This window comes from Delphinapterus leucas, chromosome 9 (genome assembly GCF_059928025.1).
Source record: "Delphinapterus leucas isolate spDelLeu-1000000601 "Yukka" chromosome 9, BTC_Dleu_Yukka2, whole genome shotgun sequence".
NCBI classification, from domain to species: domain Eukaryota; kingdom Metazoa; phylum Chordata; class Mammalia; order Artiodactyla; family Monodontidae; genus Delphinapterus; species Delphinapterus leucas.
In genome coordinates this window covers 96,607,218-96,669,688 of record NC_143137.1, presented here as the reverse complement: position 1 = coordinate 96,669,688, position 62,471 = coordinate 96,607,218, and the positions used below count along the sequence as shown (strand labels likewise).

At 51.1% G+C, this 62,471-nt stretch overlaps 3 protein-coding genes and 1 pseudogene across 4 annotated transcripts; 3 read left to right on the top strand and 1 right to left on the bottom strand.

The window, feature by feature from the left end:
* Positions 1-3,982: 3,982 nt before the first annotated feature.
* On the top strand, positions 3,983-6,568 carry TMED4 (transmembrane p24 trafficking protein 4). The gene is made up of 5 exons (XM_022593097.3): positions 3,983-4,140; positions 4,343-4,443; positions 4,556-4,681; positions 4,941-5,087; positions 5,521-6,568. The coding sequence occupies exons 1-5, from the start codon at positions 4,014-4,016 to the stop codon at positions 5,668-5,670; spliced, it is 651 nt and encodes a 216-aa protein (XP_022448805.1). The 5' UTR covers positions 3,983-4,013; the 3' UTR covers positions 5,671-6,568.
* A 2,918-nt stretch (positions 6,569-9,486) lies between these two features.
* DDX56 (DEAD-box helicase 56) lies at positions 9,487-18,605 on the top strand. Of its 2 annotated transcripts, XM_022593095.2 has the most exons (14): positions 9,487-9,613; positions 9,703-9,864; positions 10,439-10,599; positions 10,745-10,915; positions 11,028-11,118; positions 11,703-11,947; positions 12,212-12,331; positions 12,842-12,955; positions 13,053-13,147; positions 14,284-14,357; positions 14,497-14,586; positions 15,286-15,391; positions 17,857-17,930; positions 18,345-18,605. In XM_022593095.2, the coding sequence occupies exons 1-14, from the start codon at positions 9,554-9,556 to the stop codon at positions 18,420-18,422; spliced, it is 1,641 nt and encodes a 546-aa protein (XP_022448803.2). In that variant the 5' UTR covers positions 9,487-9,553; the 3' UTR covers positions 18,423-18,605. The 2 variants fall into 2 exon arrangements, with proteins under 2 accessions (XP_022448803.2, XP_022448804.2); XM_022593096.2 differs by lacking the exons at positions 17,857-17,930; positions 18,345-18,605 and having other exon boundaries at positions 15,242-15,348.
* A 114-nt stretch (positions 18,606-18,719) lies between these two features.
* Positions 18,720-62,197, top strand: NPC1L1 (NPC1 like intracellular cholesterol transporter 1). The gene is made up of 20 exons (XM_022593089.2): positions 18,720-27,711; positions 35,528-38,645; positions 39,640-41,165; positions 43,476-43,576; positions 43,928-44,100; positions 44,336-44,464; positions 44,874-45,056; positions 46,176-46,290; positions 46,418-46,545; positions 46,991-47,128; positions 47,379-47,468; positions 56,136-56,326; positions 56,490-56,614; positions 57,208-57,334; positions 57,498-57,553; positions 58,674-58,824; positions 59,034-59,265; positions 59,424-59,537; positions 59,615-59,777; positions 61,641-62,197. The coding sequence occupies exons 2-20, from the start codon at positions 38,592-38,594 to the stop codon at positions 61,838-61,840; spliced, it is 3,996 nt and encodes a 1,331-aa protein (XP_022448797.2). The 5' UTR covers positions 18,720-27,711; positions 35,528-38,591; the 3' UTR covers positions 61,841-62,197.
* LOC115802670 (cytochrome c oxidase subunit 5A, mitochondrial pseudogene) lies at positions 19,158-19,655 on the bottom strand (annotated as a pseudogene).
* Positions 62,198-62,471: the final 274 nt, after the last annotated feature.

Below are 62,471 nucleotides of genomic sequence, written 5' to 3'. Positions count from 1 at the left end.
AGTAGCCATCCTAGTGGGTGTGAGGTATCTTCTGTGTCTCTCATAAAGACACTTGTCATTGGATTTAGGGCCTGCATAGATAATCCAGGATTATCTCATCAAGATCCTTAATTACATTTGCAAGATCCTTTCTCCAATTAAGGTGACATTCACAGGTTCCAGGGACTCATACATTGACATGTCTTTTTCCAGGCCACCATTCAACTCATTATACTCCCTTTATTCTCCTCCTCGATACTTATCTCCATCTGATGTGCTATATATTTACTCATTTATCTTGTTTATTGACAGACAATAACCGAGATAAATCCTTGAGGACAAGGATTTTTGTGTTTTGTTAACCTGTGTGTTCCCAGGGTTTAGAACAGTGTCTGGCACAAATGGGTACTCAGCAAATATTGGCTGAATGAATGAATGAAGGGGTAGCTAGCCTAGGTAAATGCTGGCAAAAATTCCCACCTCCCACCTTTAAGGGGAAAAGGTTTGGGACCTCGGGAATTAGATTACTTAAGGCAGGTTTCTTCCTGTGGGGAATGCAATCTTCTTACAATTACCCATCAATTAGGACAAACTTCAGGGTCCTCCTAAAAAAAAATTAGAAATACAGATAACATTTCTTGCTAAAAGTGAATTAGGATTCCTTGGATAAATGGCTGATTTGGTGTCTAGGGCAGGAAATGTACAAAATGGAATGTAAGGAAGCCCTAAACGCTACTGGAATTGTGTCAAAAAAGAGCATAGCAAAAGTGTTTTATGAGAGAATTTGAGCTTTAAAAAAGGGTAATGGGTTTAATGGATTTAAACACATTTTGTCTTACTGTAACTCCTTGGCTCTAGATTTAACTGTTTGAAGGATGTACCAAGGACAGAGAAACCTGTTAAATGACACATGAATAAACAATCAACCAAATCCAGAATGTGGAAAATTCTATCGGTCAAATGATCCAGTTGCTTCAATAAGTAAATGGCATCATCATCACCATCAACAACAAAAAGGGAAGGGGAATTGTTAATACAGTAGTCCCCCTTATCCATGGATTTGGCTTCCTGTGGTCAACTGCAGTCTGAAAATATTAAATGGAAAATTCCAGAAATAATTCATAAATTTCAAATTGCTCGCTGTTCTGAGTAGCGTGATGAAATCTTGCTCTGTCCTGCCTGGGAAATGAATCGTCTCTTTGTCCAGTGTATCCCGCCCACTTAGTAGCCCTCTTAGTTATCAGATTGGCTAGCCCAGTATCACAGTGCTTGTGTTTAAGTAAACCTTATTTTAATTAATAATGGCCCCAAAGTGCAAGAGTAGTGATGCTGGCAATTCAGATATGCCAAAAAGAAGCCGTAAATTTCTTTAAGTTGAAAAGGTGAAAGTTATTGACTTAATAAGAAAAAAAATCATATGCTGAAGTTGCTAAGATCTATGTTAAGGACGAAACTTCTGTGGAATTTTAAAGAAGGAAAAAAAATTCATGCTGGTTTTGCTGTTGAATCTCAAACTGCAAAAGTTATAACCACAGTGCATGATGAGAACTTAAGATGGAAGAGGCATTAAATTTGTACAACAGAATATTTTGAGGGCCCATATTCACATAACTCTTATTATAATTGTTCTATTTTGTTATTGTTAATCTCTCACTGTGCCTAATTTATAAATTAAACTTTATCTAAGGTATGTATAGAAAAAGAACATGGTATATATAGAGTTTGGTACTATCTGACATTTCAAGCATCCACTGGGGTCTTGGAATGTATCCCCCTTGGATAAGGGAGGACTACTGTGTATCAAAAGAGGTTTAAGAGATATATCAATGAATGCAGTAAGCAGACCTGTTTAGGCCTGATTAAATAATCCAAAGTTTTTTGAGACGGGGAGGGGGGGAGGAATTGAATATATACTATGTATTAGAATTATTAAAGAATGATTTTTAATTGTGTTGGGTATGATAATGGTATTTTTAACGGTCCTTTTCTGCTAGAGACACACTGAAATATTTATAGGTGAAACTATATGATATCCAGGGAGTCTTTAACACACTTGAGGAAACAAAAATGCAGAAAGGGATAAATGAAATAAGAAAGGCAAAATCTTGACTGTTGTTGAAACTGGTTTATGAGTATATGAAAGTTCATTGTAGTTATTCTACTTTTATGTTTCGAAATTCTCTTATTAGAAAATTTAAAACAAATTTTCAACCTTTCTTTGTTCTAATTCCATGCCCAGTAAGAAACTTTCTGGTTTGATTTTCACCTTCCTCCATCCCAAAAGAGGGGTGCTGTAACTAGGAGATGTAAACAGGCCTCATGGACCTACTCATTCTGAGTTTTCCTCAATTTTCTTAGCCCAGATCTTCAGTCTCAAGTTGTACCAGTTTGTTCAAAGAAAGGAGAAAGACGCAGAGAACCCTGAAGGGAGGAGCCGGCAAACAGGTTAAGTCACTTAAACCAGAAGACTGTCCCCCACTGGATTTGTATGAGATCACATGTTGTTCACATGACTGCTGAATGTGGCCAGATTGTGCCTTGTTGTTCATTCCATTAGAGAAGAGTTGAGTCACAGGCTAATATTTAACAATCAGATTTCATACTGAAACCCAAATTTCCAGCTTCTTAAAAAGATCTTATTTTCCATCCTCACCGCAGAACAGCTGCTGCTCAGGAAGGTTTGCCTTGTAAAACTTCTTTAATTCCACGAGGATGTTTGCTTTGGTTCAATCCCACTTCTTACGCGATAAATAGGAGCATATGCAACACTAAGCACGCTATTACAGGGTTTCTTTGTGTTTAGCAAGGAAGGCAGGCAGCAGAGCAAGCAATGGGCCCCCACTTGCACTTGTCACGGGCCCATAGGAGCCACGAGGACAGGTTTCGTTCTGCTCCACATTTCTCTCCACTCTGAGCCCCAGACCACTGCGGGCCAGTGGAGTAGACCCGCAGTCCAAGGGACTGCATGTCCCATATCACCTTCACCTAGGGGACAATGGGCAGTCGGACAAGTTGAGAGAGCAATCGGGCTGGAGAACACGGACGGAGACGCCGCCAAGCCCCGCCCCGCCCTTCGGGAGCAGTCTAGCGACAACTGGACCGTCTCGCATCGTCCCTCCTCCCACACATCTCTCACCTGGAGCCCAATCTCCACCTCCTCTCCCAGGTCAGCACCCCCGGGTGACTATCTGTGGATACTTCAGTGTGTACCCCTAGCAGGGGAGTGTCAGAAAATAACCACTGCAACACCGACATCGCATGCAAAAAACCCCGACAAACTCCTAAAATCAGGAACACCTAAAAGCCTGTTGGAGCCCCACTGGCTCGGAATGTCGTTTCCTGTCGGCTGGACTGCAGCCCCATCCAGGCAAGGCCTCCTCTCCCGGGTCAGGGACTCCAAAGGCCGGGCGGGCCTCTCCTCCAGGCGGCACCGGACGCGCCTAAGGCCCCTGCACGCCAGAAGGGCTCTCACACCGACACCCGCCCAGCCTGGGTCTCGAGAAGTGCCCGTCGGCCCCTGGGCTCCGACTTTCCCGCCTTGCGCGGACCCCGAGTCCGGACGCCCCGGGGGACCCAATCTTCCAGATCTGGGGCCCGCCCTCCAACCGTCCAGATCTGGGACACAAGCCCCGGCGCAGGCCAGCAGAACTCTAAGCAGTATCTGCAAAGAAGGCGTCACTCCACGCTTACTCTCCACTCCGCCGTGCCGCGTTTACTGGGAGCGGGGCGTAGGCGCGCGCATGCGCCCTGGGTGTAAACCGCTCGTTGGCAGGTGACCAAACAGACTGCGCAGCCAGAGAGCGGGAGGGAAGCCCCGAGCGTCCTGCGCGTGCGCACCCTCCCCTCGGCTATGCATCCTGGCCTGGAAGACGCGCGCGAGGCGGGGCAGGGCGGACGCAGGGAGGGAGGCACCGCGCACGCGTATTCTGCGCCGGGTCTTGCTGCGTCGTTTGAGAGCTGGGCGCAGGTGCGCGCATGCGCACGGGGCGGAGGGGCGCGCGTTGGCAGGTGTCTGGGCTGGGCGTCGGCGGGCAATGGGGTTGTTGGCGCTGCTGCTCATCGCGCTGTGCGCGCCGGGCGCCCGAGGGCTCTATTTCCACATCGGCGAGACCGAAAAGCGCTGCTTCATCGAGGAAATCCCCGACGAGACCATGGTTATCGGTCAGGCGGGGCGAGGGTGGACAGGGCCCTGCGTGTCCTCCCGACGCGGTCCGGCTCCCCGCTCCTAGCGGCGCCCTGTGGACGCTGGACCGTGGCCGGGGGAGCAGTGCCCCCTGCCCGGCGTCCTGGGAACCGCGGCGCCCCGCGGAGCGTGGGAGCCAGACGGACTAGGTAGGTTGTGACAGCTCTGTCTGCTCCGCAGGGAACTACCGCACCCAAATGTGGGATAAGCAGAAGGAGATCTTCCTACCCTCGACCCCCGGCCTGGGCATGCATGTGGAGGTGAAGGACCCTGAAGGCAAGGTAAGGCCACCTTCACTAGAGCTCTTGGGGTGGACAGAGCTCAGAAGACATGAGCTTGCACTTGGAGAGGTCAGAGTAGAGGCGGGGGCTTTCACTGACTGCTGTGCTGCAGGTGGTGCTGTCCCGGCAGTACGGCTCAGAGGGCCGCTTCACCTTCACTTCCCACACTCCTGGTGACCATCAGATCTGCCTGCACTCCAACTCTACCAGGATGGCTCTCTTTGCTGGCGGCAGACTGGTAAGAGAATTTGCTCTTTAGCCATAGCTCAGAATCTCTCACTTGGTTACAAAATTTTGATTTATTATCCTTATCATTTGTAACACTTTCTGGCACAGTCACAAGCAAGAAATAGACGTTGCCCTTCTGTCCCACAGCCAGGGACAAGAGTGGGTTCCATAGCCTGGAACAGACCATCGGAGGTCCCACCACTTAGACACCATAACCACAGAGTGTCTCTGACCTTACGACTTTGGGGTCCAACCCTGTTTCCTTCTAGCGTGTGCACCTAGACATCCAGGTCGGGGAGCATGCCAACAACTACCCCGAGATTGCTGCCAAGGATAAACTGACGGAGCTGCAGCTCCGAGCCCGCCAGCTGCTGGATCAGGTGGAACAGATCCAGAAGGAGCAGGATTACCAAAGGGTAAGGGCATGTCACTGTACTTGGACATGGCAGTTGACCTTTATACCCACTACACTTACTGGAAGTTTCTGCCTGGGGCCTTCCCTGCTTGGGAGATCAGCTGTTCAAAGACTGGAATGGAGGGCTATCAGCCGTTTTTTCAGCTCCGTAGAATAAAGGGTAGAGAGGACAGTTCACACTCTATCAATAGCCATTGCCTACCTCTTTACATTGGGATCTTGCTGAAATGGTAAGAGCATGATTTCTGTCCTAGCAGAGATGCTTGTGGAGGGGCAGCATGTCACTTCCTTGGGGCACTTCCAGGGGAACCAGAGGCAGCATTTCAAAAGGCATTTGGTCCCACAATTGAGTCGTCGCACAGGAGGGAGGGGCCTCGCAAATGCTGGGACTGTCTCTCCTGCACATTTAATCCTGCGTCCATTGTCCTACGCAGTATCGTGAAGAGCGCTTCCGTCTGATCAGTGAGAGCACCAACCAGAGAGTCCTGTGGTGGTCCATCGCTCAGACCGCCATCCTCATCCTCACTGGCATCTGGCAGATGCGTCACCTCAAGAGCTTCTTTGAGGCCAAGAAGCTGGTGTAGTGCCCTCTCCATATGACCCTTTCCTGTCACCTCAGTTGTTTGGTACTTTCCCCACCCAATACCTTATCCATCTGGATTTTGAGGGAAGAAACAGTGAAAAAAAGAATATAAGCCACATTGGTTCCATGGCAACAAAGCATTCAGATCAGCCACTTGTTAACACTGGTTCTCAAGGACACAGGACATTGGTCCAAGCTTTCAAAGATCTGTCTTGGGGTTTGTGGGGAGTCAGAACTGAACCAGGACTGTCTTGCTGCTTTCGCCACTAGTGATTCCTCTCCATCCTGTCACAAAATGAGCAAATGTCTCTCCTACTGCTTTAACCTCTCTCTTCGTCTGCTTAGAAAGTAGGCGACCAAAATGCCCCACCGAGGAGGCCCCACCTCACTGCTCCCGTCAGTCCTGGGTTCACTCAGTGGCTTCGTGAATGTAAATAAGGGGCAAAGGCCCCAGGGGATTGAAATGTTTTTCTATATATTAGAACTATTTTTTGATAAAATTATATATTTTCCTTCCTAGTTGAAGTGTTACTGCCTTTGTGTGACTAGCTGAAAACACCAATGCAGTCTCTTCTGCATTGTTTACCAATGCATTCTTGATAACTAACTACCATGGCAGCTCTCAGGATTTCAGTTCTCAGGGCCAGAAAGCAGACATGACAGCTGCTCTCAAGGCCTAATCAGAGGGCCAGGCAGAGAATTCTCTGGGACACCTGTGATTTCCGTCACACAGGGCCTGAGTTCAGACTGAGGCAGTGACAGAGCTAGCACAAGGCAGGGCACTCTTACCCTCCCATTTCCCTTAACATTTATTTAAGCTGTGGTAAATGTTTTCTTCATGGGAACCAGATTTGGTTCTTTATACAGATTTTTCCAGTGAAATAAAGCGTGTTGCAGTAGCTGTGTTTGAAATGAAATAAGAGGCTGTGGGCAGAGGGGAGGCACAAAGGGAAATGGAGGAAAGGCTCTTGGTCTGGGTGCCTCTGCGGCTGACCCGGAGTGGATTTCAGCATGTGGGCTTGTGGTGCTAGAGCCTGGCCTGACTGGAGACTCCGGGGTTGTGGGAACGGACAGGGTGGTGGCTCAGCCATTCACAGAGCTCAACCAAGTAGACCTGTCAGCAAGGAATCCTGTGAGATTACGTACCCGTTTCTTAGCTCCCTGGAATCATAAATTTAAACACGTCTTAGTGTACTTCCCTCATGCCCTTCTGCTGTATAAAGCTTAATGCCCTTAGTTGCCCATTCTTGACGTTTTATTTCGTGGTTTTATTTACTTAAAATACATTATTTATCTGACGTACAAAACTAAATTCTGCCCTTCTTGTTTTTCTCTTTATGTTCTATACTATTCCACGTGTGTGCCTACTTTCACTTATAAAAGTATATGCAATTTAGTTGTATAGGCTTTGTCATTTAATATTTTTGTAGATATTTAAAAAATTCTAATTCTGGATGGCCACGTTAACGGTCCAGTGAGGTGAAATGCCATAAATGACTCTTCCAAAATTCTTTGGATATTTAAAATAGTTCTTAATTGTCTTCATAGAATTAACACAGGGAAAATCAGGTAGCCTTGGAACTAGTCAGCTTGTGGACCTCTGGCCTGAGCCTCTTGGGGACCATGGGATGTGTCAGGAGGGGAACACATTTCTGCTCTGTGGCTGTTACTAGGAATCTAGCCAGCAAATCAGACACTGGAGCCTGGACTGTGGGAATACAGGAAACTACACAGAAGAGCTGGGGTGGCCTTCAACAGTCTGTCCAGCTGTGCATCTTAATTATGCTGATACATCAGTGTGTCCTCAGTTTCTCCTCCTGTGAATTTTTTGATAGGAAGGGGAGTGGAGTGAGGACAGAGGTGGGAGTATAGCACACCTTTACACTGATGGGCAGTTGGAATCTCGATTGCCAGAGGACAGGCTAATAGGTGGTGGCTATGGGGAAGAGAAGGATTTCCATACTGGTGTGTGGTATTCAGACACATTATGGCCTAGGAAAATGTTTCTGAAAGTTCGGCTACATCCAAGGAATTCTGGTGATTTTTTCCCCCCCAGTACTACCTTGATTCCATTCTGAAAGTCTTGCTTTTTTAGGTTATATAACATCCTTATCAAACAGCCTTCTACCTCCTTACCACAAAAAGGGGGTGGGGCGTAGGAGCCATTCTACTCATCCCATCATCCCTGGCCCAGTCCCCAGCTCTCACTCGGACTGGTAGTCCCCATCTCCATCTTTTGGTCCCAGCCCCACTTTACCTGTGGTGCATGAATTGCTCTCAGTTCTCACCCTAACAACAGCCAGAGCCTAACCTCTGGCTCTCATGCTGGGCCCACGTCAGAGTAGATTCATAGGGTCATGTGAGAAACTCGTCAATATAGATTCCCGGGCAACACTCAGGTCCAGCTGTTTAAGTAGGTTTATGTTTGGGGTGGTGTGGTAGGCAGAATAATAGCCTCCCAAAGATGTCCAGTTAGATGTACTAATTCCTGAAACCTGTGACTATGTTAGCAAACATGGCAAAGAGGAACTAAGGTTGCTATCATCTGACTCCAGAACACGGCGATGATCCTGGATTGTTGGGGTGGGCCCAATATCATAACAAAGGTGCTTTAAGAATGGAAGGGGGAGGCAAAAGAAAGTTGCAGTGATGTGAGGTGAGGATCCAACCCTCCATTAACAGCCTTGAAGATAAAGGAAGGGGGCCACAAGCCAAGGTGGGAGAGGCCAAAAAGGGACGATTCCTCTAGAGCCTCCAGAAGGGAATGCAGCCCTGCCAACATTGTAATTTCAGCCTAGTGAGGCCTCCTCAGACTGCTGACCTACAGAACCATAAGATAATAAGTTTGTGTCAAGCCACTAAGTTTATGGTGATTTGTTACAGCAGCAATAGGAAACTAATACAGGTGGGGACTAAGAAAATTTTTTTTTTGGCCGCGCTGCACCACTTGTGGGATCTCAGTTCCCCCAAACAGGAATTGAACCTGGGCCACCGCGTGAAAACCCAGAATCCTAACCACTAGACCACCAGGGAACTCCCAAGAATTATTATTTTTAACCAAGCTGTGCAGGCAACATGGGCTGCTAGGTTTGGGAACCCCAGAGCAACCTACCTTTTTGTTTCTTATGCCACTCATTCTTCCAGCCTTCATCCTTGTACAATCCAATTGCTATGGCCTGTCCTTTGGATTGCCTGTGGCCCTGAACCTTAGCCCAGCCTCGGTGACCTCTGTTATATGCTGGTACACCCAGCGTCGCTTTCTACTCTCAAAGCCATTGCCCCGTTACAGATTCCCACGGTTCCCACCACTGCTACAGGCAAACAGCCCTGGAACACATACGCTGGTGCACTTTTCCTGAGTACAGCAGGTGGCAGAGCAATTAGTGCTTACACATAAACCTGACAGAGATCCCCCAGATGCATAATGGTAGGAAAGGGCGCAGGACTCACCAGTGTTTCCCAAACGTGGTAAGCTACCACCCGCAGCATGCCTGTTCTTAGGTAGTACACAGACGAGCACTCTAAACATTGATGTATTTTGTCAATATAACTAATGCTGGCATTACTACTAGGGCGAGCCTGCCCCTGCCGCTGGTAACCTTAACCTAGCACGCCACTTGGAGGTCGTGTCAGGGAACCGGCGAGGACCCGAGGGGAGGGTCCCCGCCCGGGAGGGTCGCCGCCCCTTGCCGCCCCTCGCCGCCCCTCCCCGAGACCCCCGGCCGCACAAGCCACCGCAGCCGCAGCACCCCGCGTAACACCGGAAGCCCACTTCCGGGACGTGCTGACTCCTTTGAAGCTGATTGGTTGCTGCTCTGACCAGCCCACGCGTCATCGCGTGCTCTTCCTGTCGCGCGTGCGCGCTGTCACTACAGAGCAGCAGCATGGAGGATCCCGAAACGCTGGGCTTTGAACACATGGGCCTGGACCACCGGCTCTTACAGGTACCGGGGAGGGCTGAGGAGCCGGGCTGACGTGGAGAGGGGCGGCGGCAGGGCAGCGCGCCGCCTGAGCCGTCCCTTGTCTCCTCTAGGCCGTCACCGACCTGGGCTGGTCGCGACCCACGCTGATCCAGGAAAAGGCCATCCCACTGGCCCTGGAGGGGAAGGACCTCCTGGCTCGGGCCCGCACGGGTTCAGGGAAGACCGCCGCTTATGCCATTCCGATGCTGCAGCAGCTGCTCCACAAGAAGGCGGTGAGTCGGGGGAGGGGCCGGGAAAGGGAGCAGCAGGCGTCTGAGTTGCGTTGTGCCCTCTTGGAAAGCTGTGCCCGCCCCCCGCACGCACCCAAGTCTTTCCCAAGAACCGGGTTTTCTTTTGACCTCTTACCCGTGAAGCGTGGTCTGAGAGAACCTGGTGGTTTTGGGGTAAAACGCTCTGGCCTGGGATTCAGGTTACTTGGGTTCTAAGTTCGGGCCCTGCGACCACCGTTCTTTGTGTAATCTTGAGTAAATCGCTTTCTCTTGTTTATACTATAAAAAGTAGGCACATTTTCTTCTCCAGAAATGCTAATGTCGTAATTGGTACATTTTAAGTAACTTTGTAACCATGAAGTAAGTTATCCTTTTTGAGGTCAGTGCCTGGGAAAAGAGTCTTCTATATACATTCGGAGGTGGGTAAAGTAAGTGAAGGGATGACCAGACCACAACTGGATTGTTGTGAGGAAGCCACAGCAGTTGGGTCAGATTGTCTGGAAGGGGTAGAGAGAAGCATGCGGTGGCTGTGATGACATGAACCGACCGGCTGAAGTCTTTAATTCGTCTCTTGCAGACAGGCCCCGCGGTAGAGCAGGCTGTGAGAGCCCTCGTCCTTGTGCCGACCAAGGAACTGGCACGGCAGGCCCAGTCCATGATTCAACAGCTGGCTGCCTACTGTGCTCGAGACATCCGGGTGGCCAATGTCTCAGCCGCTGAAGACTCAGCCTCTCAGAGGTGGGTGAAAGCAACAGGGCTGTAGGGGAATGAGTTTGCACTGGGATGTGGGTTTGGGTTTGTGTGCAGCAAGAAAGAGGGCTAATCCAGGGTGAGGTCCCAGCTGCTACCCTCTCCCCAAAACTGAGGTGTTGCCCACCTGCAGAGCTGTGCTGATGGAGAAGCCCGATGTAGTGGTGGGGACCCCATCCCGCATATTAAACCACTTGCAACAAGACAACTTGAAACTGCAAGACTCCCTGGAGCTGCTGGTGGTCGATGAGGCTGATCTTCTTTTCTCCTTTGGCTTTGAGGAGGAACTCAAGAGTCTTCTCTGGTAAGGAAAAGGGGTTGTGAATAGACACTAGGACCTAGAGCGAGGGGGCAGTTCATCTGCCACAGTTAGAGGCTTTCGAGCTGGCGTCTGATGGGGCTCTGTTTCATTTTAGTCACTTGCCCCGGATTTACCAGGCTTTTCTGATGTCGGCTACTTTTAATGAGGACGTACAAGCACTCAAGGAGCTGGTACTGCATAACCCGGTAAGGGTCCTTTGGAAGCATCTAGAGGCATTGACATGATACTCAAAAGGACTTGCTTCTCCCTTCTCAAAGGAGCCCTTTGTTATTTGGGGTGCGAAATGATTGGTTTAGCATTCCTGGTTCTGATGTGCTAGAAGCCGGTAGTTGTAACCATCCCCCTATCCCCCAACCTAAAATCACTATGTAGTTCCAGATGTCCGCTAGGGGCTTCAAACCATGCTTTGCCTAAAGCCTGAGAAGGGACCCCCAAGGGGCACAAAGGCTACTTTGAGCAGCAGGGCTAAAGCTCTCACCTTAGGTGAACTTTACTCTTCAGGAAGGTTGCTGCTATAGGGGTTCTCTCTTCATTACAGTCATTTATAGCATGTTTCTCTGTGTTCTGTGCCCCAAACGTTTGTAGTTTGTAGTTTTATGTTCTCTGTACACTACAACGGTTAGCGTGCTTTGAATTCTTACATTACACAGTTGGAGGGGACCCACGGTGCCCTGCACTAACACGTTTGTGCTGTGGTTGGTGAGCCAGTGGCTTGCAGTAGCATTCCTGTCTTCTTTTCTTTCCTGACCACAGGCCTGTCCTCCCCTAGGTTACCCTCAAGTTACAGGAGTCCCAGCTGCCAGGGCCAGACCAGTTACAGCAGTTTCAGGTGGTCTGTGAGACTGAGGAAGACAAATTTCTGTTGCTGTATGCCCTGCTCAAACTGTCATTGATTCGGGGAAAGTCTCTGCTCTTTGTCAACACAATGGAGCGGAGTTACCGGCTGCGCCTGTTCCTGGAGCAGTTCAGCATCCCTGCCTGTGTGCTCAATGGAGAGCTCCCGCTGCGCTCCAGGTGTGCCATCTCCCATGTTTTGGTTGAAGATCGTGCCCAGGCTCTGGGCTTGACTGATCCTCGCTGACTTTATCTGTCACAACTCTGCGGTACCTACTGTAATTCCATCTTCATTTGAGGAGGTTGAGGCACAAAGATTAAGTCGGGGAAGAGTTGAAGAAGAGGGAAGAGTCAGGAAGGGTGACAGTTATGACCAAGCAGGGGGCAGGAGAGGGACCTCCAGCCTGCTCTTGGGGCTCACTTCCGTCTGCTCTCGGGCCACAGGTGCCACATCATCTCACAGTTCAACCAAGGCTTCTATGACTGCGTCATAGCAACAGATGCTGAAGTTTTGGGGCCTCCAGTCAAGGGCAAGGATCGGGGCAAAGGACCCAAGCGGAACAGGTGAGTCCACACTTCTCTCCTCCCAGCCCTCCCCAGGGAGACCTGCTTTTCAGCCTTTCAGAAGACTGTGAGTATGGGGGCAGGGAGTGAAGGGCCAACACACGTGCTGCATGGGCAGCAGGAAGGGCCAGACTGCCTGGTTTGTTGGCGTGCCATCATCCTGTGAGGGGAGGTGGCCCAGCCTCCAGTGGCTCTGACTTTCGGGAAGGATCTTTCTTAGGGGGAAAGAGGAGTCCCCAGTCTCTGCCTGCCTAACAGGTTGGCTGGCTGGGAATTGTTATCGGATTGACGGTGGGCAGTGTTGCCCCAGAGCTGAGGTCAGAGCCGGGTTTGGCTGCCCCCACTACCCTAGTTCCTGTTCCAGTTCAGATGCTTAAGAGTCTTACACGTGTCAGGGTCCTGTAGTTCCATACAAGGCTTTGTGTAGAGACTTTGCTGATTAAATAAGCTTGAGAACGTGGCCTTGGAGGAGAGGAGGGGTCTGTCTGAGGTCGGGGCGTTTTCCTGCAGGGCCGCTGATCCGGAGGCTGGTGTGGCCCGCGGCATAGACTTCCACCACGTGTGTGCTGTGCTCAACTTTGATCTCCCCCCCACCCCCGAGGCCTACATACATCGGGCCGGCAGGTAGGAGAACTGGGGTGTGGCGGGCTGGGCACCTGGACGGAGGGCACACTGCAGGACACATAGCCAGAGACACGGGCTGGGCCGTCTCTCCTTGCAGGACGGCGCGTGCCAACAACCCAGGCATCGTCTTGACCTTCGTGCTGCCCACGGAGCAGTCCCATCTGGGCAAGATCGAGGAGCTTCTCAGTGGAGGTAAGAGCCCAGCTCTCACTGGCCTGCGCCAGGGCCAGGCTTCTGCCATGACACCGTAGACCCGGTGGTGGTGGTGGTGATGGCAGCAGGGACACCGACACAAGCAGCAGCCGCCCGCACACTTGGCCACGCTGTGCGCCATGTCGCTCCACCTGTCCTTGCCTTTCCCTGGGTGGCAGGCACTGTCCCCCTTCACAGTCAAGCCAGCTGAGGCCCAGAGCCGTCGTGTAATTGGCCAAAGTCATGTTTATTCTCTGCCTCATGGGGCAGAAGGGCCAAGGGAAGAGGTTTGGGAGACAGGGTGGGACTGGTGGCATCTCAGAGGAGACCCTGGGAGAGGGGGCTGCTGGGGGGTTTCTGCGCTGGCGCCTTCGGGAGGTCATGCTGTAGCGGGGCAGCCGGGCGGCGTTCCAGGCTGCAGGAAGGGCACGCTAGCCGGGGCTGGGCAGGGCTGCTCCACCATCCAGCAGGTTATGGATGGAGGGTCCAGCCTGGGCTTCCTGTGGGGCCTCACTGCTGCTTGCCACATGGGCCGAGAAATGACACGCTCACCGCCTGGCATTGATCCCTGGGCTTGTGTAGAAGGTGGCCTGGGGCACCGCGTGACGGGGGATCGAGGGACGACTCTGGGCCTTGCTTCCTTGTGCCCTGGTTTCCTTACCTGAAATGGGTGAAGCCCCTGCTGCACCGCCAAACCCCGCCCCCCCACCCCGTCTTCTTTTGTAAACATCGAGTGACCCAGGACGCTACTATGACAGACCTGTGTCTGACGGAAAGGGCTGGTGCTCCTTAGTGCTCCGCGGCTGTCATCACGGGTACCTCGTGGCTGGAGTGGCCTGGAAGGAGGAGAGTGGGCGGGTGGGCAGGTCCTGAGGCTGAGAGATGTGACAGGAACCCAGGACGTGGGGACAACAAGCCGCCCTGGCCACAGCAGAGTGGATCGCCTGTTGTGAACTGTCCGTGAGACCCAGGTGTTTTTGCGCACGTGTGCGCTGCAGGGAAGGAGTGGGCTGGCTCCCTGGCTGCCTCGCCCCAGCGTGAGGGGTGCCTCACCCCTACCTCTAAGCAGTAGGCCCCCACTAGACCCCAGCCTGAGCATTCAGCCCAGGGGAGCCTCACTGCCATCTCCTCCACAGGGAGCGGAGCCCCCACCCTGCTTCCCTACCAGTTCCGCATGGAGGAGATCGAGGGCTTCCGCTACCGCTGCAGGGTGAGCGGGGCCCCCTGGGGTCGGGAGTGCTCGGAGCTTCTCTAGGACCCAGCGTCAGGCCCTTGCTGCTGAGCAACCCCGCACGGCAGGAGGGCTGGCTCACAGCCCCACCGTCTTGACCTTCGGTGTCTGCCCCCAGGATGCCATGCGCTCAGTGACTAAACAAGCCATCCGCGAGGCGAGGCTGAAGGAGATCAAGGAGGAGCTTCTGCACTCCGAGAAGCTCAAGGTGAGGGGCCGTGGGGAGGGAGGGGCGAGGCTTCAGGACATCGCCCTTCCAGGAGGCTGGCCCAGCTATGAGCGTGAGAGGCAGTGAACTGGACAGCTAGCTGTGCCTTCAGCAGGTCGGTGGGGAGGAAACAGGCCAAGAGCGGGTGAAGGACGCCAGCTGTCCTGTTAGGAGGTGAATCAGCCTGGCCTCTGTGGTGGACAGTAGCTGTGTCCATCAGAATCACAGCTCCTGGAGTTTATTTTCTTGACGTGCACAGTCGCACGTGTGCCCGTGTTCGTCATGATTCCCCAGGTGGAAACACCCGGGAGTCCTCCACAGAGACACAGGAAGCCAAGTTGAGTGCATCCACGCGGTGCGTGTTACACAGAAAAGGAAGAGGCGGCTGTTTGTGTGTCAGTGCAGGACAGCCCGTGGGGTGATGATCAGTAAGGAGGGTGCGGCAGGCTCCTGACCTCCCCACAGAAAGGGGAGTGGGAACGGGGACACATGCCTTCCCATGTGTGCAGAGCACTTGAGGGGAGGTGAGAAACCAGGTCAGGAGCTGGCTCTGGAGGGGGACCAGGTGACCACAGATGAAGGTGGTGTGAGACCTTAGCCCTTGAAATTCTGGAAGACCGATTACCAGTTCAGAAACTCCCCTGTGAAATTGCAGAAGGAGGACTGACCCCGCAGTGCCCACTTCTCTTCCCCTGCCAGACGTACTTTGAAGACAACCCCAGGGATCTCCAGCTGCTGCGGCACGACCTACCCTTGCACCCCGCTGTGGTGAAGCCCCACCTGGGCCACGTCCCTGACTACCTGGGTGAGCAGGGCTGGGGGACGCGGTGGGCGTTTGTCCCTCAGCTGCCGTGCACTGGGCTGACACAGGACCACGGGGACTGGGCAGCAAGCATGCACACAGACACAAACGCACCTCTGTTCACTCGCTTGAACTGAGCCGCACAGCCTCCTGGGTAGGCATTGCTGTCTCTGTTGGGGAGACAGGAAACCGGGCATTCAAGGCCGGGGGTTTTCGCCCCAGAGCCTGGCCCAGTGAAAGTGCGAGCCAGTACCTGGCCAAGCAGCCGCCTGGGCGTGGAAGGGAGTGACCAGGTGCGGGGGTGGGGGTGGGGTGTCGCAGGTAAGAGGCAGTGCTGCGCGTGCTGGAGAAGACTCGGGATTAGTGACCGGGCCAAGCCGGGGGTGTGGGAGGTGGCTGGAGTCCCTAGAACAGTTGGCAGAGGGGACAGAGAACAGACCTTGTGGGGACAAGGGATGTCTGGGTTGCAGCTGTGAGGACAAGAATGGACCCTGAGATGGTTTCTATGACGTAGAGGAGGCCAAAGCCCAGCCGAGGTGTTCAGGAGCCTGGCTCCGTTTACACCTGGGTAGCGATGTCCCTTGTGTCTTTGGTAACGAGTGTGTGTGACTTTTATGCTGAAGATGTTTAAAGTGGGTTAAGGAAGACGAGTGGTGAGTGCAGACCCCTTCCCCAGCACCCTGCTGGATTGGCATAAACTGGCAGGTGTGGCAGGAGAGGCCCCAGTGAGTGGAAGGGAAGGATCCAAGAGATACGGGAAAATACCAACTTCCGCCAGGACAGTGAGCTAGAGGGGACACCAGCCGGGGTCCTGGTCTGCGGAGTGAGAAGGGAGGGGGGAGGGAGGGGGGAGGGAGAGGGGGTGGGAGTGCTCTTGGGAGTGGCAGCTTGAGGTGGGATCTCAGTTCCCTGAGCGGGAGTCGAACTCGGACCGTGGTGGTGAGAGGGGCGTATCCTAGCCCCTAGACCACCAGAGACTGGTAGTGCCTAGGAGCAGGGCCCTGGCTTTTGTCTGCTTTGAAGAAAGAGTTCAGCAATTCTTTAAAATTCAGCAAAAAGTAGTGAGGTAAGTAAAGTTTTATTAGGAGGGAAGATGGGTGCAGAGAAGCATGGGTGGGCTCGAGAGAGAGAGCACGAGCCAGCTGGGAGCTTTTGGGGTGCTTCAAGCCACTTCTGTGGAGGCAGCTTTCCAGTTTCATCTGGCCAGTCATCTTGCTTTATCTGGCTCCAGGTCCATACCTGGTCTGACTCAAGGCCCTGCCGGATGTGTGCGTGCATCTTTTAGCCAAGATGGATTCCAGCACGAGGGTGTTGGGGAGGTTAGCAGACCATATTATGGTCTAGCGCCCCCTCCCCTGAGGAACTGTTTGCTCATGCATAGTTTGGGAGGTCTCCTTGACCCCAAGAATGGGAAATATGTGGTTTCCTTATCTTTTACCTAAGCAGCGCTTAACCCCTCTCTGTTCCTGCCATTCCCGTTACCTTGAGGTGTCCACAGGAGACAAAGTCCAGCTGCTTATCCTGTTCCTATTATTATCTTTATTTTCAAAGTGTAAACAGGAGGCTAGTTGTAAATGGCTAACCTGGGGCCCATCTATCTCCTGCCTCAGGAGGGAACTCCATCCTCTCTGTCACAAAGGAGCAAAGTCATTGCCAGAAGCGTGTGACCTAAAGGGGTCAAGGTGACGTGGGAGGGTGTGGCGGTGTGATGCCCAGAGGCCTGTCAGGACCTGTGTGGCCTGGCCGGATGGGACCCTGTGCTGTTGGGCAGTTGGGAGTGACAGCAGAGCCCAGGGATCATGTAGCAGGTCACGAGCAGTGATGGTGGCACCTGACAGGTGAGGAAGGATATGGGAGGAGGGGCCACATAGGAAGAAATTACATGTAGGGTTTTTTTGTTTCAGCAGCATTTTCTTTCCTTTTTTTTTTTTTTTTTTTAATACTTATTTGGCTGCACCGGGTCTTAGTTGTGGCACGCAGGATCTTCGTTGTGGCATGCGTGATCTTTAGTTGCAGCATGCGGGCTCTTAGTTGCGGCATACGGAACTAGGTCCCTGACCAGGGATCTAACCCGGGCCCCTCTTGCATTCGAAGAGCGTAGTCTTAACCACTGAACCACCAGGGAAGTCCCAGCATTTTCTTTTCTCTGTTACACACTTACTGTGACAAATCTAAATACTGTAAAGAAGTGTTTTAGACGGTGAAAGTCCCCAGAATCCCACCCCTGGGGATAGCTGTTCTTCTGGCCCTGTGCATGTGTGATAATAGATAGTCGTGTGTTCTTAGGCATTTTAAGTGTGCACTGGAGTGCCAGGCACTGGCTCAGAGTGGGAGAGAGCACCCTGGGAGCCAGCTGGAGGGTGGAGCTGGCGCGGAGGGTGGAGCTGGCGCGGAGGGTGGAGCTGGCGCGGAGGGTGGAGCTGGCGCAGGGGGTGGGCAGTGGCCGCTGAGCCAGATATCTCTTCCAGTTCCTCCTGCTCTTCGCGGCCTCCTTCACCCTCACAAGAAGCGGAAGAAGCCCCCTTCCTCTAAGAAGGCCAAGGTATGTCCCCTGGGGCCTCGGTGACAGCTGCAGGGCTCCCCTCCCACCTTGCTCCATTGTCGCCAGGATGTGCTCACCCCTTGCCCTCAGGAGGGAGGAGAGAAGTCCTGAGGACTGGCCCCAAACTCCAGGCCCCTGAACAAGGTTGTGGGTACTGGGGCTCTGCCTTGGCCACCCACGGGGCAGCTTCAGGAGCAAAGGGGGACCTGCTGTTCTGTCCCCACTGCCCTCCTCATCCTTCAAGCTACAGGAGGTAGAAGGTGGGCCCCTGCGGTGTCCACAGCAGCTCCTGTCCTTGGCTCACGGCCTGTATGGCTTGTCAAGTGGCAACGGCACCCCCTTTTCTGAGTCTGTCTCCTTCTGCTCACACGGACGTCCACTCGCCACAGCTAATCCACAGTTTTGCCCCCACAGAAGGCGAAAACCCAGAACCCACTGCGCAGCTTCAGGCACAGAGAAGAGAAGCGCGGACCCACAGCAGCGCCCTCCTAAGCTTGTCCAGGGCCTCTCCCGGGGCTGAGCACAGGGTGTGGAGCAGGCTTCCCAGCCTGGAGGGAGCTTGATTCCCGCACTGGATGGACTGGATTCGGGGCAGGCAGCACTGTGACCCTCTAGACTTATGGCCAGGGTGGTGCTTTGCCTTTAACAACAGAATAAAAATCCTAGCTGCCCTGGTTTGTGCCTCCTGCCTGTAGGAAGGGGCCATCCCTGGAAACCTTGGGAATCAGAAACCACTTCCAGTAAGCAGTGCCTGGCTCTCTGCCTGCTGTGCACAGTGCCTCCTTGGCCAGAAGAGGTAAGCCATGCAGTGCTGCAACCTGCTGCCTTCGGGCCCAGGAGACACCTGCCCTCCTCTGGGTCTCTGGCCTAACCGCCAGCAGCTCCAGCCTTCCTGTCTAGGATTAGGCTGACAGCCTCCCTTCCCTGAAGCTTGGAAACGACTTCTCGCCTGCAGGGAAGATGGTCTTTCTCCAGATATGGACACGTTGTAAATTCAGCCTTCCACTCTCTCAGGCAGCCAGGGACAGCTGTCTCTCCTCCGCAAACTGCTCTCTGCTCTGCTCCGTTCAGCACACCTGGGTGCGGTGTTTTGTTTGTTTGTTTGAGTTCAAACTCATTTTGCTTTTATTCAAGTCCAAGTTATCGATATATTACATGGTTTGGTACTCAAAAAGGAAAACTTGTTCAGGTAAGGTAGTATGTTATCAGTATTTCCAGGTGGTTGTTTACAGTCAAGTAGCAGTATCAGTAAATCCTTGGGAAGCCCATCCATGGGGTTTACACTTTGTCAAGGTGCAGTTCCTCTGGAGTGGAGATTCCCAGTTCATTTAAAGTTCGTCTAGGTTCCTGGATGACGTTAGGGTAGATTTCCTTATGAGGTCGTGCTTTGACCTTAACCTCTAGGATGTGAACTGCACTAGCAGAGTCATTTAAGTGTCTGCATGCCTGCAGTGATTTTGCGTTCTGGAACCAGATCATAGCCAACTAGCATGTCCGTCCCTTTATGCAATTCCCAAGCGTCAGTATCTGGCTTACTGAAGTATGTCACCCAGCGAGCATCACACGCCTCCTCTGTCTCACGTGACCCATGGGACTAGCAGCGAATTGACTGGCTAGCGGCAGCGGGGCCGGGGACTGGAGTGGGGTGCAGGAGGACTCGAGGGCTGGTCCAGGCGACTGCGGCTGCTGCTACCGAGCGCCGGTGGTCAGCGGCGCCTAGCATGATGGCGATGGCGGCGCAAAGGTTAAGGCCAAGGAGAAGCTGGGTGTGAGCTCAGGACCACTCAGGAGCTCGTGGGGGCCGGACTCCACCTGGGTTTTAAATGCACGAGTGGCAGTGTGACGCCCACACGCCCTGTTCCTTTGCTGTCAGCTTAGCTGCCGGGCTGTAACAGTAGAGGGTCCCAACCCACATCTGGGCCTCCCAGCTGCTGTCTGGAGGAGGCACGACGCTGATGACTCAGTGCCCTGGATTGTGCCGGGGAAGAAAGTCAAAAGTGCTTGAGTTTCTTTCAGAAAGAAAAGCAGGCGTCAGCGCCATCTGGTCTGCATGGCGGGAGGAGCCCGGGTCTCTGGCTGCTGTTACGGTGTGCTGGGACTTGGGGTTGCTGGGACCTCAGGTTTGGGGTCTCCACATTTCCTGCTCCTGTTCTGAGGATTTCCAGGGAGCCAGGGTGTGCGTGGTAGGGGTTGCTGCTCGGGTGGGTTTATCAGTGAGTGGAACAGCGGCCAGTGCAGTGCGGCCAGTGTTCCTGCGGTATGCCCTGGGTCGGGCGCCTTAATGGAGATCGGTTAATGGAGCTGAACAAAGATGGCTGCTTATGAGTGTCTGCTGGGTCCCAGAACTGTACCGAGAGCGTTGTGGGTGTCACTGCGCGTGGGACGAGCCGGCCTTGGAGAGCTTCCTGGCCCCCGCCTGGCTGCTGCCTTCAGTCTCTGCCAGACCTCCCCACCTGCTGCTCGAGGCAGGTGAGCAGCTGAGGCCTGACCCTGGGGACACGACAGCCCGGGCCATCGAGGAGGCAGTCTGCTCTATGATGTGTGCCAACCTCGCACTGTAACCTTCCTTGTTCCTCCGCCTGCCACCTCTAGGCATCCCGGCCAATGAGCTTACACCCAGAGTCAGCCCGGATGCAGGAGAGTGGGCACCTCGGGTTCCCCCAGTGATGTTCCTTCTCAAAGGGGCCTCTGCTCTGGGCTGTGTTCCCACCTGGGCACAGAGCTGGGGCCTGGCGGCTGCGTGCTGGACGCAGGCTGTGTGCCGAGAGCTGTGCTGAGCATTCTACCAACGTAAGGCTACTCCCGATTCCTGGGTGGGAGGCTGAGGCTCAGAACTTAACCTGGCGTCAAGGTCACAGGGCAGGTGGTGGCAGGATTTGGAGGTCAGCACAGGCCTGCTCTGGTGTCTCGGGCTGGCCCGGCTATCCACGCCCACGGAGGAGTAGCCAGCGCTGCTGGTGCTCTCACCAGCATGGGGCAGGTGCCATCCTAGGCACTTTATTACATAACCCTGGGCTGTGTTTACATAACCCTCGCTCAGCTGGAATGGGCCCTGGCACTTGGTGGGATCTGAATTGGGCGGGTTGAGGAGAGTGGTGTGTCCCCATGCCCTGGGTCTGCAGAGGGAAGGTGTACGGATGTCTCATGCAGTCACACAGCCTTGGGTAGAGGCACTGCTGTCCATCTACATGTGGGGAAACAGGCCCTCAGAAGTTGAACTTGTGTATCTGATACCGAAACCTGTGCCCTCGTTAAGCACGTCCAAAACAGAACTGGACAGGCCCTGGGACACAGGCGTGCATGTGATGGGTTATATGGGCTTGGAAGGAAAGAGGTGGGATTAGCCTGCCTTAAGCTCAGCTTCATTGAGCAACAGATAAGCTTGGCCTGTTTCCAGCCGTTTCCAGGCTGGCTACGCACAGAGCTTACGGCAAAGGGGGCAGCAGAGTGCAGGGACTTTCTCCACCCCTGGCTGGCCTACTCCCACCCACGCGTAGGCTTGAATGGGTGCCACTGTGTTCCTGGCTGTGGGCTAGGGTCTAGGGGAGATGGACAGAGCACAGCCCCTGCACGGGAGGAGCTTTAGAGGGGTCAAGAACCAAGCTTTCAGTGCATCCCAACCTCCCCCAAGCCACAGACTCCTGAAGCACCTTTCTGCTCCGCCAACGCTTGTTGGAGCTGCCAGGTGCAGGTGCTGGGCTGGGGGCAGGAGGGAGCGGGCCAGGCCCTCCAGCCCGCGCACTGGTGGCTAGACTGGCACCTTTCTGGGACGCCCACGGTGCCAGGAGGGTTACCTGGGGCCTCACCCAATTGGAGGAGTCAGGTGAGACTGGAAGGGTGGGGGGAACAGCAGTTCTGAGAGGGAACAGTGTGTGTAAGTGCTCCAGGTGGGATGGAACCCGGCACATCTGAGGATGAAAAGAAAACCAAAGTGGTCATCACCAAAACAGGCAAAGACTGAAAAACTAACCTGATTTATTTTAAAAAGATAATAGTCACATGTTAAAAAATCAAAAGATACCGAAAGGTGCCAGTGGATTTGAAGCAGGGTAGCACCCTGATCAGATTTAGCCACGGCGATAACGCATGGGAGAACAGAGTGTCCCTAGAAACCTCTGGACCCAGAGCACGAACCAGTTCAAGTGCATTTCCCATTCCAGCTAATTCTCTCCCCATCTGCTGAGGATCGGTGACTCAGCCTTTGGGGAATTAGTTGTTCTCGGGACTTTGGTCTTTAGCGGCAGTTTCTCCTGGAGGGAGGCAATGTCGATCAAGCTGAATTCGTGCAGGGAAGCACCCCTGCCAAATGCCATCCTCTTCCCTGGAAAAAAGCCTTAGGGTGTCCTGCTTCTCAGCGGGGCCAAGAGCCACTTCTCGTGTGTTCACCACAGCCGTGTTTATGTGGAAAAAGAAGACGTGATCCTTCTGGGCAGGAAAAGTCACCTCTGCCCAGCCTCCCACGGTGCGCCAGGCACCTCGCTGGGCAGACTCAACCTCACTCAGCTCAGAGCCTCTTCAGAGCTCGAGTGTCTGTTTGCCCACGAATCCATCCTCAAGGCTGCTGAGAAGCAGTGAGATCGACGTGGCACGGCTGAGCTGGAGAGCATGGGTGTATCCGAGGTCTTCAGACCAGCTCCAAGAACTGCCTTTGTGGCACCCGAGATGTGCCAGCCCGGCCTCCAGGGAAGCGCCTCACTTTTCTTGGCCTCCTCTGGGGTCTCAGCTGTAAGTGGGTGTAGAGTGCCCTCTCCGAGTGTCCCTGTGTGTAGGATGAGCCAATGAGGCTTGGGAGCCCCTGTGCCCCAGCGCCCCCTGCCCCGTGCCTGGCTCTGTGCTAGCCCCTGGGTCCCGTGGGACGGCTCTGCACACAGCGCCCTCAAACTTGAATGCACACCTGGATCGCAGAGGCTTCTTGGAATGCAGATTTCATCCCACGGGTCTGGGGCAGGGCCAGAGATTCTGCATTTCTAATAACCTCCTTCCTGTGGGAGCCCGATGCTGCTGGACCCCACACCAGCCCTTGAGAGGCGAGCTTTACTGTTCACAGACCCATCCCATTGTACAGGTTGGAAAACTGAAGCTCAGAGAGAGTAAGTAGCCAGCCTCAGTGCCAGCCAGCTAAGCGGCAGAGTAGGAGGGTGGTCAGATCAGTGGGCTCCCCTCTAGAACCCAAGGTCCAGCCCTGTCCTGTCCCTTCTCTGAGTCTCATCTTCATATGTGAGGGGCAGTGATAAAGGGTGTAACTTTCTAGCCTAAGTATTGATATGTCCCATCCAATATTTGTGACATACTAAAAAATTATTAGTTGTTTATCTGAAATTTAAAACTGGCTGGGCGTCTTCCTCTGTATTTACTAAATTTGGCAACCCTAGAGTGTGGAACTTTTCTTGCCTGGGCATGGCTTCCTCCAGGAAGGCTTCCTGATCCTTGGCCTGGGCTGGGCACCTTTTTCTTGGTGAGTATCTAATACTGCCCTTGACCTCATTAGGCTTGTCTCTGGGGCCTGGTCTTTACTCTGGCCTGGGAGCTCTTGGAAGCATGCACCATGCCAAGTTGTTAGTGGGTTCTTGCGCCCAACCAGGACTCGCCCATGTTCGTTAAAAGCTTTTCGCTTGAGAGTGTCCCTGGTACTTTGAGGGTAATTCGTTGTCACAAGCCCCTCTCCTGCCTGAGGCTCTTGAGCACTAGTTCCAGTTAAAAGTGGAAGGAAGGATGTGCTAAGCAGGCTGGACTCTGCCCCCGATGCAATGGGCTGGACGCTCCCTCCAAGTCACCTCTGTGACTCAGGGCAGAGACCAGGCCAGGCCATAGTCCTGGGCCATCCTCTCCATGGACCTGCAGGCCCTTCCCCGCCTCAGGCTCCTGAGATGCTGTGCGAGCAGGCTGGGTGAGCAGACTCCCGAGATGCTGGTGGCTGCCCCACCGGGGATGGGGACAAAGGACCAGACAGCCCTGAGCTTTCTGGCTTCCACACCAGTGCTTCCTGGCTGCGGCTGGGCCCCAGGGAAAGACAATCTCATATGTTCACTGAAATGCATAGATTGGACCCTTATATGTGCATTATCCCTGCCCCCAGGAACCAGGAACTCAGCTTCCAGGAGCAAAACACATACATAAGGCAAGAGAGAGGCCAAATGCTGTGATGGCTAGAGCATGGAGAGCCCACCTGGGCCTGGGGTGGTGGGCAAAGTCCCCACCACGCTGAAGAATTTGACGCGAGTTGTGAAGGACAGGTAGGAATCGGGAAGACGTGGAGGGGCCTTTGTGGTGTCACAGCTGAGCTGGGGGCAAGGGACCCACAGGACACGTGGAGAACAGTGGGCAGGTTAGCTGGCTTAGCAAAGGCTTCGTGGGGCAGTGGTTCTCAACTGGGGTGATTTGCCCCAACGCGGCCTCTGGCAAGGAGTGGAGACAGTTTAGATCATCACATCTGGGGGTGGAGGCTACTGGCATCTAGTGGGTAGAAGGAGGAATGCTGTTAAATCCGACAGTGCCCAGGGCGGTCCCCACAAAGAAGAGGTATCTGGCTGAAAATATCAACTGGGCCCTGCAAAGCATCAGTAGGGGATGCTGAGAGCCAGGTGAGAGAGAGCAGGGAGTTCCGGGCACATCACTTAGGAGTGCGTCTAGCTGCGGTAAGAAAAGCCCCATGACAGGGATGTAAAGGAAGAGGGGTCGGATAACTGGAGCTGGATGGCCGCAGGGACCCGAGTTCTTCCATCTTCCTGCCCTGCCCTCTTTTTTGTAAATTGTGGTAAAATATACATAACATAAAATTGACCATCTTAATCATTTTAAGTGTACAGTCCACATTGCTGAAGTGTGAAGTATTTAAAGTACATTCACACTGCTGTGATTCACCACCATCCATCTCCAGAACATTTTCACCTTCCCAACCTGAAACTCAATACGCGTTAAACAATAACTTCTGACCCACTCCGTGAACCCCTGGCAACCATCATTCTACTTTCTGTCTCTATGGATTTGACCACTCTAGGGTCCTCATATAAGTGGAATCACAGTATTTGTCCTTTGGTGTCTGACTTATTTCAGTTACCATAATGTCTTTAAGTTCATCCGGGTAGTAGCATGTATCAGAATTTCATATCTTTTTGTGGCTGAATAATATTCCAAGCATGTATATGCCACGTTTTTATCCATTCATCTGTTGATGGACACTTGGGTTGTTTCCACATTTGGGCTATTGTGAATAGTACATCAGTGAACACTGGTGTGCACCTATTCCTGCTTTCAGTTCTTTTGGGTATATACCTTGGAGTAGAGTAGAATTGATGGATCATAAGGCAATTCCATGTTTAACTTCTTGAGGAGCTGCCAAACTGTTTTCCATAGTGGCTGCACCAGTCTATATTCCCACCAACAATGTGTGAGCTTTCTAACTTTTCCATATCACTAACAACACTTGGTATTTTCCATGTTTTTAAATAAAGGCCAGCCTAATGGGTGTGCAGTGGTATCTCATTGTGGTTTGATTTGCATTTCCTAAAGACTAACGATGTTGAGCATCTTTTCATGTGCTTACTTACTGGTCACTTGTCTATATGTTCTTTGGCAAAAAAGTCTGTTCAAGTTCTTTGCCTGTTTTTGAGTTGGGTGCTTTTTTTGTTCGTTTGTTTTGGGCCTCACTGCATAGCATGCGGGATCTTAGTTACCCCACCAGGGATTCAACCCGTGTCCCCTGCAGTGGAAGTGCAGAGCCCTAACCACTGGACCACCAGGGAATTCCCTGGGTGGGTTATTTTTATTGAATTTGTGGAATTAAAAAAATAGATTCTGCATATTAATATCAACCCCTTATCAGGTATATATTTTTTTTGCGGTACACGGGCCTCTCACTGCTGTGGCCTCTTCCGTTGCGGAGCACAGGCTCCGGACGCGCAGGCTCAGCGGCCATGGCTCACGGGCCCAGCCGCTCCGCGGCATGTGGGATCTTCCCGGGCCGGGGCACGAACGCGTGTCCCGTGCATCGGCAGGCAAACTCTCAACCACTGCGTCACCAGGGAAGCCCTGCTGTGGGATTTTTGTAAATGTCCTTTATCATGTTGAGGAAGTTCTCTCTCTCTCTTTTTTTTTAAAATAAATTTATTTATTTATTTTTGGCTGCATTGGATCTTTGTTGCTGCGCACGGGCTTTCTCTAGTTGCGGGGAACGGGGGTTACTCTTTGTTGTGGTGTGCAGGCTTCTCACTGAGGTGGCTTCTCTTGTGGAGCACAGGCTCTAGACGCGCAGGCTTCAGTAGGTGCAGCACGCGGCCTCAGTAGTTGTGGCTCACGGGCTCTAGAGCACAGGCTCAGTAGTTGTGGTGCACGGGCTTAGTTGCTCCGTGGCATGTGGGATCTTCCCAGACCAGGGCTCGAACCCGTGTACCCTGCATTGGCAGGTGGATTCTTAACCACTGCGCCACCAGGGAAGTCCTACTTTTCTATTTCTTCTCCTCAAACTTGATTATTTCAATTGCTCTATCTTCAAGTTCACTGATTATTTCCTCACATCTGCTGTTGAACCTCTCTAGTGGATTTTTCATTTGTTATTGTACTTTTCAGCTCCAGAATTTCTTTTTGATTTCTTTTTAGATTTTGTATCTCTTTATTAATTTTGTTCATACTTTTTTTTTCTGATTTCCTTTGGTTCTTTGTACCTTTTCCTCTTTACCTTCTTGAGTATATTTTAGACAGTTGTTGGTTTTGTTTTGGTTTATTTTTTTGGCTACGCTGCACAGCTTGTGGGATATCAGTTCCCCGACCAGGGATTGAACCCAGGCCACAGCAGTAAAAGCACCAATTCCCAACCACTAGACCACCAGGGAACTCCCTAGACAGTTGTTTTAAGATCTTTTCTTATGGGTTTCCTCAGGGATGGTCTTTGTCAATTTTTTTTTTTTTTTTTTTTTGTCCGCACTGTGTGGCTTGTGGGGTCTGAGTTCCTCGATCAGGGATTGAACCCATGCCCCCTGCAGTGGAAGGTCAGAATCCTAATCACTGGACTGCCAGGGAATTGCCTGTCAATTTTTTTGTTTGTTTGTTACTTTGAATGGGCATATTGTCTTGTGTCTTTGTATGCATTATCATTGTTTTGTTGAAAACTGGGTATTTGATTATTAAAATGTGCTAACTTTGGAAATCAGATTCTCCCTATTCCCTAGCATTTGCTCTTTTGGTTTGTTTATGTTTTTACTGTTGAAGGTTGTAGTGGTCTGCTTATGTTTATACTTTTCCAAACTATTGTTGCAAAGACTATTCCTTGTGTGTGCTCACTGAAATCTCTGCTCCTTTAGCTCATGATCAGCTAATGTTTTGGTAGAGATTTCCTTGAATGCCAGGAGCTAAACAAACAAACAAAACACACACACACACAGAAAAACAAACAAACAAAACTCCACCTCTCCCTTTTTTTCAGATTGGCTCTGTGCTGGGATTATCCTTTAATATTTATGCAGGCTTGCTCTGAGCCTAGGCATAAGCCCAGGATGAAAGCGTCAGGTCTCTGCAGGTCTTTTCTGGGTATGTGTCTTGTGCTGTGCATGCATGTGGCTTTCTAAATACCCCTTATACACAGCTGCTTTTGAATGTACTAACTTTCCAAGCTTCTCCTCTGGGCTGTATATGATCTGTTGTGTGTCTCCACTCATAATCCCTTGCCTCAGATGTCTTTTAGGAGCAGTGGCTGTTGCTCTGTCCACCTGACTTCCACCTGACGTGAAAGAGAAGCAAGTGCCTCACATTTCTTTATGTTGCAGTTCTTTAGATCTCTCCAACACAGGTTAGAATGTATATACACAGTAATTTGCAAATAAGGGTGCCTCAGCTTCCACTGGTTTGAGGGAGGGGATTAGAAACTGTGTTACCATCACTTCAAGACGAAGACCTCCGCTGTGCCAGAGAGGGGGTGGGGCATGGTTGAGTAGAAACACCGGAAAACTTTCCTACTGTCTTTGTTTTTTGTTTTGGCTACACCACGTGGCATGTGGGATCTTAGTTCCCCGACCAGGGATCAAACCTGCACCCCCTGCAATGGAAGCATGGTGTCTTAACCACTGGACTGTCAGGGAAGTCCCCTACTGTCTTTTTTTAACACCTTTATTGGAGTATAATTGCTTTACAATGGTGTGTTAGCTTCTGCTTTATAACAAAGTGAATCAACTATACATATACATATATCCCCATATCTCCTCCCTCTTGCATCTCCCTCCCACCCTCCCTATCCCACCCCCCTAGCTGGTCACAAAGCACCGAGCTGATCTCCCTGTGCTATGCAGCTGCTTCCCATTAGCTATCTATTTTACATTTGGTAGTGTATATATATGTCCATGCCCCTCTCTCACTTCATCCCAGCTTACCCTTCCCGCTCCCCGTGTCCTTAAGTCCATTCTCTACGTCTGCGTCTTTATTCCTGTCCTACCCCTAGGTTCTTCAGAACCATTTTTTCTTTTAGATTCCATATATATGTGTTAGCATATGGTATTTGTTTTTCTCTTTCTGACTTACTTCACTCTGTATGACAGACTCTAGGTCCATCCACCTCACTACAAATAACTCAATTTCATTTCTTTTTATGGCTGAGTAATATTCCATTGTATATATGTGCCACATCTTCTTTATCCATTCATCTGTCAATAGACATTTAGGTTGATTCCATGTTCCGGCTATTGTAAATAGAGCTGCAATGAACATTGTGGCACATGACTCTTTTTGAATTATGGTTTTCTCAGGGTATATGCCCAGTAGTGGGATTGCTGGATCATATGGTAGTTCTATTTTTATTTTTTTAAGGAACCTCCATACTGTTCTTCATAGTGGCTGTATCAGTTTACATTCCCACCAACAGTGCAAGAGGGTTCCCTTTTCTCCACACCCTCTCCAGCATTTATTGTTTGTAGGTTTTTTGATGATGCCCATTCTGACTGGTGTGAGGTGATACCTCATTGTAATTTTGATTTGCATTTCTCTAATGATTAGTGATATTGAGCATCCTTTCATGTGTTTTTTGGCAATCTGTATATGTTCTTTGGAGAAATGTCTATTTAGGTCTTCTGCCCATTTTTGGCTTGGGTTGTTTGTTTTTTGATATTGAGCTGCATGAGCTGCTTGTATATTTTGGAGATTAATCTTTTGTCAGTTGCTTTGTTTGCAAATATTTTCTCCCATTCTGAGGGTTGTCTTTTCATCTTGTTTATGTTTTCCTTTGCTGTGCAAAAGCTATTAAGTTTCATTAGGTCCCATTTGTTTATTTTTGTTATTATTTCCATTTCTCTAGGAGGTGGGTCAGAAAGGATCTTGCTGTGATTTATGTCATAGAGTGTTCTGCCTATGTTTTCCTCTAAGAGTTTGATAGTGTCTGGCTTTACATTTAGGTCTTTAATCCATTTTGAGTTTATTTTTGTGTATGGTGTTAGGGAGTGTTCTAATTTCATTCTTTTACATGTAGCTGTCCAGTTTTCCCAGCACCACTTATTGAAGAGGCTGTCTTTTCTCCATTGTATGTTCTTGCCTCCTTTATCAAAAATAAGGTGACCATATGTGTGTGGGTTTATCTCTGGGCTTTCTAACCCGTTCCATTGATCTATATTTCTGTTTTTGTGCCAGTACCATACTGTCTTGATTACGGTAGCTTTGTAGTATAGTCTGAAGTCTGGGAGCCTGATTCCTCCAGCTCCGTTTTTCTTTCTCAAGATTGCTTTGGCTATTCAGGGTCTTTTGTGTTTCCATACAAATTGTGAAGTTTTTTGTTCTAGTTCTGTGAAAAATGCCATTGGTAGTTTGATAGAGATTGCACTGAATCTGTAGATTGCTTTGGGTAGTATAGTCATTTTCACAATGTTGATTCTTCCAATCCAAGAACATGGTATATCTCTCCATCTGTTTGTATCATACTTAATTTCTTTAATCAGTGTCTTATAGTTTTCTGCATACAGGTCTTTTGTCTCCTTAGGTAGGTTTATTCCCAGGTATTTTATTCTTTTTGTTGCAGTGGTAAAGGGGAGTGTTCCTTAATTTCTCTTTCAGATTTTTCATCATTAGTGTATAGGAATGCCAGAGATTTCTGTGCATTAATTTTGTATCCTGCTACTTTACCAGATTCATTGATTAGCTCTAGTAGTTTTCTGGTAGCATCTTTAGGATTCTCTATGTATAGTATCATGTCATCTGCAAAGAGTCACAGCTTTACTTCTTCTTTTCTGATGTGGATTCCTGTTATTTCTTTTTCTTCTCTGACTGCTGTGGCTAAAACTTCCAAAACTATGTTGAATAATAGTGGTGAGAGTGGACAACCTTGTCTTGTTCCTGATCTTAGAGGAAGTGGTTTCAGTTTTTCACCATTGAGAACAATGTTGGCTGTGGGTTTATCATATTCCCTACTGTCTTGAAGATGGCTTTTTCCTGGTTGAGCACTTGCTTGGTTGCTGCAGACCTTTGAATTTTTTCCAGAGCTCCTAAAGAGTTGGTTCTGACAGTTCTGACTTGTTTTTATAAATAAATAAATTTATTTATTTATTTATTTTTGGTTGTGTTGGGTTTTTGTTGCTGCACATGGGCTTTCTCTAGTTGCAGCAAGTAGGATCTACTCTTCGTTGCAGTGTACGGGCTTCTCTTTGCGGTGGCATCTCTTGTTGCAGAGCATGGGCTCTAGGTGTGTGAACTTCAGTAGTTGTGGCACTCAGGCTCAGTAGTTGTGGCTCATGGGCTTAGTTGCTCTGTGGCATGTGGGATCTTCCTGGACCAGGGATCGAACCCATGTCCCCTGCATTGGCAGGCAGATTTTTAACCACTGCACCACAAGGGAAATCCTCTGCTTGTTTTTTCAGTGTTTTTGTGGGAAAACAAGAGCTTGGAGCTTCCTAGTTCACCATTTTGCTGATATCACTCCCTCTGTGATTTTGTGCATCTTGCCTTTCTCCTCATGTTTGATGCCTCAGGGCCACAAGGTGGTTGCTACACCTCCAGACATTCCATCTATGTCTAGGGCAGTGAAAAGGGAGAAATGCTAGAATACCATGCCCGCTGCATACATCCCATTTAATGAGGGAAACAGAAGCCTTCATGTTGGAGAAAGAAGATCATGAGAAGCTGATGGAGTAGGATGTACCAGGAATCTGTCTCCCCACCTAGACAACAATTGCACTGGCAGAACTTGTCTGATGTAACTATTTTGGAAATCTGGAGTCTGTTGAAGGCTTGCAACTTCCAGGGGAAGACTTGGAGGGTAAACTGGGGTTAATTTTTCTCAATTTCAGCCCTTTGTACAGTAGCACCTACCCATCCCCAACTTCCAGCCTGTAGGCAGGCAGCTGTGCGCAACAGCTAGTTGGAGCCAGGATGGACAAAAAGGACCCTATCCTCCAGATACTGGGGATCTGTGCTCTGATGGCTAATTGCTGGTTCAGGTCACAGAGGTGCAGACAAATAGTCACCTCCCCCGTTGTTGCAAGCCCCTCCCCCTCCAGGTGAAGTGACCTCCAGAAGGTTTAAAGGACCAGTGCTCTTTTATTCCCACCTTCATTTTTCACTTTTTGCTCTCTCAGGGGCCAGGACATTAAAATCTAGGAGATTCAAAAACAACTGCATATACAGAGAAAATTAGAAAGTGACCCTGCCTGCCCAGGAAAAGTCTAAAAAGGGACTTGAGAAGACCTTAAGTTTATACCTTAGGTTGATCCTGGGCACAGAGACAGCCTATAACAATCAGAAAACAATACACAATAAACAACCTGAAACTAATGCAACATCATAAATCAATTATACTCCAATAAAAATTTAAAAAAAGAAAGCAATACACGATGAACAAAAACAATAACAAACCCCCACAAACCCTGGGGAAGGAGAGGAATCTGATTTCCAGAGTTCCCTCATTATTAAATTCACATGTCCAGTGTTCAACAACAAAAACCACAAGGCATACAAAGAAACAGAAAAGTATGACCCATTCAAAGGGAAAAAATAATCGACAGAAACAGTCTTTGAAAAATATCTACTGGCAGAAATACTAGACAAAGGCTTTAAAACAACTGTCCTAAAGATGTTGAAAGAACTAAAGGAAAGGGACTTCCCTGGTGGTACAGTGGTTAAGAATCCACCTGCCAATGCAGGGGACACAGGTTCGAGCCCTGGCCCGGGAAGATCCCACATGCCGCAGAGCAACTAAGCCCATGCACCACAACTACTGAACCTCTGCTCTGGAGCCTGCGAACCACAACTGCTGAGCCCATGTGCCGCAACTACTGAAGCCCATGTGCCTAGACCCTGTGCTCTGCCACAAGAGAAGCCACTGCAATGAGAAGCCCACGCACCACAACAAAGAGTAGGCCCCGCTCGCCACAACTAGAGAAAGCCCCCACGCAGCAACAAAGACCCAACGCAGCCAAAGATAAACTAAAAGAATAAATAAATTTATATAAAAAAAGAAAAATCAGTGAATTGAAGATAGGATAATGTAAATTATCAGGTCTGAGAAAGAGAAAGAAAAAAATTTGAAGAAAAGCAAATGGAGCCTAAAGGACTTGTAGGACAATATCCATCATACCAACCTATGCATCAAGGAGTCTCAGGAGAATAAAGAGAGAAAGGGGCAGAGAGAATATTTGGAGAAATAATGGTGGAAAACTTTCTAAATTTGATGAAATAAATGAACATAAACATTCAAGAAACAATGAACTCCAAGTAATGTGAACTCAGATCCATACCAAGACATATTATAATCAAATTTACAAAAGCCAAAGAGATAATCTTGAAAGCAGCAAGAGAGAAGCAAATTGTTACATACACGGGATCCTCAAAAAGATTATCAGCAAGTTTCTCATCAGAAACCTTGGAGTCCGTAAGATGTTGGGCTGATATATTCAAAATGCGAAAAGGAAAAAAGCTGTTAACAAGAATCCTATATCTGGCAAAACTGTCCTTCAAAAGTGAGGGAGAAATTAAGACATTCGCACATAAACAAAAACGGACGGAGTTTGTAACCATTAGATCTTCCCTGCAAGAAATGCTCAAAGGAGTGCTACAAGGACACTAAACAGTAACTCAAAGCCATATGGAGATATAAGGATCTCAGTAAAGGTATGTGGGCAATTATAAAAGCTATCTCACTGTAACAATGATTTATAACTGCAATTTTTGTTTCCTACATGGTTTAAGAAACTAATTTAAAAAAACTGTGAAAACTAGTATTACTGTACCTTGGTTTAACCCCAAATCTTACTTTCTATGTAATTTAAGAGCCAAATGCGTTTGAAATAATTATTAGTTTATGTTTTTGGATGCATAATATATAAAGATGTAATTCTGTGACAACAGCTGAAAGAGGTGGAGACAGAGCTGTAAAGGAACAGAGTTTTATATGTTATTGAACTTAAGCTGGTATAAATAAAAACTAGAGTGTTATAAGTTTAGGATGTTAAAGACCTAAACTTTAGAGCTGAAAGTATAAAACTCTTAGAATAAAACATAGGACAAAATTTTATGACATTGGATTTGGCAATGATTCCTTGGATATGACACCAAAAGCACATTTAGTGAAAGGAAAAATAGAGAAGTTTGACTAAATGAAAATTAACTTTTTGCATCAAAAGTCACTGTCAACATAGTAAAAAGACAACCCACAGAATGGGAGAAAATATTTGCAAACCATATATCTGACAAAGGATTAATATCCAGATTATAGAGAGAACTCCTAAAACTCAACATCAAAAACCAAAACAAACAAGAAAAAAACCTGATTAAAAAATTGGCGAAGGACTTGAATAGACATTTCTCCAAAGAAGATATATGAATGACGAATAAGCACATGAAAAGATGCTCGACGTCACTAGTCATTAGGGAAATGAAAATCAAAACTACAATGGGATACCACCTCACACCCATTAGGATGGCTACTATCAAAAAACTAGAAAAGCACAAGTGTTGGCAAGGAAATGGAGAAATTGGAGCACTTGTGCACTGTTGGTGGTACCATAAAATGGTATGGCTGCTGTGGAAAACAGTACGGCGGTTCCTCAAAAAATTAAAAATAGAACTGCCATACGGTCCCATAATTCCATACCTAGGTATATGCTCCAAAGAACTGAAGCAGAGTCTGGAAGGGATATTGTACGCCCGTGTTCATAACAGCATTATTCACAATAGCCCAAAAATGGAAGCAAGTGTCCATTGACGGATGGATAAGCAAAATGTGGTGTATACATACAATGGAATATCATTCAGTCTTAAGAAAGAAGGAAATTTTGCAAGATGGATGAACCTTGAAGACGTTATGTTAAATGAAACAAGCCAGTAACAAAAAGACAACTACTGTATGCTTCTACTTATATGTGGTACTTACAGCAGTCAGATTCATAGATACAGAAAGAAGAATGGTAGTTGCCAGAGCCTGGGAGGAGGGGAAGATGGGGAGTCAACATTTAATGGTACCGAAGTTCAGTTTTACCGGATGAAATGAATCAGGAGGATGGATGGTGGTGATGGTAGCACAACAGTGTGAATGTCTTTAAGACCACTGAACTGGACAGTTAAAAATGGTTAAGAGGGCTTCCCTGGTGGCGCAGTGGTTGGGAGTCCACCTGCCGATGCAGGGGACACGGGTTCGTGCCCCGGTCCGGGAAGATCCCACATGCTGCGGAGCGGCTGGGCCTGTGAGCCATGGCCGCTGAGCCTGCGCGTCCGGAGCCTGTGCTCCGCCACGGGAGAGGCCACAGCAGTGAGAGGCCCGCGTACCGCACAAAAAAAAAAAAAAAAAAAAAAGGTTAAGAAGGTAAATTTTATGGTATGTGTATTTTATGAACACAAAAAAATGTATGCACAAAGAGCAGCGGCTTTCAGTGGTTCGGGTTTAGGGAGAGCAAAGGATGAACAGGGGATTTTTAGGCTGAGACACTATTCTGTATAATATTATAATTGTGGATACATGTCGTTACACACTTGTCAAATCCCATAGAATGTACACACCAAGAGTGAACTCTAAGGTGAACTATGGACTTCAGTGAATAATAACGTCAATATTGGCTCATTGATTGCAACAAATGTGCCACACAGTAATGCAAGAGAGTCGTAATGGACGAAACTGTTGAGGGGATGAAAGGGCATGAGGGAGCTATGTACCTTCTGTTCAGTTAAGAAAAAAAAATTTTTTTAGAAGGATATTTATTTATTTATTTATGTTTGGCTGCGTTGGTTCTTCGTTGCTGCGAGCAGGCTTTCTCGAGTTGCATTGAGTGGGGGCTACTCTTCGCTGTGGTGCTCGGGCTTCTCATTGCGGTGGCTTCTCTTGTTGCGGACCATGGGCTCTAGGTGCGTGGGCTTCAGTAGTTGTGGCACGTGTGCTCAGTAGTTGTGGCTCGCGGGCCCTAGAGTGCAGGCTCAGTAGTTGTGGCACACAGGCTTAGTTGCTCCGTGGCATGTGGGAACTTCCCGGACCAGGGCTCGAAGCCGTGTCCCCTGCGTTTGCAGGTGGGTTCTTAACCACTGTGCCACCAGGGAAGTTCCCCCAAATTTTAAAAATTGAAATATAGTTGTTACAATGTTGTGTTTGCTCAATTTTTCTATAAACATAAGACTGCTCAAAAATTAAATCTATTTTTTCTTAAAAGAAGCCTTCACATTGGCCAGAACAGGATCACGGGACCACTGCTGGCTGCAAAGGAGGCTGGGAGAGCAGGGAGCAGCATCTCTCGCCTGGACTGCGGACACAGTCCTTCACCAAATAGAATTGGGGTCTGATGGCAAAGAAGATGAAGCGTCCACTAAGTGACCAGGTTCCAAATCTCGGCCTGTAGGCTGGTCACCCCTGTGAGCTGGAAATGACCGTAAACTGTCCACATCACTGCTGGTCAGAGCATTGCACACACAGCTAGCCGGGCGCCACGCCTGGACCAGTGACTGGTGGAGCACCACCGTCTTACCCTGGCCTCTCAGCCCAGACTGCAGACCCTCAGCACGCTCCTGGGGTGCAGAGAGGCAAGCCAGTGAGGCGCGCTGCGTCGGCCAGGCATCCCTGACCACAGGAGGCTCCTATGCTGGCAGCTGGCCCCTCCTCGCCACCTCCTGAGCTTAGCAACAGTGTTCAGCTCCAGTTCCCTCTCTGGGACTGCTGGGGCAGGTTCAATCCCGCTAGTAATAAAGGAGAATTGAAAACGAGACATCTTCTTACAGTTATTAAATTTGTAAAGTCTGACAGCAGATCGAACACACAGTGAAGGTGAGGCTAGTGACTTGGCACTTTTGGTTATTGCTGGTGTCAGTGAAAAGAGTCGCAACCCTTGGGGAATCCATGTGTGTCCACCATCTGACCCCTTCACCCGACACCGATAAGCAAGAATCTGATAATTAGTCAAGACATCCTAGATTAGATTAGCCCAAGGGGAGAGCTGATGAACTGTGTGTACTTAGGGCTGTAAACGTGGTACTCGTCAACACTCCCATCTCATCTCTGGAATCCTGGATTAAGGAAGATAAATACAAAATAGAGGAAATACAGTTAGGCACAAAGATATCAACCAAAAGCTTCTTTATTGGAAGCAGCCGACCTTTGGCACTAGGAGAGCAGGCAATCCATCACTCTGTGGGACACAGCCCAGTGACACACACGCTAGTCAGAGTCTGAAGGAAGTGTTGAGTCTGTGCTAAATGTCAGGAGATAAAGTGGGATACGGGAGTGTACAAAAACTGTGCTCACAACAGAAGTCTGTGCCCGGAGCGTGGCCTCGGAGACCCCACACATGCCCAGGGAGCCAGGTGGTGAGATTGTGGCTGAGAGTTTTCGTCTTTTACTCAGAGCTGGATACTGCTGCTTTCCCCCTGTGTGTGTTTCAGAGAAGATCCCAGAGGCCATACGTCTGGGCTCCGTCTCTGTGGGCCTCCCCTAGGGACAAACTAGGTCAAGGGGGTGTGCCCGGGGACTCCACAAGTGCCAGAGGGGCCTGGGGCTGAAGCTGCAGAGAATGTCCTCAACCAGCGACCAAAGAAGGTGATGGACAAGCACACACCCTTGGGGCAGGCTCCACATCATCTTCCGGAGGTTCCCCGTGAGGCTGTGGGTACTCGAGCCGGAGCCCACTCTTTTTTTTTTTTTTTTTTTGTGGGCCGCGCAGCACACAATGTGGGATCTTAGATCCCCGACCAGAGACGGAACCGGTGCCCCCTGCAGTGGAAGCATGGAGACCTAACCACTGGACCACCAGGGAAGTCCAAGGAGCCCACTCTTCAATGCACTCTGGTTGCTTCCTTCCATCCCCTGGCTCATCCCCACTGTCTGCTGGTGCCCTCTGGGATCACCTTCCAAATCAACTCTTTGCAGTGGAATCCCTGCCTCAGTGTCTGCTTCGGGGGATGGACATCTAGGAGAGAGGACAGAGCCTATCTGGGAGACAGAGCTAGAGTCCCAGCATCAGCCTGCCAGGGTGTATGGGGGCGGGGCCCGGGAGGTGCCGGATGGAGGTCACTGCACACGGCAGCCCCTGGGCTGTTGGCTCTCCTCTCCACCGTGGCTGACTGGGGGCTTAGGGGTCCGCCTGCACCTGCCCTGGCATCCCCCCTTGGCGTCTGGTTCCCCCACTCTTGGCTTCTGTCTTCCCCTGTATGTGTTGGGTGGCTCCCTCTGAGTCAGGCCAGGGTCTATGAAGCAAACACAAGACCAGGGAGACAGCAGTTTCCTTCCAGCAGCTGCCTCTGGCAGGTGGTCACATGAGAGATAGCCCCCCCCCCCCCGGGCTGACCTTATCTGCTCAGCCTTGGCATGGGGGCCAAGGTCTGACCCATTCTGGTGATAGGGAGAGCCCAAGGGAGGCCTCAGAGCTCCCTGTCTGGAAGGAGCAGAAGGTGAATGAAGTGTAACCTGGGCCCAGGGGGGGCGGGGCTGCTTGCCTGGGGCTCCCAGCGACACTCAGCCCCTCCGTGGTTGGTGGGGACAGACCGGGGCACGGGACATAAGGGAGGGGCCGGGGGCGGAGGAGCGAGGCTGTGTGTACCCGTCACACCTGGGGTCTCTGTGCACTGTCAGACCCCAGTGAGCTGGTGTTTGCCCCTCCACCCAGAGGAGACTGCTGTCACTGTGTCACTCCACCCCTAACTGCCCCCTCTGTTATCGGGTTGTTAATATTAATTAACAACAGTTGCCAAGGATGACAGTGCAAGGGTGTGTCCCAGCCAGAGCTGGCCTGGACCCAAGAGGGTGCTGGGGAGACTGGGGGGTCTGAGGCTGGGGCTTGGGGGCGCGAAGAGAGGTTCAGAGGGCCGGTGCCCGGGCCCAGCCACATCTTGCACTTGTCCCTGGGCCTGGGACCTCCTGCAGCAGAGGCCGCTTGGGGAGCTCACGGGAAGTCTCTGGCTCGCTCAGCCCTCTGGCCTTGGTCACTTTGGGAAGTGGGTGAAGGGGACACCCCGGGAGGCTCAACTGAGAGGGTGCAGCCAAAGGTTGGAGGGACAAGTGAGGTGGATCATTAACCAGCTGGGAGCCCTGGGAGGTGCAGGGCTCAGCCCCATTGGTCCCCAACTCAATCGGGTGACACTGTCCCGGGTGGGGAAGCTGCCTCGTAGGCCGTCCCCAGTTTTAGTATATGTACAGCCGCAGTGAGCTCTGTGTGTTGCCAGGAGCCAGCCCTTGGCTGTCCCCAAGTCCTGGCCTCACTTACCCTCTGACCCCTTCCCAGTGCCAGGATGGTGGAGGTCGGCCTGAAGGGCTGGCTGCTCTGGGCTCTGCTCCTGAAGTTGGTGAGTCCCAGGCCCTATGTCCACCCCGGGCAGGGGGCTGCTTGGCAACAGTGAGAGAGGGCCTGGGGTCTGGGGAGGGGGCAGTTTCTAAACAGATGAGGGATCCCAGGCTCCCCAGAGGAGGGGTGCAGGTCGAGGGCCCTGAGCTGCTCAAGTCTTCAGGTCGCGGGGTTAGATGGACACAAGTGTTGAGCAGGGGGTAGCTGGACTGGGTGTGACTGAGTGCCTCCCATTCCTGGTCCTCTGTGGGTGTCCTGGCCTAAGACGGTTGGTGGAAGGTTAAGGGAGGAGCCAGTCCCGGGGTGCTGACGGCATGGGTTCGGGGGGAGAATCACCTAATGAGGATTTAGCATCTAGGTTTGGGAGGAGGTCTTGCCTCGCAAGTTTCTTGCTCATTTGCATGTCTGGGAAGGTGGGTGAAGGCTTTCAGCCCCCAGCAGGTAAGGGCAGGGGAAGCTCTGCTCAGAATCTCCAAGAGGGGCCCTGGCTGCAGCTTGGGCACGGTGGCAGCTGCCAGCAACGGCAATGGTGCCCCAGGTGCACAGGGCCTGCATCCACACGGCCCCTTGGAGCAGCCCTCCACCTGTCCAGGGGTCATCGTTTCTCAGCAGGACCACACAGTGGCTTCCAGGGGTCTCCTGGGTGACCCCGTTGTCACTACTGTCCCCTTACCCTCCGGAGTGACCTTGCTAAAGGCAGATGTGCCAGGTCACCTCTCTCTCCAGTGACCCTGTCGCTCAGGGTGGAGGCCTGGCTGTTCCCATCCGCTCACCACCCTCAGACCCCACTGGGAGCCCCACGTGCTGCTTCGGCGCCCCACCTCCTCCAGCACTCCCCCAGGATCCCTGGCATCCTGGACCTGCCTGGCGTCCACCCCTTACCCGCCCTGCTCTGCTTCCTTCTCCACGCCTGTCCTGGCCGCCCGCTGCCCCATCAGCTACCCGGAGGTGCTGGCCGGCGCTGGGGCTCGGGGTGATGCTGCCCTGTTCCACAGGCCCAGAGCGAGCTGTACACGCCCATACACCGGCCCGGATACTGCGCCTTCTACGACGAGTGCGGGAAGAACCCGGAGCTGTCTGGAGGCCTGGCTTCACTGACCAACGTGTCCTGCCTGGACAACACGCCTGCTCGCCACGTCACGGGTGACCACCTGACCCTCCTGCAGAGCATCTGTCCCCGCCTCTACACCGGCCCCAACACCACCTACGCCTGCTGCTCCCCGAAACAGCTGGTGGCCCTGGACGTGAGCCTGGGGGTCACCAAGGCCCTCCTCACCCGCTGCCCTGCCTGCTCTGACAACTTCGTGAGCCTGCATTGTCACAACACCTGCAGCTCCAACCAGAGCCTCTTCATCAACGTGACCCGAGTGGCCGGGCAGGGGGGCAGCCAGCCCCGGGCGGTGGTGGCCTATGAGGCCTACTACCAGCGCAGCTTCGCCGAGCGGACCTACGACTCCTGCAGCCGGGTGCGCATCCCTGCGGCCGCCACGTTGGTGGTGGGCTCCATGTGCGGTGTCTACGGCTCTGCCCTCTGCAATGCCCAGCGCTGGCTCAATTTCCAGGGGGACACGGGGAACGGCCTGGCACCCCTGGACATCACCTTTCACCTGTGGGAGCCTAGCCAGGCCGAGGGCAGCGTGATGCAACTTCTGAACGATGAGGTCGTGCCCTGCAACCGGTCCCTGGGCTACGGCGCGTCGGCCTGCTCCTGCCAGGACTGCACTGCTTCCTGCCCCGTCATCGCCCGGCCCCCGGCCCTGGACCCCACCTTCTACCTGGGCCGCATGGTCGGGAGCCTGGCCCTCACCCTCATCCTCTGCTCTGTCTTCGCCTTGCTCACCGCCTTCCTCCTGTGGTCCCGCCTGGCTGAGCGGTGCCAACGCAAGACGCCCAGCCCCGAGGCGAGCATCAGCCTCGCCCACCGGCTCAGCCTCTCCACCCACACCGTCCTCAGCCAGTGCTTCCAGTGCTGGGGCACGTGGGTGGCCTCGTGGCCAGTGACCATCCTGGTGGTGTCCACTGTTGTGGTGGTGCCCATGGCAGGGGGCCTGGCTTTTATAGAACTGACCACAGACCCCGTGGAGCTGTGGTCAGCCCCCAGCAGCCGAGCCCGAAGTGAGAAGGCATTCCACGACAAGCATTTTGGCCCCTTCTTCCGAACCAACCAGGTGATCTTGACGGCACCTGGCCGGCCCCGCTACAGGTATGACTCCCTGCTGCTGGGGCCCAAGAACTTCAGTGGGATCCTGTCCTCTGACCTGCTGCTGGAGGTGCTGGAGCTGCAGGAGAGGCTGCGGCGCCTGCAGGTGTGGTCGCCAGAGGAGCAGCGAAACGTCTCCCTGCAGGACACCTGCTACGCCCCCCTCAACCCGCACAACGCCAGTCTCTCCGACTGCTGCGTCAACAGCCTCCTGCAGTATTTCCAGAACAACCGCACGCGCTTGCTGCTCACGGCCAACCAGACGCTGTTGGGGCAGACCTCCCAGGTGGACTGGAAGGACCACTTTCTCTACTGCGCCAAGTGAGTGCTCGCGGGCGTGGCTGCTGGGGTCGGCGTGGGCCCCCTGGAGCCCAGGCCAGGTACACAGCCCAAAATGAGAGGCCCCGTGTGGCTCTGGGTCTCGGTTGCAGGGGCGGCGACGTGCCATTTCTTTCCGTGCTCTCTCTCGGACCCGCACGCCGTAAGCGGGGTGCGTGCTCACTGTAGCTGGTTTGCACCTGACCATCAGAGCCTCCACGCGGTCTTTCTGCAGCGCTCCTGACATAGGGCCCATCCTTGCGTGTTCTTGGTCTAAGGGTCGCAGAGCAATCCGAGGGCCCTGCTCATGGGTGTGCTTCGTTATTTTCCTTTCTGCTTTTGTGCTGGGCCTGGATGCACGCCAGCAGGGCCATGGGTAGCCCGTGAGGTGCCCCGGGCCAGGGCAGGGGCCGGGGCTGGTTTTAGGTCCTGCTCGCCTGGGCCGGGTACCCTTGTGCAGGCTGCAGCTACACCCCTTCACGCTGTTTGGGGTTTTGTCCCCGGCTGTGTCCACTTTGCCGTGGTGCAAACAGGAGGCCAGTGAAGGCGCTGGGCCTTGGGACCAAGAGCGAAGGTCTGAGAGGTACCAAGCCTGGAGGGGAGCAGGTAGGTGGACAGGCAGCCACTGAGGCTCTCTGGGGTTGGAATGGGCAGAGGTCCTCAAAAGCCTGGTCTCAGGGTCCCTTCACACTCTGACAAAAGACCGAGGACTCCAGAGAGCTTGGGTTTGGATAGAGGTTATATCTACTGACATTTACCACGTGAGAAAGTAAAACGGAGAAATGACGAAATATTTCTTAATTCTTTAAAAAATAACAATAATAGGCCCGTTACATGCTGCCACAAATAACATATTTTTATGAAAAATAATGGTATTTTCTGTACCAAAAATATCTGGAGTGATAAGAGCAGCATTGTTCTGCATCTTTACAAATCTCGTTAGGGTCTTGCTTAGCAGATGCTGGATGGATCCTGGCATCTGGTTCTGCGTTTGGCCTGTTGGTTGAAGCTCAGCGAGAATGCTTGGCCACGCACTCGTGTAGCCAGAGGAGGGAGGAGTGTTGTAGTAGCCTTTCCAGAGAATTGTGGATTTGCTCTGATACGTCACCAAAGCTCAGCAAGTGATCTTTTTTTTTCTTTTTTGCGTTGGGTCTTAGTTGCGGCATGCGGGCTTCTCTCTAGTTGAGGCGCGTGGGCTTAGTTGTCCCTTGGCACGTGGGATCTTAGTTCTCTGACCAGGGATCGAACCCGCGTCCCCTGCATTGGAAGGAGGATTCTTAACCACTGGACCACCAGGGAAGTCCCCAAGTGATCTTTTCTTAGATGTTAGCGGCAATATGGAAACTAGAGCCATGTCCGTGAACTGTCTGTACTCCACAGACTCGAGATCGAAGAAGGGTAAAAATTGCAAACAGCATCTTAGTGTTATTATGGAAATAGTTTTGACCTTGCAGACCCCTGAAAGGGTCTCCAGGGCTCCCGAGGCCCCCATGCCACCCTGAGAACCTCTGGATTGGACAGGGGAGCCAGGGCTCCCACCCTTCAGGTGAGCCAAGTTTGGGCTGCTTCCCAGAGCCTGTGCTTCAGCCGCAGGGCTGGCCCTCAGAACAGGCAGGTCAGGGAGGACGCTCTGACCCCAGGTTTCCAGTCCTCGAGTTGGCTTTACTTTGGTTTTGGATGCTCACAACAATTCTTGGGTGGCCCGATTATCCCCATTTCAGAGACATGGAAACTGAGGCTCAGAGGGGTATGGTGAGCTGCTCAAGGTCACACAGCAACCAGCACTCCCAGCCAGCTGGTGACTGACGGACGCACTTGCTCACAATGAGCGCTTCGTCCACGCACGTGTGATGTGTTCGCAGAAAGGGCTCAGTGGAGGGCATGGAGACCTGCCCAAGGTTGCAGGACTGGTACGCTGTCCAAGGAAAGAAAGAGTTCCCACCTCTGGGCCTGGAGGCTTCTGGGCTGGCGGGAGGAGGAGGCTAAGGGCAGCGTGAGGCCTGCGTGGCTCTGTTGGTGGTTAGGACCCGGGGGGCTTGTGTGCCAGACTCCGGCCCCCACCCCAGGGGAGCGTGTGTAACGCTCACCCACCCGCCGCATCTGGGAGGACATGATGGCGGAGCCGGGAGGGTGAGGCTGGGATGAGGGGAGAGAGAGCTTGAGGCCTCGCTCAGGGAGCTCCAGTTCACTCTGGATTGGGCCCAGAAATGTTCTGACCACAGGGTCAGGCGATGGCGCTGCGGGTCCGGGGTGGGGCACCCGGGCCACGGAGATGGGAGTGGGATCAGGAAAGGTGCGTTCCTCTCCCTCCAGCGCCCCCCTCACCTACAAAGATGGCACGGCCCTGGCCCTGAGCTGCATGGCTGACTACGGGGCGCCCGTCTTCCCTTTCCTCGCCGTGGGGGGCTACAAAGGTAAGCTGGGTGGCCCCCGGGAGGACAGTGAGGGGACATACGGGGCAGGAGTCAAGGGCAGAAGGGTGGGAGTGGCAAAGGGCTTCCTGCTGCCTGGGGGTGGCTGCAGACCCGCCCATCCTCTGTCCTTCCTCTGCCACCCCATTCATTTTGTCCCAGCCCTGCCCGGGTTCTCTGGTTCTGTGCCTGGGCCCATAGACTTTGCCTTTGGCTGAGAGAGGGAAGTGGGGTGTAGTCATTCGACAATGACTTGGATGAGGAGGGGAGGGGGAGGGGAAATAGCGGTGCAGCTGGGGTCGGGGAGGAAAGCAGAGGTGCGCTTGGAGGGTAGCTGAGCATTTCTCCTTCCAGGGAAGGACTATTCTGAGGCGGAGGCCCTGATCATGACCTTCTCCCTCAACAATTACCCTCCTGGGGACCCCCGCCTGGCCCAGGCTAAGCTCTGGGAGGGGGCCTTCTTGGAGGAGATGCGAGCCTTCCAGCGTCGGATGGCTGGTGTGTTCCAGGTCACATTCATGGCGGAGGTAGGGTCCCCTGGCTTTGGGGAGGACAGTTCAAGTGGCTCTGGGTGGGGTCCTGTGTCCCCATCATGTCCTCACCCCTCCTGAGTGACCTTTAGCTAGCGTCTGCCTGCCCAGAAGGATGGGGTGATGCGACAGCTGTTCTCACAGCCTTGCCGGGGCTCACGGTGGCTCACGCACACAGTGCCTGCTGGCCGAGCCCTTGGGTCAGTGGGGCTGGTCGGGTGTGCGTCCACAGCGCTCCCTGGAGGATGAGATCAACAGCACAACAGCCGAGGACCTGCCCATCTTCGCTGTCAGCTACCTCGTCATCTTCTTGTATATCTCCCTGGCCCTGGGCAGCTACTCCAGCTGGCGCCGAGTACTGGTGAGAAGTGAGGGGAGCAGCGAGGGTGGGGATGGCCCATCGGGGTGCTTAGAACCTTTCCAACCTGCTTTCCAGAGCACTTCAAAACAGCAGAGTGGACACACCCAGAGTGGCTCCCCCAAAGGGTGATGCTTCTTGAGGTGTTCTGTTTCAAAAGTTTTCATTCTGCTCCCTGACAATACCCCACCCCCAACTTGTGCAAATGCAAAGCTAATATTTACATTATCTTACAATGCATGCTTGAGGAAGAAGTGGCAGGCTCACAGGGCCTGCCCTTGGGAGGATGGCTCTGCAGAGCGGCCAAAACACAGAAGCATGGAGCAAGCCTGCCCTCTGCCCTCCTCTAACTCAGGTTGGGGGCACATCGGGTAGCCCCGCAGCCAGGAGGCTGAGCCTGATCCCATTGCAGGTGGACTCCAAGGCCACGCTGGGCCTGGGCGGGGTGGCTGTGGTGCTGGGAGCAGTCATGGCTTCCATGGGCTTCTTCTCCTACCTGGGTGTCCCCTCGTCACTGGTGATCCTGCAAGTGGTGCCATTCCTGGTGCTCGCCGTGGGGGCCGACAACATCTTCATCTTCGTTCTCGAGTACCAGGTAAGGGGGCAGGAGTTCTATATACCCCCAACCGCCCCTACATGCCCAGGTGCAGCCCTGCATGGGTTTGCTGGGCTTCTTACGGCCTCTTCCTAAGCGCTGATGTCCATGTGTACAATTCCTGTAGAAAACAGTGCTTTGCGTTTATTTATCTTTCACATAGATGTATTCATACCATTTGTGTCACATGAACTTGCTCTCTGTCAGCCCCACATACTGTCTGGTAAGAGTGTCACACAGCACATATGTTATTGAGCCCAAGCTCATACTGCTTGCTGCATGACAAGCCAATAAATCGAGAGACGAGATGTTGAGGCAAGGAATAGTGACTTTATTCGGAAAGCCAGCAGACTGAGAAGGTGGTGGACTACTGTCCCAAAGAACCATCTTACCCGAGTTAGAATTTAGGCTTCTTTTATACTAAAAGGGGAGGGGGTGTGGCTTGTTGTTACAAACTTTTTGGTGCCAGGAATCCTTTGTTCTTGCAGCTGTCCATGTAGGTCTGGTCACAATGTTCCTATAAACCTCCGACAAGACACATGTTAGACTCTGCTCTGCAACTTTTTTATCTCTGTGTGAATGGAAAAGTGTTATACCTTGAAAGGTCAGAGCCTTGAGAATGGGCCATCATGTATATTTCAGACCATAGGCAACATTCTTGAACAAAAGATTCAGAGCCAGCATGACTAAGCACAGCCAACAGAGCACAAAGGTTAGAGATCCAATATGGAGTCAGGTTTGTTCTTCTCTGTCCCACACACAGCCACCTCTGTCTTTGTGCTACTAGGTAGCATTCCATGGAAGGACAACTCAGGGTCCATTTAGCCTCTCCTGTTAGTGAACGTTCAGGGTTCCACGACGGGTCAGAGCAAGGATGATCCCCAGACGTGCCAAGCATTTCTCTGGGCCAGGCCCTGAGAAGTGGAAGATGTGGCCGAGCACAGTGTTGGCAGGGTCTGCTCGCACTGGGGAGGGTGGAGCCACTTCCTCAGGCCTGGCTGGGCCTCCAGGCGATGGCTGTGCCTGGGGGAGCGGGTGGCACGTGCCAGCTCCCTGCTGGCCTGCGAGGAACAGAGCCCTTGGCTGGATCTTGACCGTGTCCCTGCCATCCCCACGCAGAGACTGCCACGGAGGCCTGGGGAGGGGCGGGAGGCCCACATCGGCCGAGCCCTGGGCAGAGTGGCCCCCAGCATGCTGCTTTGCAGCCTCTCCGAGGCCATCTGCTTCTTCCTAGGTGAGCCGGGGCAGCCCCTCCCCACCAGGTACTGGGAGTTCTTGGAGGCTGGCAGCCTGCTTTCCCTTTGTACCGTCTGAGCGGGTGCCGGGCCCTGAGATTCAACCTTGGTCCCCTTCCCCACCAGGAGCTCTGACCCCCATGCCAGCTGTGCGGACCTTTGCCCTGACCTCCGGCTTCGCGTTGCTTCTCGACTTCCTGCTGCAGATGTCGGCCTTCGTGGCCCTGCTCTCCCTTGACAGCAGAAGGCAGGAGGTAGGGGAGGTGGAGAGAGCAAGGGACCCCCATCTTGGCTGGGGCTGGGCTGGCTTTACTGTGTAGAAGTAAAGGATCAGAGTGTGGCGTTGAGCGCGGCAACAGAGTGCTGGACTATTTGGGCCACGTAGTCCCCAACGTCCCAAAGCAACCTCGTTTTGGTAATTTGGGGGAATATGATCAAACCTCCTAAAGTACACGAGGTCATGACATAAAATATAAATGAGAGACTGACAGGGAGGGAGTTCCTGTTTCCGTGATGGTGCAAAATTCAAAGGTGTTTTATCAAGGTAGAAAATAGAGATAAAGGCAACGCACAGTGGCATGTCCCCACTGGGTGGTGCTGGCACAGGCCACCTGTGGAAGGTGGCTCTCCCACCCCATGGGAGGGAGGTGGTCCCTGGGGTCTGTTTTGGGGCCACCTTGAGCGCTTGCCTCCTTCCAGGCCTCCCGGCTGGACGTCTGCTGCTGCAAGAGCGCCCGGGAGCTGCCCCCGCCTAGCCAGGACGAGGGGCTACTGCTCCGATGCTTCCGCAAGTTCTACGTCCCGTTCCTGCTGCACCGGTTCACCCGTGTGGTCGTGGTGAGTGGGGACGGAGGGGAAGCTGGGGGGCCTCGCGCCACCCGGGGACAGGGGTCTGCTCAGCCTGGACCCTCGCCTCGTCCGTCATCTTTGGAGGGGTGTCGAGCTTGCCCAGGTCCGGGAGCTGAAGCAAGAGGGAGGCTGAGATTCAAGCCTGCCCAACTCCAGAATGTTCCCCACGAGACCCCGCCCAGACCCAGCCTGGGGAGCTGCTGGGCAGGAGGCCTTCACACGGCGCTTCCCCCCGCAGCTGCTGCTCTTCCTGGCCATGTTTGGAGCAAGTCTCTATTTCATGTGCTACATCAAAGTGGGGCTGGACCAGGAGCTGGCCCTGCCCAAGGTGAGCGGGCCCTGGGGCCACCCGTGGGTGCCCTCCCTCCCCTGCCCTCGGCCCCCAGGGACGTGGGGAGGGTCAGCAGCACACAGCTGGTGGGGCGGCATGGAGCAGGGGCGTGGTAGGAGTGCGGGACCGTTCATCACGTGGGGCTGGGAAGAGAAGCCACGTCATGTATGGAAAGCGCAGGAGCTCAGCGCCAGCCCCAGGCCCCGAGAGAGAGACGACCAGGCACCCGAGGGGCTGGCCATGGGAGCCGCTCGAGATGATTGTCAGGGCAGGCTCGCTGAGCACCTGCCTTCTCCTGGGCACGCCACATCCTCAGACCTGGGCTCCGCAGCAGCCCATGTCACCGTACCGTCCTCTGAAAGACAGTGAGGGTCAGGGGCTTCTTCCTAGGTGAGCCGGGGCAGCCCCTCCCCACCAGGTACTGGGAGTTCTTGGAGGCTGGCAGCAGAGTGGAAGGAAAGACCTCTGTGACTTGAGGGTCCTGGGCAGAGGAGAGATCGAGGGGCATCTGAGCATGAGTGGGATTTGCAGAGGAAGGCAGCAAGGGTGACGGCACGGACCCGTGGGAGGCTGGGGCTCACCCAGGTGCATTTCCTGGGTGTGGGAGTGACTGGGTGTGGGGAGGAGTGGTGGTAGAGCCCGAGAGCAGGAGGCCGGGGCTCGGGGGTGGGGAAGGGTGCTGACTGCCAGGCTGGGGCCAGCAAGCACACATCGGAGAGGCTCGTCTGGATGTGCAACCAGAGGTGGTGTGGGCTGGTGGCTGGGGGAAAGCAGGTCTGCGTGCCCGCGCTCCGGGGGAGGCAGAGCGTCATGAGGGCTCGGACACCCAGGGCCACCCTGGGCAGGGTGATGGGAGTCCAGTTGCTGGCAGGAGCCCTGGGATGAGTAGTCTGGGTAGCCATCTGCAGGTGGTGCTGGCCTTGGAAGCAAGATGAGGTGGGAGGAGAGCCGACAGCCAGGACGGCACCTTCGAGCCATCGTAGGGAGGAAGAGGAGGCAGCAAAGCCAGCAAGGGTGCAGAATGACCCTGCCACCCATGGTGGCCCTGGGGGCTGCTCACAGGGCTGAAGAGAAGAGGGTCCCCAGCGCCCCCAGGATGGGCATCAGGGACCTGGTGGGCAGAGCCAATGAGCGAGAAGGAAGGTGGTGATGGGCTGCAAGACCCAGCTGAGGTTTTGTTTATGCCCTTTGTTTATTTTTCTTGGGGGAGATTTGTTTGTTTCTTATGAGGTTATAAAGCTTATTTCTCTCCGTTTTTTCTTCTGGTAAAATATACGTAACATTAAATTTGCCATTTTAAGTATGTTCACATTGTTGTGCAACACTCACCACCATCCATCTCCATCTTTCATCCTGCAAAACTGAACCTCTGTCCCTATTAAACACTGACTCCCCATCCCCTCCCCCCAGCCCTTGGCACCCATCATCCTACCCTCTGTCTCTGAAGTTGCCTAATCTAGGCACCTCATGTAAGTGGAATCATACGTTATTTGTCCTTTTGTGATGGGCTTCGTTCACTTAGCATAATGTCCTCAAGGTTCAGCTATGTTGTAACACGTGTTAGAATTTTCTTCCTTTTAAAGGCTGAAGAATATTCATCTGTATACGAATGCATATACATCACAGTTTCCTTAACCATTTTTCTGTTGATGGATATGGGTTGCTTCCACGTTTTAGCTATTGTGAGATAATGCTGCTATGAACATGGGTTTACAAGTATCTCCTTGAGACCCTGCTGTCAATTATTTTGGGTATATACCCAGAAGTGGAATTGCTAAATCATATGGCAATTCTAGTTTTTAATTTTCTGAGGAAGCTCCATACTGTTTGCCATAGCAGCAGCTGTACCATTTTACATTCCTACCAACAACGCACAGGGTTCCAATTTCTCCACATCCTCACCGACAGTTGTTTTCTGGGTTTTTTTGGTTTGTTTGTTTGTTTCTTTTTTGATAATAGCCATCCTAATGGGTGTGAGGTGGTATCTCATTGTGGTTTTGATTTGCATTTCCCTAACAATTAGTGGTGTTAAGCATGTACTTACTGTCCATTTGTATAGCTCCTTTGGAGAAATGTCTAGTTTTGAATTGGATTGGATTTTGTTGTTGAGTTCTAAGAGTTCTCTAGATATCCTGGATAATCAATCCCTTATCAGATATGTGATTTGTGAATATTTCCTTCATTTCTGTCGGTTGCTTTTTTACTCTATTGGTAGTGTGCTTTGATGCACCAAAGGTTTTAATTTTCATAAAGTCTAATTTGTCTATTTTTCTGTCCGTTAACTGTGCCTTTAGTGTCATATTCAAGAATAAATCTTTGCCAGGAGTTCCCTAATGGTCTAGTGGTTAGGACTCTGGGCTTTTGCTGCCAGGGCCCGGGTTCAGTCCCTGGTTGGGGAACTGAGATCCCGCAAGCCTTGTGGCGTGGCCAAAAACAACAACAACAAAAAACAATAAATCACTGCCAAATCCAATGTACTGAAGTTTTCCCCCTATGTTTTATTCTAAGAGTTTTGTAGTTTTAACTCGTAAATTTAGATCCATTTTGGGTTGATTTTTATATATATTTATGTATATTTTTGAAGGTCCAACTTCATTCTTTTGCATGTAGATATCCAGTTTCCCCAGCACCATTTGTTGGTGGGAATGGTCTTGGCTCCCTTGTCAAAAATCATTTGACCATATATGTGAGGGTTTAATTCTAGGCTTTCTGTTCTATTCTATTGGTCTATGTGTCTGTCTTTGTGCCAGTACCACACTGTTTTTTTTTTTGGTACACGGGCCTCTCACTGTTGTGGAGCACAGGCTCACGGGCCCAGCCGCTCCGCGGCATGTGGGATCTTCCTGGACCGGGGCACGAACCCGTGTCCGCTGCATCGGCAGGCAGACTCTCAACCACTGCACCACCAGGGAAGCCCCAAAATTTCACTTTTTTTTTTTTTTTTTTTGCAGTCACACTGTTTTGATTATTGTATCTTTGTGGTAAATTTTGAAATCAGGAAATATGAGTCATTCAACTTTGTTCTTCTTTGCCAAGATTATTTAATTATTTGGGGTCCCTTGAGATTCCAGTATGAATTTTAGGATGGATTTTTGTATTTATGCAAAAAAATCATTGGGATCTTGATAAGGATTTCACTGAATCTATAGATTGCTTTGGGTACTATTGACATCTTAACAATATTAAATCCTCCAGCTCATGAATATTGGATGTCTTTCAATTTCTGTCTTCTTTAATTTCTTTCAGCAATGTTTTTTAGTTTTCAGTGTATAAGTCTTTCACCTCCTCGGCGAAGTTAATTCCTAAGTATTTTATGGTGCTATAGTAAATGGAATTGTTTTCTTAATTTCCTTTTTGGATTACTCATTGCTCATGTATAGAAATACAACTGATTTTTGTGTGTTAATTTTGTAACCTACAATTCTGCTGAATTTATTAGTTCTAACGGGTTTTTTCTGGTGGATCTTTAGAGTTTTATATATGTATATAAGATCATGTATTTTATGAACAGAGATAATTTTACTTGCTTTTCAGTTTAGATGCCTTTAATTTCTTTTCCTTGCCTAACTGCTCTGACTACAACTTCCAGTATTATGTTGAATAGAAGTGGTGAAAGCAGGCATCCTTATCTTGTTCTCAATCTTAGAGGAAATTCTTTCAGTTTTTTACCACTGAGTATGATATTAGCTATGGGATTTTCATATCTATGGCTTTTATCATGTTGAGGAACTCTGCTGTACTCCTGCTTTTCTGAGTTTTTTTTTCATAAAAGGATGTGGAATTCTTTTTTTTTTTTGTCCACGCTGCACGGCTTGCAGGATATTAGTTCCTCAACAAGGGGGTGAGCCCGGGCCAGAGCAGTGAAAGCGCTGAGTCCTAACCACTGGACTGCCAGGGAATTCCTAGGATGTGGGATTTTGTCAAAAGTTTTTCTGCATCAGTTGAGATGATCATGTGATTTTCTCTTCATTCTATTAATGTGGTGTATTACATTGACTGATTTTCATGTGTTGAACCACTCTTGAATTCTGAGATAAATCCCATTTGGTCACAGTGTATAACCCTTTTAAAATATTGTTGAACTCAATTTGCTAGTATTTTGTTGAGGATTTTTTTTCATTAATATTCATAAGGGATATTTGTCTGTAGTCTTTCTTTTCATGTAGTGTCTTTGTCTGGCTTTGGTATTAGGGCAATGCTGGCCTTATAGAATGAGCTAAAGGTGTTTCCTCCTCTTCAATTATTTGGAAGAGTTTAAGGAGTATTGGTGTTAATTCTTCTTAAAATGTTTGGTAGAATTCACCAGTGAAGTCATCAGGTACAGGGCTTTTCTATGTTGAGTTGATTTTTGAAAATGGATTCAAACTCCTTACTAGTTATGGGTCTATTCAGATTTTCTATTTCTTCTTTTCACAATGTTGGTAGGCTCTGTGTTTCTTGGAATTTGTCCATTTCATCTAGGTTATTCAATTTGTTTGCATACAATTGGTCATAGTACTTACTTACAATTCCTTTTATTTCTGTAGAATCAGTAGTTGTGTCCCACTTTCAATTCAGATTTAGTAATTTGAGTCTTTTCTTTTTTTCTTAGTCGACATAAGTAAATCTTTGTTGCTTTTGTCAAACTTTTTGAAGAACCAATTCTTGGTTTCATTGATTTTCTATATTGTTTTCCTATTCTCTATTTTATTTATCTCTGCTCCAATCTTTATTATTTCTTTTGTCTTGGCAGCTTTGTGTTTAGTTAGTTTTTTTTTTTTTTCTGGTTCTGTAAGTTAGGATGATGACTTGAGATCTTTCTTCTTTTTTATTGTGAACATTTATAGCTATAAATTTCCTCCTTAGCACTGCTTTCACTGCATCCCATAAGTGTTGGCATGTTATGTTTTCATTTTCATTCATCTGTAAATTTCTAATTTCCTTTCTGATTTGTTCTTTGACCCACTGGTTGTTTAAGAGTGTGATGTATAATTTCTACAAGTTTGTGAAATTTTCAGTTTTCCTTCTGTTACTGATTTCTAACTTCATGTAGTCGTGGTCTGAGAATATATATAATATGATAACTATCTTTTTAAATGTTGAGATCTAATATGTGGCCAAACACATGGTTTATCCTGGAGAATGTTCCATGTGTATTTGAGAGAAATATGTATTTTGTGGTTGTTGGGCAGAGTTTCTGCATATGTCTCTTAGATTTAGTTGGTTTATTGTGTTGTTCGAGTCCTCTATTTCCTTAATTATCTTGTCTGTGTGTCCTACCATTATTGACACTGGAGTATTGAACTCTCCTACTATTATTGTAGAACTTTCTATTTCTCCCTTCATTTCTACCAAGTTTTGCTTCATAGATTTTGATGGTCATTCATTAGGTGTGTAACTGTTTATACACACTTACTCTTGCTTTGTTGAATCTTCTATTAATATATAATGTTCTTCTTTGTCTTTTGTAACCTTTTTATTTTACCTGGTAGTAGGACAGCCACCTCTCCTTTGGCTACTATTTGCATGGAATATCTTTTTTCTATACTTTCACTTTCAACCTGTGGGCAACTTTGGATATCAAGTGAGTCTCTTATAGACATCATGTAGTCGGATCATGTTTTTCTTATCCATGCTGTTAACCTCTGACTTCTTTCTGGAGAGATTCGTCTATTTACATGTAAAGTAATTACTGATAAGGAAAGACTTACTTATGTCGTTGAGCTATTTGTTTTCTATATACCTTATAGCTTTTTTGTCTCTCATTTCCTGCATTACTATCTTCTTTTTGTTTAGTTGATAGTGAAATGCTTAAATTCCTTTCCCATTTCCTTTTGTGTATATTCCATGGCTATTTTCTTTGTGGTTACCAGGGAGATTACATTAAATATCCTAAAATTTGTTGAATTTATCCTAGTTTAACATGAATTACATAGAAAAAATCTGTTCCTATACAGTTCCTTTCCATTTCCTTTTAGTCATTGCTATCACAAAATTACATCTTTACGTACTGTGTATCCAAAAATGCAGACTAATCACTTTTTATGTATTAGTCTCTTAAGTTATGTAGAAATAAAAAAATGGAGTTACAAACCAAAGTTACAATAAAACTAGCTTTTATAATTTTCGATGTATTTACCTTTACCACTGATCTTCATTTCTTTATATGGCTTTGAGTTATACCCTAGCATCCTTTCATTTCAACTTGAAAGACTCCTTTTAGTGCTTCTTGCAGGACAGGTCTTGTGGCAATAAACTCCTTCTGCACTTGTTTATCTGGTAATGTCTTAATCTTCCCCTCATTTCTGAAGTACGGTTTTGCCAGAAGTAGGATTCTTGGTTGACAGTTTTTTCCCCTTAAGTACTTTGAGTATACAAACCCACCACCTTCTGGCCTTCAAGTTTTCTAATAAGAACTGTGCTTATAATCTTATTTGGGATCCTTTGTATATGATAAGCTTCTTCTCTTTTGTTGCTTTCAAAATTCACTTTTTGTCTTTATCGTTCAACAGCTGAATTGTAATGTGCCTTGGTGTGGGTCTCTTTGATTTTATCCTACTTGGAGTTTGTTAAGCTTCTTGGATGTTTATATTCATATCTTTCATCAGATTTATGAAATTTTGGCTGTTATTTCTTCAAATAATCTTTCTTCCTCTTTCTTTCTCTCTCTTCTCTTTCTGGGATTCCCATGATGCGTATGTTGGTCTGCTTGATGATGTCCCACAGGTTCATTTTTCTTTATTCTTTTTTCTTTCTCTTCTTCACTTGATAATTTCAATTGTCCTATCTTCATGTTTGGTAATTCTTCTTCTGACTGCTCAAATATACTTTTGAATCCCTATAGTGAATTGTTTATTTAATTATTGTACTTTTCAGCCCCAGAATTTCTTTTTGGTTCTCTTTTATGTTTTCTCTTTATTGATCATTCCATTTTGTTCATACATCTTTTTCTTGACTTTGTCCATATGTTATTTTAGCTCTTTGAGCATCTCTAAGATCGTTGTTTTAAAGTCTCTGTCTAATAAATCCATTGTCTGGTCTTTCTTAGGGATGGTGTCTGTTGATTAATTTTTGTTCCTAGGTATGGGCCATATCTTTCTGAGTCTTTGTATGTTTTATGATTTTCGTTGTTATTGTTGTTGAAAAATGGACATTTGAGAGTCCACAGTAACTCTAGAGATCAGATTCTCTTCCTTCCCCAGGGTTTGCTTATTTATTTATTTATTTTTATAAATTTATTTATTTGTTTTTATTTTTGGCTGTGTTGGGTCTTTGTTGCTGTGCGTGGGCTTTCTCTAGTTGCAGTGAGCGGGGGCTACTCTTCATTGCGGTGCGCGGGCTTCTCATTGTCATGGCTTCTCTTGTTGCAGAACATGGGCTCTAGGTGCATGGGCTTCAGTAGTTGTGGCACGCGGGCTCTAGAGTGCAGGCTCAGTAGTTGTGGCACATGGGCTTAGTTGCTCCGCGGCATGTGGGATCCTCCTGGGCCAGGGTCAAACCCATATCCCCTGCATTGGCAGGCGGATTCTCCACCACTGCACCATCAGGGAAGCCCTATTTATTTATTTTTAAAAACTTAATTGTTACTGATGTCTCTGTCATGGAGATCAGCCTGAGATGTAAAGTTAAAGTCTTTCCAGATCTTTTCTGAGCCTTCACCTTTCCCCAGGCATGAGCAGTGACTGTTTAAATTCCCCTGTATTTGTGGTTGATTTTGAGTGTCATGTTTCTTAAAGGTCTGGCTCTCAAAAGGAGAAAAAGGGAGATATGAAGGGGAAAAACAATAAATCAAGCACTTGCTCTTTAAATATCTTGGAAGTAACTTCAGCTTGAGGTGAAGGTTTTAATGGTGCCTGACTCTGTGTCTGCTCTACGGATATCAGAAGCAGCAATAAGTGATCAGAACACATATCCTTGATATTTAAGAGATGGGCCTTATAGCCTACCCTGGATCCTGCAAGCTGTGTGCAAACTGTTCCTGGAATGTGTGCATGGCTGCCTGCTTCAGGCTGGGAGGATAAAGGATGAGTAGCCAGTACCATGCTAAGAACCATCCAAGCCATCCTCTGGAAGCTTCAAGCCCTCAATCGACCCCAGAATTCCAGAATAGTTACATCAGACAGATTCTGCCAGTGCAGTTGGAGTCTAGGTGGGGAGGTGGAATCCTGGTTCTTCCTATTCCAACATCATCCCTGATGTCACTTTGAGGTTTTACGTTATAGGAGAAGGGAACAGGCCATGCAGATGCCTGGCACATGGCCTTGAGGGTGTGCACATGGGTGTTTACATGTGCGTGTCTGTGCAGTCTGTGGTCACTTGTTAGACTGTGCCTGTACCAAACTGGGGATGATAAGAAGGGGTAAAATTATGTGTATATGTTTGTGTGTGTGTCAGAGTGTGTTCATGCAGGCTGGCATGTGATGCTCTGTGCATGTACCTCCATGAGTGTGTTCTGTGCATGTACCTGTAATTATACCTGGATGTGTGTACCTTGGAGTGTGTACCTCTATGGGCACACCTCTGACCATGTACATCTGTAATGGAACCGTACGTGTGACTCTGTGAGCACGTATCTCTGTACCCCTGTGAGCATGCACCTCTGTGTGTGTACCTCTTGAGCATTTGCTGGAGTGAGGCTCTTGGGGTGTGTCTGGCCCTGGCATCACTGACTGTCCTCTGTTCCAGGACTCGTACCTGCTTGACTATTTCCTCTTTCTGAACCGCTACTTTGAGGTGGGGGTCCCAGTCTACTTTGTAACCACTGGGGGCTACAACTTCTCCAGTGAGGCAGGTTTGAACGCCATCTGCTCCAGCGCAGGCTGCAACAACTTCTCCTTGACCCAGAAGATCCAGTACGCCACCGAGTTCCCTGATGAGTGAGTGCCCCAGCCCACCCCTGGCTGTCCCCCTACCCTGCTCTGCTGCCCACCTGCTGCCATGTGCCTGGGGAGGCCCAGAGTGAAGGTTGGACCGTAGGAAGGACCCGCCACAGCCTGCCTGTGTGGTCCTGTCCCCTGAGCTCCTCTCCCCGACCCTCAGGTCTTACCTGGCCATCCCTGCCTCCTCCTGGGTGGACGACTTCATTGACTGGCTGTCCTCATCTTCCTGCTGCCGCCTTTATGTCTTTGGCCCCAATAAAGATGAGTTCTGCCCCTCGACTGTCAGTGAGTATGGGGCCTCTGGGGGCTCAGGGCCCACTACATCTTGGGGAAACTGAGGCTAGAAAAAGGACAGGACTGGTGGAGGATCTCTTAGCCTCTCCCGCTCTTCGGCAGGGTCAGTCGGGGCGGGGGGGTCCCCTCTTGGTGCACAGGTGTGGGGGACTGCACCCGTATGTGTGGACGCCCAGCTGGCCCACCAGGCAATCACCCCCTCATGCCCCTGCTGAGTTGTGCCCACACCCGCCGGGCAGGCTGCTGCTCACATGCCAAGGGAGTCGAGTGAGAGCTGGGATCGGCACGTGGCCCTACCCTGGAGCAGCTGCGCTTGTAGGCGGAGTGGGGAGGCCCCGTGGTGGCTGCTTCTCTGTCCCAAACTTCTCTTCCTCACTTGCTCATAGGTACCAGCTGTTTCCATAACTGAGAGGGGAACTCCTCCCATAGTTAGAGACAAATGCAAATCTCTCCAGAAGTACCCACGCCTGTTGCGGCAGTGGCAGTGCGTGGGGATCATGATGGGAAAGGACCACAAGGTGGGCAGAGGGGGCGCTGACTGGCCTTGTGGGTGCCGCCACCTGGAGCCCCTGCTCTCTTTGCAGACTCCCTGGCCTGCTTGAAGAACTGCATGAGACACACAGCAGGGTCTGTCCGGCCATCAGTGGAGGAGTTCCACAAGTATCTTCCCTGGTTCCTGAGCGATGAGCCCAACATCAAATGTCCCAAAGGGTAGGCTGGGGTGGCGGGTCCACCAGGGAGGACAGCTGTGTGGGCGCCCAAGGCGGGGGCACAGAGGGGCAGGAGGCAGTGTGGGTTCTCTGGGAGCGGCCACAGGCCAGGCGCACGGAGGGGCCCGATCCTTGGCTAACCTGCTCTGCTCTTCTCCCTGCAGCGGCCTGGCAGCGTACAGCGCCTCCGTGAATCTGGGCCCAGACGGCCAGGTCTTAGGTAAGCACGGCCTCGACTGGAGGGGAAGACCAGAGTCAGCTGCTCCGGGGGCCCCACGAGTCCCAGGGAACAGCTTCTCCACCTCGAACCTTCTCTCCTCCCTCCTTTATGGAGGACTTCTAACTGCCCTGGCCCTAGCTTCAGAGGTCACGTTGCCCAGCTCCACATCCTCAGACTTTACCCCATTTCTGCCCTGCTTCCTTCTCCCCACCCCCAAATCCAAGGTCAGTGTGACGTTCATGGACTTTTCAGTGGCTGATGCCACACCCGGGAGCCACCCACATCTTTTTCTCTCAGGCACAAGTCACACCCAGATGTGGGCAGTGGGCAGCTGGTTAAATGAATGACTATTGACTTACCCAGTGGGTGCCCTGATGCACAGCTCTGTTAAGTAAGCTGTTTCCATTTTTCTGTCTCCCTTTCTGGTCCTCTCCTATAGGAATATGTACATTGGAAAAGTAATTAAATGAATTTTAAAAATCCAATGCATGTTTTGAAACCATACAGAGCAGCGTTTGGGTTCATCTGGGAGATCTCTTCTTCTTTTTTTCTTAATTTAATTTTATTTTTGGCTGCGTTGGGTCTTTGTTGCTGCGCACGGGCTTTCTCTAGTTGTGGTGAGAGGGGGATACTCTTCCTTGCGGTGCTTGGGCTTCTCGTTGCAGTGGCTTCTTCTGTTGTGGAGCACAGGCTCTAGGCACGTGGGCTTCAGTAGCTGTGGTGCATGGACTCAGTAGTTGTGGCTCATAGGCTCTAGAGTGCAGGCTCAGTAGTTGTGGCGCACGGGCTTAGCTGCTCTGCGGCATGTGGGATCTTCCTGGACCGGGGCTGTAACCCGTGTCCTCTGCGTTGGCAGACGGATTCTTAACCACTGCGCCACCAGGAAGTCCTGGGAGATCTCTGCAAGCTCTATCCTTCAGAGGCAGGGCTGGGACTTGAGTCTTGCACAGCAGTAGGACCAGCTGCAGAGTTTGCAGGACTGGGGCCAAACCAACATGCTGGGCCCTTTGCTCAAAATGTATTAAGAATTCCCAGATGGTGGCGGCAGAGCCCTGAACCCAGCCGGGCGCTATCCCTCGGGGGTTCTGAGGGCGCCTGGCACAGGCTCTGACCTTTGCAGCCTCGCGGTTCATGGCCTACCACAAGCCGCTGAAGAACTCTCAGGATTACACGGAGGCTCTGCGGGCAGCTCGGGCGCTGGCAGCCAACATCACCGCCGACCTGCGGAAGGTGCCGGGCACCGACCCAGAGTTTGAGGTCTTCCCTTACACGTGAGTCCCTGGGCACTGGGATGCAGGGAGGTGGGCCCGGGTGAGGGTGCTGGGCTGGTGAGGGCGGCTGCTGGGTGGGGATGGGCTGCAGCAGGGAGGCTCGGGCTGCACCTGGGCCCGGGCCCCCCGACACCCTCCCCTAGCTGCATGCTCATCCTGAAGTGGGCGTGGGAAGCCATGGAGCAGTGACTGTGCCCTGCGACCCGCAGGATCACCAACGTGTTCTATGAGCAGTACCTGACCGTGGTCCCTGAGGGGGTATTCTTGCTCACCGTCTGCCTGCTGCCCACCTTCGCTGTCTGCTGCTTCCTGCTGGGCATGGACATCTGCTCCGGCCTCCTCAACCTGTTCTCCATCATCATGATCCTGGTGGACACTGTGGGCTTCATGACCCTGTGGGATATCAGCTACAATGCTGTGTCCCTCATCAACCTGGTCACGGTAACCTGCTGGCCGAAGGGGCAGGGCTCCAGGGCAGGAGGGGTGCTGGCCTCATAGGACGACCCCAGCTCTTTCTAGAGTCTAGATGCTGCCCGCTGGTCTGGGTGGAGACCCCTGCCCCCGCCCTTTTGTGGCTGAAGCCCCCTCTCTCCCCACAGGCGGTGGGCATCTCTGTGGAGTTCGTGTCCCACATCACCCGCTCCTTTGCCATCAGCACCAAGCCCACGCGGCTTGAGAGGGCCAAGGAGGCCACCATCTCCATGGGCAGCGCGGTGAGTGGATGGGCTGCCTCACGTAGCCCTCGGCCGGCTGCCCCGTGCCCAGCCTGACGCCCACCTGTGACCCCCAGGTGTTCGCAGGAGTGGCCATGACCAACCTGCCCGGCATCCTCGTCCTGGGCCTGGCCAAGGCGCAGCTCATCCAGACCTTCTTCTTCCGTCTCAACCTCCTCATCACTGTGCTGGGCCTGCTGCATGGCCTGGTCTTCCTGCCGGTCATCCTCAGCTACCTGGGTGAGCGCCTGGGGTCCTCTGACACTGCCAGGCCCCTCCCTCATGACTCCAGGCCACAGGCAAAATGCCACGAACACACACAGCCCTGCTTACTCGGGACAGTCACCGCCCAGATTGCGAGCACACAGTTCCTCCTGGCTTGGAAAAACTGGGGTCTTTCACTTAACATGTGAAAACATCTTTTTTTTTTTTTTTTTGTCAGATGTATGTTTCAAACACTTTCAGTGGCCGTATGGTCCTGTGCTGTGTGCTGTTGAACTTTTGATCGTGACTTTCAGCAGGAAATATATTTTCACACTGAGAGGTGATGTGTACAGGCATGGACACGGACAGGCAGAGTAGAACAAGCATTTCACAAAATGACACTGCCGGAGAAGCCTTGGATATTTTCTGTTCTAGTCTATCATTGATTTTTAAAAAAATGCTGGTGTTATCTGCGAAATTGATTTCATCACTCATTCATGGGTGACCACTTGCAGTCGAAAAACATATCTTCTCCTATGGATCAGCCACAGTCCATTTAACCAGCTCGCAGCTGCTGGACATTAGACTATTCCTGACTTTCCATGTTATTGCCAGTGCCGCGATGACCATCCTTGTGGCTGAATCTTTGACCTCATCCTCCAATATTTCCTGGAGAAAGTCCAGTCTGTGAATGTTGATTATTCATGCCAATGGTTAACGCCCTCCAGCAAGTTTTATCATTTAAACTCCTACCGGCAACACGTGCATTTCTGTTTCCTCATTGTTGAGCACAGTCATTTACACACCCCGTCCCCCAAAAGAGATTTTTTTTTTTGGTCGCACTGGGCGGCTTGCGGGACCTTCGTTCCCGACCAGGGACTGAACCCGTGCTCTCGGCAGTAAAAGCACGGAGTCCTGACCGCTGGACCACCAGGGAATTCCACCGCCCCACCCCCACAGAGATTTAAACTGGGCCCGCAGGACGAAGCGTCCCCCCTGTTACGGTGGGCAAGCTGAGAGCAGTTCAATGCTGCACCATTCCCTGACACCCAGAATAATAACAATGGTAATTTTAGAGAAAACATTTACAGAAGGGTGTGTTTGTGCTCTAATATATGTGCACTAGTCGTCTTATCACCTCTGGAGGTAGGTGATGTTTTCATCCCCATTTCACCGATGAGGAAACTGAGACTCCCACCCCAGTCACAGAGCTGGTCACACGCAGTGTATCTGGAGGCTACACAGCTCCAGCACCCCTACCCAAGGCACCAGCATCTTGTAGAAACTTCCTGACCCCCTTTGGAAGAGGAGAGTGTATTGGGGATGGTGGGTGGTGAGGAGGACAGCCCCAGGGGTCACCCAGTTGGGGAGCTACAGGTCCCACAGGTTGTGGCCACCCCTTGGAGATTCCGAGTGGCCGGGAGTGAGGAAGGAGCTCGCAGGTCCTGCCCCCTCAGAGTGGCCTGGGATCTTGACAGAGAGGCGAGTGGCAGGCGCAGAGACCCCCGGGCCCCTCCCTGACCTGAGTCTGACAACAGAGCGAGGAACGGCTTCTCTCGGCAAGGAGCGCTTGCACAGGGTGTCCATGAAGAGAGGAGGGGGTGGCAGTCACAGGCCATGGGTGTCTGGGGGCTTCCCCTGCAAGATCCCCGGATGGCGGGGGTCTGCACTGGAAGGCAGGTGGGCCAGGGGCTGGGCGCAGATGGCGGCTGAAACGGCTACTGGCATTTAGGTGTAGGGTGGAGCGAGGGCTGGGGCGAGGGGCAGTGGTGGAGGTGGAGGGCTTCGGGCTTAGTTCTCGCTCTCAGGAACTTCCTTTTTAGGCCACAGCAAATGCCTGCGCCCCGCATCCAGCACACGCTTCCCTGACCGTGGTCCTCTGTACCTATCCCTCTGCAGGGCCTGATGTCAACCCAGCTCTGGTGCAGCTGCAGAAGCAGGAGGGGGAGGTGACTGCAGCCACGGCGGCCTCCTGGTCAAAGCGCCCTGCCCCGATGAGCACGGCCAACAGTGTCTATGTCAACTACGGCTTTGAAAGTCCTGCCAAGAGCGAGGGTGGCCTGGGTAGCTCTCGGCCTCACAATAGGCAGAAGCTCTGATGGAGCCGGAGCCCCTGTCCAAGCTCACCGGCCCTGACCTGAGGGGCCATGAGGGCTCCTCTGTGGGGGTCCCTTGACCCATCCCCGCCCTCAGGGCCTGGGAGAGGCTGTCCCCACAGGAGTGCCCGCGACAGGTCACCCTCTGGCCATGAGGTCTCACCCACAGGGACACACGATTGTGATGGAGGTGGCGCGCGATGGCGTGGGTGTGATCTGGTCCTGACCCACCTCTTGAATTTGACGTGTGTCCTCCTCATGCAAGTTTTAAAACTTTAGTTCTGTGTATGTAAACATATAATATTATTGCACATTTAAAAGTTTTCCTTAATTGATATTATACTTGACCTATCCTTTTGCAATGAGGTTGTTTTATTTTTGCACGCAACATACATTTTTTTGATTTATTCATGTTGATACGGGGAGATCTAGTCCAATCATTTGAACTGCGACACAGCATTCCATTGTGTGAACGAACACGGTGTTTTTATCCATTCCCCAGCTAGTGGGCAATCACATTGTCCCCAATTATTTTTCTGCTATAAGTCCACAGTCACTTTTGTGGAATTCAGAGCTCCCAAAGCTCTGAAAACCTACTGTGTTTGTCTCTTTTTCTCCTGTAAGTTTGGGACAA

Excerpts from the sequence above, each read along its gene's own strand:
- TMED4 (XM_022593097.3), top strand. The coding sequence starts at position 4,014 with ATGGGGTTGTTGGCGCTGCTGCTCATCGCGCTGTGCGCGCCGGGCGCC. Across the intron at positions 4,141-4,342 it reads CGACGAGACCATGGTTATCG|GGAACTACCGCACCCAAATG; the intron begins GTCAGGCGGGGC and ends TCTGCTCCGCAG. Across the intron at positions 5,088-5,520 it reads AGGAGCAGGATTACCAAAGG|TATCGTGAAGAGCGCTTCCG; the intron begins GTAAGGGCATGT and ends TGTCCTACGCAG.
- DDX56 (XM_022593095.2), top strand. The coding sequence starts at position 9,554 with ATGGAGGATCCCGAAACGCTGGGCTTTGAACACATGGGCCTGGACCAC. Across the intron at positions 12,332-12,841 it reads AAAGGACCCAAGCGGAACAG|GGCCGCTGATCCGGAGGCTG; the intron begins GTGAGTCCACAC and ends GTTTTCCTGCAG. Across the intron at positions 17,931-18,344 it reads CTTCCTCTAAGAAGGCCAAG|AAGGCGAAAACCCAGAACCC; the intron begins GTATGTCCCCTG and ends TTGCCCCCACAG.
- NPC1L1 (XM_022593089.2), top strand. The coding sequence starts at position 38,592 with ATGGTGGAGGTCGGCCTGAAGGGCTGGCTGCTCTGGGCTCTGCTCCTG. Across the intron at positions 46,546-46,990 it reads TTGACAGCAGAAGGCAGGAG|GCCTCCCGGCTGGACGTCTG; the intron begins GTAGGGGAGGTG and ends GCCTCCTTCCAG. Across the intron at positions 59,266-59,423 it reads CCCTCATCAACCTGGTCACG|GCGGTGGGCATCTCTGTGGA; the intron begins GTAACCTGCTGG and ends CTCTCCCCACAG.